We start from the raw sequence: 72,089 nt of genomic DNA, 5'->3' as shown, positions 1-72,089 counted from the left end.
AAGATGAGCCAAATCCAACAAAAGTTGTTCGCGCACGAAGCACTTCCAAGCAAATGGTCGCCTGTTTTTTCGGAAAAACTGGACATGTCGCAACCGTACCACTAGAACAAAGCAGAACAGTAAATTCTGAGTGGTACACAACCATTTGTTTGCCAGTTGTCTTCCAAGAAATTAGGAAAACCAATCGCCAAAGACGGATCACTCTTCACCAGGACAATGCGAGCTCTCACACATCGGCTCAAACAACTGCATTTTTGAGCACCCAAAACATCGAATTAATGGGTCATCCGCCGTATAGTCCTGACTTGGCACCGTATGACTTCTTTTTATTCCCGTACGTAAAAAACAAACTGAGGGGTCAACGTTTTTCGACACCTGAAGAAGCGGTTGCGGCATTCAGAATGCCTGTTTTGGAGGTACCTCAGTGCTTCGACAATTGATTCAAACGCATGCAAAAGCGTATAGATCTTCATGGAGAATATAATTCGAAAAACAATAAAGTGATTTTCGATGATTAAAATTTGTTTTTGTTCTCTAATCCCGATATATAAAAGGCACCCCTAGTATAGGCACCATTTCTCATCTCCTGTGACGATTCGGTACAAAAAGCGCTGCTTATGACTGCGTATTGCTCAATGGTGAGCGAGTTGCTGAGAAGCCATTTGAAGGCGACTTCACTGTTTTTTTTTTTTTTTTTGTTGAGCTAGTGAGATACCCAGCTCCTAATTTCTCGGTAAATCCCATTGAATCAAGTTGATTGAGTATCGTTTCATGATCGCAGTTCATCTTTTCTGCCAATTCCCCACTAGTTTGGCGACCGTTCTCCTGCAAAAGTGATTTGAGAAGTTCTTCATCGAATTCAGAAGACCTTCCGCTGCGGGACATGTCATCGACGTCAAAGTCGCCATTCTTGAACTTTGCAAACCATTTCCGTGCTGTAGACTCGCCTATGACACTTTTTTCATACACGTCGCAAATGTTCCGTACTGCTTCGGCAGTTTTTTGACCTTCATGAAAAGCAAAACATAGCAGGTATCGAAAATGTTGATTTTTGCCTCCTGGGTATTCCATTTCTAAGCCTCAAAACTATAAGAAAATTAAATAACTCAAAAATACAATTAACGTAGATTTGTAAAGCAGAAAGGATTCTACCGAATGAATACTTATCCTTCGATAAACAGCAAACAATTCGTTGTAAAATAAAAGAAAATATAAAAACGCTATGAACTTATTCCCCAACCCAATAGAATCATATTCTGAATGTGCAGCATATGAAAGATTTCGTGTTAAATGATCCAAGTATTTTGGGCCTTGTCTTCGAATATTCTGAAAATTGGTTTATATGTAGGCTTGTATATTCATATAATAAGAAGTAAACTGAAAAAGGCTTTATTATTACTCGTTGTTCTAGGAGCAATGGCTTACTCTCCATTGGGTTGATAGCCTCATTAGGAAGGATGTTTCACCTTGTTTGGTGTTTGCCCGTAAGTCCGCGAGGGGTATTCCATTTCGATCCTCCTACCCATATCTGGAAGCTGTCACCGATCCGCCACCAGGTGAGGGTCAGGCTCTAAATGCATGCTTCCGACCAATTACGACTTACGCTGCCGAGACACGCGCAGACACCACTGTTACATAGCGCGCCCTTGCTACTACCGAAATGCGGACACTCAGATCAATATGTGGACACACAAGACGCGATCACATGAGAAACGAAAAAATAAGAGAAATATGTGAAGTACAAGGCATTTGTAAATGGCACAAAGAATGGCACAACTGGCTAGAGGTGCAGTGGATGGAAGGTTGTAAGCGAACAGATCGCCTGGACGTCCTGCTAAACGAGGGCGCGAATGTTGGATATCGGAAGCGCAGCATGAGTAAAATATATAGTTATCTTTCATTATGATTATTATTAATCGTAGTAAAAAACAAGATGTAATCTGAAATAAAGTGGAAGAAGAAGTTTGGAAAAAATATTAATAATTTTGAAATTTATTCAATGTTGAAAGTAAAATATCTCCGGTTTTTTAACATTTCATTGATTATTTTTAGTTTTTAGAATAAAAAATACTTTTTAAGAAGCTTTTAAAAAAATGAAAAAAACAACTTTTATTGTTTTCTAAGCAAATTTTGGGAAAAATTGGAAAAGAAATCTGAGCTGAGTTGTTATTCAAAAACTACAAAAGCAAATAGCTCACAAACATTTTTGGAAAAAAAATTTTCAGATTTCTATACTTTTGTAAAAAAAAAATTAATTCTTTTTAATTTTTGAATATTAAGCCAAGAAAAGAATCTAAAGTACATTTTTTGTACATAATTTTAATATAAATCTGACATTAAAAAACCAAGAAAAACATCCAAGATTAGAATAGTTCCAAATATGAATAAAAAGTATATAAAAACAATTTAGGAGTTTTTTTAATTTATAAAAAAAAAACTTTTTGTTTTTGTAAATTTTTTTAAAGCAAAATTTTTTCTAAAAAAAAACATGTTTATAAAAATATTAAAAAGAACCGAAGATGTTTCAACATTAAATTAATCTCCCATTCGGAATTCAGAGAGAGAACGTAGGTTCGAATGCCGATGAAACTCCAAAAATTAAGAAAAACATTTTTCCAATAGCCGTCGCCCCTCGGCGGGCAATGGCAAACCTCCTAGGGTATTTCTGCCATTAAAAAGCTCCTCATAAAAATATCTGGCGTTCGGAATCGGCTTGAAGCTGTAGGTCCCTCCATATGTGGAACAGCATCAAGACGCACACCACAAATAGGAGGAGGAGCTCGGCCAAACGCCCAGAAAGGGTGTACGCGCTAATTATATATATATATAATCTGAAATAAATTAGAAGAAGAAACTGAAAAAGTTTTGAAAAAATATTAATAATTTTGAGATTTATTCAATGCTGTTGATTTTTTTTTAGTTTTTAGAATACAAAATACTTTTTAAAAAGATTGGAAAGATGAAAAGAAAAATGGAAACAAAAATTCTATTGTTTTCCAAACAAATTTTGGTAAAAATTAGAAAAGAAATCTGAGCTGACTTGTTTTTCAAAAACTACAAAAACATATTGTTCACAAAAATTTTTGAAAAAAACATTTTCAGATTTCTATAGTTTTGTAAAAAGAAATTTCATTTACAAAATTTTTTAAGATCATTCCAAGAAAAAAACTTGAGTTAAAAAGGTTTTTTTTTTTACATAATTTTTATATAAATCTGAGATTAAATATCAAGAAAAAAAATCTGAGGTTAAATTTTTTATCAATTATGAATAAAAAAATATGAAAAAAATGTGGTAGTTTTTTTTTGAAAATTTTTCCCAAAAAATAAAAGAAAAACATGTTTTTTACAAATGTTAAAAAGAACCGAAGATATTTTAACATAGAATAAATCTGAAAATCGTAGAGAGGAACTTTTGCTTGGTGTATTTTAATCTAAAGTATCGCTATTTTCAACTACAGTAATAATAAAGAAATATAACAATAATAATTTAAAGCTCATAAAAATCATCATAAAAATATTAAAAAAACGAAGATACTTCATTCTGTAGATATTTAGTGCTCTCGTCGGTTTTTGAATACAAGCAATATGACGGAACGATTGGAGCAGAGTTATTGCATCAAATTCCATAACATCCATAAACAGTGATCCTGACTTATGAACACCATTACCACTGGTGAATACCACCAATGAATCCTGGGTGTACGGGTACGACCCGGAAACCAAAATGCGGTCGTCACAGTGGAAGCATTCCACGTCACCAAGACGTATTCAAAAACCGACGAGAGTACTAAATACCATGTTACGTTCACACTGCTTAACAGCAACTGACGCTAGCGACAGGCGGGAAAAAATTCACACATGTGCAGGAAGGTTACAGGTCTGCTTATGCAAGCACGCGTAATTCAAATTTGTTAGGTGTTAGAAATAAAAAACAAAGTCGGATACTTTTCTAACAGACATCGTATGAATGATTTTTTTCAAAGAAGAAGGCTTGGTTTATGGTCCTGGTATCCCAGATTAAGCTTAGGTAACTATAAATTGCTTTTTATATTACTTTATTTTATAAGAACGAAAACTTTAATCGCGTTTTTCTCGAAATGCGTTTTCTTCCGCGCTGTCGAATATAACTCAAAAAGTAATCAAGATATCAACTTAAAATTTTACAGGGATATTCCTTAGCATATTGGCCTTTGCATGTACATACCTCAAATTTTATCAAATTTATGTTAATGTCGCTAAAAATATTGTTTCGATCAATTTTTTTATTAAAAAAAAATGTTTTCCACTTCAAATTTTAATTTTTTTTTCTTAAAATTAGGTATGTAAGTGCAAAACGGAAAAACTTATTTTAATGAAAAATGTTTGTCTGGTTGATTTCAGTTGATTATAGGAGGCTGTACATTCCATGGCGCAAATTAAAGGAGCTACGTTTGAGTAGCGTCGCCATTTTCTATTTTTTATTCTCAAAAAAATTTTCGTAAATTTATTTAAGCAGGAGTATTAATATTTAATTTATTTTAAGATAACAAATACTCTCAGTTTTTCGCAAAAAATGATTGAAAAACTCGTTGTCTAGAGGAGCTGGCCCCCTTAATTAACGATTCGATGCAACTTTGATCTCACCGCACACAATAAAAATGACTTCTTAATTAGTGACTTCAGTATACCGTCGAAAAAAATGTCCAAATTAAAATTGGTAAAAAATGCTGATCTGTATTATAGCATTAAGAAATGCATAGCTGGTTTCAAAATTCTCAAGAATGCGCTTTATGCAATACGCAATATGTAGGCACGCATACACACACACATACATATCGTATGTACATACAGTTGTTTATGATACTTATTGCATTTAATCAGGTGCCACGGTCATGTCTATGATTGTGACTGAATGTGAGCTGGCTGCCGCTAAGCAATTGTTGTTGTGTTTGCTATTATTGCTGCTTGCATTGCTTATTATCACATTGTTGTTTTTTGTTGTTTTCACTACACGAGTATGCAGTGCTTTGGCGTTGTTGTCGGTCAATAGTTGCTGTTATCGCCTCAGGTGTTTGCGCACTACTTATCATTTTTGTTGTGCACGAGTGCGAGTATGTGTGTGTGTGTATGTTCGGAATAAAATCATATAATTTGGATTGCATAAATATTGTGCAAGTGTTGCATAAAATGCTGAACGCAAGGCGTATATACTTACTTGCAAATGCACATACATACATACATACATATGTACACGCGGTAAATTAAGAAACATAAGCTTGTATACCTATGTATATGTGTATGTCTGTAGCTTGACTCTTTTATGATGACGAACATTCGTTCTGCATACAATTTAAAATATGTATGTATGTATATGTATGTAGATATATACCGGAATGCACTAATATAAAATGTACGTATGGATGTATATATGTATGGAGATTAACGCAATACTGCCTGCGTTATGGTTCACCCTCAATTTAAGTCCACGGCGCTCCACTAAACATAAATACATATGTATGTACGTATGTATAGATGTATGTATGTATGTATGCATGCATGTATTTATGTACGTACGTATGTATGTATGTATGTTCGTTTATTCACGCTCAATGATTTGGAAATGTTCTAATAAATATGCATATAAAGGGTTTTTCAATTGGCGCGGGTCGATTTTGGCGCCCTGTGGTAGCCATTTTGTTTTGGTGACATCTGTCAAATCTTTTTTTTATTATTCAGTTGTTTATGCCAAATCATCATGGCAAGTTACATGATTGAACCCTTCGCGATGGCAGACACCTTGCCGTGGTGCGGAGGCTTAGTCGAATCACTAACCAGACCTTACCAATGGATGATAGTGTTGTCACTTGAATACTTTCCAGTATTGAGCGAACGCACTTCATTCCCTTGGTTCGGGCTGCTTTTTGAACGATGACCAAGCTCTGCCCTGGGTCGGAACAAGGTGTTATACGACCCGTGCCGAGGTTCAGCCTGGCTGGGGACCCAGACCAAAAATAGCCCAGTCTTGAACGGAGTGCTCCGGATACCTGGCGACCTCCGGTTCTATCTAGCCTTACCTGTGCACACGGACCTCTGCACAGGCGGACCTCCCTTGTCCGACACTCGTGGGACCAAAATGAATACGTCTAATAAGAAAAACATTTTTCACAAGGAGGTCGGTCCTCCCAAAAAACCAACAAAGGTGGCTTCGACTACTGCTACAGCCGTGAGCAAGGCAGTGGTCAGACCGCCAATACTAGGAGCTAGAGGGGGCCTAAGCGATAGGGCTGGTCCCAGCACGAGTACTGCAGGAGGCAGCGGGGGGCGAGGAGGCTTGGGTAAACCGGCCTCAAATCAGTCAATGGCAGAAGCTGCGAGGGCAACGCTGCGCGGGACAAATAACCCCCATCCCACCTCAACCTCTTATAGAGGACGGGGGTCGGCACCTGCTTCTAGGATCCACCGGCAGGTTGCCATAGAGGGGCCTAGTACCTCTAGGCAGTTCATAAGCGTAGAACGGGGGGGGCCGGCTAAACATGTCCGCCCCTCAAAACAAAATTATTACGAGAAGAAGGCGGCCAGCAGGGTTATATTTAGACTAGGGGAGGTAGCAACAGACCAGCTAACCGAAGACCAGGCTAAATCGCTAGAGTGGGCAAAGGGAGTAATATCCGACTTGGGAAAACCGGCGGATGCTACTCCCAAAAGACAACGGTCTGCAGAGCAGACAATGGAAAGGGCCGCCAAAAGACAGAAGGTAGGTGGCCAAAAACACCAAACTTTTAGTGAGGTGGTAAAAGGCGGCGGTGAGATACTGGCCGTCATCGACAAAGGAGAGGAGGAAGGAGTGATTCCTAAGGAAAAATGGAGGTGGATTGAGGAGGCTATCGCCGAAGTGTACCTCCAAATCCTAGAGGAACACCCCGGACCTCCTCCCCTTTGTCATGACGCAGGCTGGTATCAAGGTAGAGCTAAACTCATCGCCTGCGAAGACACTAGGTCAGCCACGCTCTACAGGTTGGCCGTAAACAAGATAGGAGAGGTTTGGCCGGGTGCCAAACTCGATGCGGTCAGCAAGGACGAAATTCCAAGCAGGCCTCGAGCTCGAGTTTGGATTCCGGCCAAGCCGGCAGAGCCAAGCAAAATAGAGGAAATGTTCAAATCCTGCAACAGAGACCTGCCAACGCATAATTGGAAGGTAGGTAGAATAGAGGAGCCAGTAGAAGGTAGGCGACAGGTGATGCTCATCCTCAATGGAGAATCGCTCGGCCCACTGGCGCAGAAAAATAATGTCGTGAGGTTCGGGTTCGTTGACGCAACCATTCGAATCTATCGCAGCGACGAGCCAGCTTTGAACTCAGATGAGGAGAGTGACAAAGCCAGCTTGCGGAGCGATACTGCTGAAGGGTTGGCCAACAGCCAATGTTCAACCGACTCGGAGAGGCTGACCGGTGTGGGGCCGCTGTTTAACGAAGACGATCTCCTCGCTGACATTGAGGGTGGGGAGACCTCGGAAGAGGACGTCGAGGTCACGATGGTGGAGATGAAACGGACAGATTCTCATGAAGCTGATCCAAATTAATCTCCACCACTCCAAACTCGCGTCCGCGCATCTTTCCGTCCGCTTGGCTGCCGGTGGACTTGACATAGCCCTCATTCAAGAGCCGTGGATATACGGCAATAAAATCTGCGGACTCGGAGTGAAGGGCTTTAAACTGATTGCCGTACAACACAGAGGTAAGATCCGTAGCTGCATCCTCGCTAAAAACAATATAAATATCTTCTTGCTCCCACAGCTTAGTAGCGGCGACATGGTAGCGGCAAGCATCGAGCTCGGGAAAACCGGCTTTTGGCTAGCCTCCGCCTATATGGCCTATGACAGGGATGCTCCGCCGGACGAAGTCCGCACTCTGGTGCAGGAGGCAGCCCGGAAGAACAAACATTTGGTTGTCTCCTGCGACGCAAATGCTCACAACATCCTGTGGGGAAGCAGCGACACTAACGCTAGAGGTGAGTCACTACTAGACTTTATCTTAGAAAATAGAATTAGTGTTTTGAATATAGGCTCAGAGCCGACTTTTGTCACTATGAACAGAGAGGAAGTTTTGGACATCACCCTGGCTTCCGACATGTTCTCTAATCACATTAAAAGATGGCGAGTCTCAAACGAAAATTCGTTCTCAGACCATCGGTATATAGAATTCGAAATCGACACTAAGTCTCCCCAAGTTAGTCAGTTCAGGAATATACGGAAAACTGACTGGGGAGTTTACAATAAAAAATTAAGAGCTCTACTGCCAAAGAAAACCCCCAAAAACCCCACTACTTGTGGGGAGTTGGATAAACTGGTTAATCAGGTAACTAAAGCAATGAATAGCTCGTTAGCAGCCAGCTGTCCGGTTGTCCGACCCAGAGGGAAGTCTAAACCACCTTGGTGGTCCAAGCAGCTAACCTCGCTACGACAATCCCATAGAACACTATTTAATCTGGCCAAGGCCACGAGAAGGTCAGAGGACTGGCAAGCCTATAAGGCTGAACTGAAAAACTACAAAAAAGCAGTTAGAACTGCGCAGCGTGAATCATGGCAAAATTATTGCAAAGAAATTGAAGAGACTTCAGAAGCGGCCAGATTAAGAAAAATTCTCTCAAAGACGCCATGCAACCTAGGCTACCTACAAGGTCAAGGAAATACATGGACTACGTCAAGTGAGGAATCATTAGGTCTTCTCCTAGACACACACTTTCCAGGAAACAAGCCGGTGGAACAAAACGACTCCGCCAATAATGAAAGGCAATCCGACCTAGGAAATCTCTTAGTCACACACTCAAAAATCGAATGGGCTATTAATACTTTTGGTCCTTATAAATCGCCAGGAACGGACGGTATCTACCCCGCTGAACTGCAGCAATCACGGGACATTGTACTGCCGTATATCAAAATTGTCATTAGAAGTTGTCTTAACATGGGCCACATTCCGCTAGGATGGAGGGAGGCAAAAGTCTCCTTCATACCCAAGGCAGGTAGGTCCTCACACACTAACCCTAAAGACTTCAGACCCATTAGTCTAACGTCTTTTCTTCTCAAGATCCTGGAGAGAATAATAGATGAATACATACGGGGAGTCGTGCCTTTAAATAGGCTCTCTTCGGCGCAACATGCCTATACTAAAGGGAAGTCCACAGAAACCGCCTTACACTCACTGGTCGGGTTGGTGGAAAAAAGCTTATTAGACAAAGAGTTTGCATTGGTTGCTTTCGTAGACATAGAAGGCGCCTTCAACAATATAAATGCAAACGCTATAGTAGATTCATTAGAAGATTTTGGAGTTGAACCACATGTCGTAGCCCTGATAGAAGATATACTCATCAAAAGAAAGGTAACGGCTAAATTAGGAAGCACTACTCTAAGCAGGAAGGTCTGCAGGGGCACACCGCAAGGTGGAGTCCTCTCCCCTCTTCTCTGGACTTTGGCAGTAAACTCCCTGTTACTGACCCTGGAAAGAGGGGGTTGCCACGTCACAGCTTACGCAGATGACGTAGCAATCGCCGTTAAGGGCAAATATCCTAACACCCTTATGGATATTATGCGCTCTAACATGGCCACGCTTAGAAGCTGGACTGAGAGCAGGGGACTCGATATAAACCCCTCAAAAACTCAAATAATTCTCTTTACAAAGAAACACAGGCTCCCTATAATCTCCCCGCTAACTTTTAAGGGTGTGGAGATTCCTTTGAAAGAGAACGTCAAGTACCTAGGACTCATATTAGACAGGAAACTCACGTGGAAATCTAATATTGAGGAAAGAGTAAAGAAGGCCAACGTTGCATTATACACTTGCAAAAAAGCGGTCGGTATCAAATGGGGACTTACACCCCGTATTACGCACTGGCTCTATACTTCGGTAGTTAGGCCAATCTTAATGTACGGAATACTTGTATGGTGGCCATCTGCTCAAAAGGCGACTTACGCTAAAACCATGAGTAAGGTCCAAAGAACAGCTTTTTTGTGCATCTCTGGCGCCTTAAGGACTACTCCAAACAAAGCGCTGGAAGTGCTAATCAACTTACCTGCCCTAAATCTGGTAGGAAAACACGTGGCCGCCGCCTCGGCGCTCAGATTAAAAAGTATGGCGCTATGGAAAGACCGGTGCTTTGGCCACGCTTCCATTTTGCACTCTGTGAATAGTCATAAACAAGAAATAGACTACTCTATCCCTAGACTCACCTTTGAAAGACTCTTCAAGACGAGTATACCGTCAAGAAGGGAGTGGCATACAAGAAGGCCATGGAGAAGGGGGGAATTAAACTTTTACACAGACGGCTCCAAGCTAGACGATAAGGTCGGCTACGGAGTCTTCTCGAAGGAATTAGGACTGGAACTATCCGTTCGACTACCAGACTACTGCAGCGTCTATCAGGCAGAGGTATTAGCTATAAAAGAAGTGGCTACATACCTAAACACGCACGCCCTAACAAAAACGATCATAAATATATTCTCGGATAGCCAGGCGGCCATCAAATCAATGAATGCGGCATCACTAAGATCGAAGGTTGCACAGGAATGCCGGGCAGCTCTAAATGATATTAGTGACGTATTCAAGGTCAGCCTTATTTGGGTTCCGGGACATAGAGATATTGAGGGAAACTGCAAAGCAGATGAGCTAGCCAGAAAAGGTACCGCTCTCCAACTGCTGAGTGATAAAAGCACCATTGGAATACCCATGGCCACGAGTAAACTAATAATAAAAAACCACTTTATCCAAGAGGTCAATAGGTCATGGAGAAATGAAGATACGTGTCTAACAGCTAGGCTACTATGGCCGCAAATAAACAAGAAAAGAACAAAGGAATTGCTTTGTCTCTCAAGAGACAATATCACGAAGGTCGTGGCTTGCTTAACCGGTCACTGGCTATTTGGCAGGCATTCCTCGAGGCTAGGAGTCTTCTCCCATGAATATTGCAGAAGTTGCAGAGATGAGGAAGAGGAAGAAACAGTTGAGCACTTCCTCTGCAATTGTCCAGCCCTAGCTAAAATCAGAGCAGGTTGTCTAGGTAATTACTTTTTTAATTCTCTTACAGAACTGTCTGGCGTGGGGTTGACATCAATACTACGCTTCATAAGAGCCACGAAATGGTTCCACGAAGGAAGATAAACGAGGTTCCCGTGTAGCACAGTGGTATCACAACGGACCTGTAAGGTCTAAGTGAGTTGGTCGTGCAGACCGACTACCACCATAACCTAACCTAACCTACATGATTGAACAGCACGTTCAAATGATAAAACTTTATTATCAAAATGAGTGTTCATTAACGCAAACGTTGCGCGCATTGCGCCCATTTTTCGATAGACGTGGTGGCCCTTCAAAGTCGACTCTTCAACGTTTGGTGGCCAAATTTGAGACGACCGGGTCAGTAAACAATCAGCCAACACCCATACGTTCAAGGAACGCAAGATCAGCCGAGAACATTGCCGCGGTCCATGAAAGTGTACAGCAGAACCCGAGACAGTCTATTCCTCGCCGTGCACAAGAACTTGGCCTTTCGCAGACTTCAACTTGGCGAATTTTGCGTCGGAGCTTAGGCCTACACCCGTACAAGATCCAACTGGCCCAGGAGCTCAAAGTTGAAGACCATAGACAATGCCGTTTGTTCGCTGACTGGGCTTCGAATCGTTTGGAAGAGAACCCCAGTTTTGTGCGAAAAATCATCTTTAGTGAGGAGGCGCATTTTTGGATGAATGGCTGTGTTAACAAACAAAATTACCGTATATGGGACGACACCAATCCACACGAGGCTCACCAGGTGATAATGCATCCTCAAAAAGTTACGGTTTGGTGTGGATTTTGGGTCGGTGGCGTCATTGGTCCGTACTTTTTTGAAAACGACTTTGGTGAGGCGGTCACCGTCAACAGTGAGCGCTAAACAACGATGATGACCAATTTCTTATGGCCCATATTGAACCATATGGACCTAGACGACATGTGGTTCCAGCAGGATGGCGCTACGTGTCACACAGCAAACGCCACGATTGACGATTTCAACATCTACCCGCCCTTATTGAAAACCCTTTATGTATGTATGTACAACTAAATAAATATATATGTACATACATATGCATACTAAAAAACATCTCACGTACGTACATACAGGCAAACATACATACGTAGATTTATGCATATATAATACATACATACAAATATGTCCGCTATGCAAATTGACGACTTGCCTTGACTCCATGGCTGGCCGGCTGGCCATCTAATTTCTGGGCCTCGAGTGTCTAACACCAATGTGGACATACAAAATATGATAAAGAAATGTGGGAAATTGCTACGCCTCAAATAAAGAAAAATTTCAGAGAATGTAATGTAGGTTAGGTTAGGTTTTTGTGGCAATTGGCTTAGAGTAGCCAAACTCACTTAGACCAGTACGTCCATTGTAGTATAGACTCTCTTTTGAAGGGTAGGATATATGCTATCCCAACACCGAATAGTTCCGTAAGAGAGTCAATATGGTATTTTCCCAACAACCTTACTCTACTCCTACCTAAGGCTGGACAAATACAAAGGAAGTGTTCTAATGTTTCTTCTCTTTCTTGTCTCTTTAACTTCTGCAGTATTAAGGCGAAAATATTCCTAGCCTAGAAGAACGCCTACCTAACAGTGACGACCTCTCTCTTGAGAGGTTAAGCCAGGTCAGTTTTTTTCAGTCGAATAGCCGAATAGTCTCATCCACGCGGGGCATTGTAGAGCTTCTTTTTGACCGTGGCATTCTTTTCGAGCATTTCCCAGTGCACCATGCCCTCCCAGTCCCACTAAATACATTTAAGGGGTTAGTCTACTTTGTCACTTTAAAATTTTTCAATTTTTTTTTTTTGCATAATTTGAAAGTATATATATCCAGAAATATTGTGTAAAAATTTTAAGACAATCCGAGCACTCTAACTATTTTTTTTTTACCTGAACATCATTTCGTCTACCTGCGCGTATAGCGTGCATTAAAAACTTTAAACGCGTTTTTCTCAAAACAACGTTTTCAAAATCTAGCTCCACTGAATCTCAAAAACTAATCAACCGATTTTCATAAAATTTGGATCACCTATTCTAGACATAATTTGCACCAAATTGACGCTCGGGGGTTTTGAAATTTTAAATTTTTACTATATATTTTTTTTAAATATGCGAAAAAAAAACCGTTCTATCAAAAATTTTCCATTTTTATCAGCCATTTTTTTTGTCTTCATTAAAACCTAATATCCGAGGGTCATTTTGTAGCCAGTATCTTACTGAATCTGAAACATTTTGATTTTTTTGTTTCAGACAAGCCGTTCTTGAGTTCTGATGGAGCTGCCTCACCAACCCATGTTTGAGACGTTACGCTTCACTGCTATTTTTTTACTAAAAATACTATAAAATTGAATAAAAAAAAATTTATTTCTGAATTTTAAGACTTTATTTAATAAATCAAACAAATTTTATATTACTATCATTTATAGTTTTCTCAAAAAAAAAATCACGAATATAGCCTTTTTTTCGAGTCTCCAAAGTAGACTGACCCCTTAATGATCTTCTTTGGATGAAGATCTGGTTAGACTCTTGGCTTTGACGTACTGTATCTCCTAACGCCACCCACTCCTTTCTTTGCTTCATATTGAATCGTCCCGTGAGGATTCGGTGCAAAAGGCACTGTTAATGACTGCATATTGCTCGATGGCGGGCGAGATGCCCAGAAGCCATTTGAAGGCGACTTTCTTTGTTTTTTTCGTTGAGCTCGTGAGGCACTTAGGCTCTCAATTTTTCGGTAAATCCCATTGAATGAAGGTGACTGAGAATTATTTTATGATCAATGTTCATTTCTTCCGTCAATTCGCGACTGGTTTGGCTTCCTCCTGCTATGTATACCGGAGTCACCTTGTGTGGATTCGCCTATGACATTTCTTCAACTGAATAGTCTGTATTCCAGTGCTTCAAGTTGAACAGCCGAAATTTTCGATTTTCAAAAAATGTTCACTTCAAACAGACATACATATATATCCAATAGATATGTATATATGTATGTATGTACATTCAGTTATCGGCAAACTGCTATTACACTCACATTTACATAAATATATTTGTGAACTTGTTTTGGCCTTTCATTTCGCAATGCGAAGGCTTTTTGGCTTGATTTACTTATGTATGTAATTAAACAAGCATATTAATTTGCATTCACACACAGTCGCATGATATGAAATATTCACATTTTTATGCATTTGCATACGTCGCATGGCATATACTCGTATATGCGTATGTACTCGTATGTATGTAAATAATTATACTTCGAAATGCGGCTGGTAGTTGCAAAAAGCGCTAAAGCTTGTAGCAAGCCAAATCAATACATATGGAAATATGTCTATATGTACATACATATGTATGTATATAAGTATAAGTAAATAATAAGTTTCGTATGTGCCGATAAAGTAAACATGCAAGCATCTGTGCCTACATACAAGCCTACATAAGTAAATATGTAAATATTTTTACGAGTATGAGAATTTACTAAAGTACATATTTATGGTATGTATATCATACACGCATACATACATACATACATAAATACATACGTACATACAAACATACATACATACATACTTATGTACTTGGTGAGTTATGTATAGAAAAGTACAAAGTGCATTGAAAATTTACGCAATTCAAATTTCATCAAAACACTTTGCTATGTAACTGTACAACAAAAATAACACAAACGCCAATGTACAAGGTGACGTAAAATTAATCATCCAATTTGGTTTTGAACAATTTTTTGACAAAATTTCCAAATTTTTAATCAAAATTTTTTATCAAATCTAAATTTTCGTACGCAGTTTTAAGGCCCAGTAAATTTTCATTAATTACAAGGTGGCGCAAAATTAATCACCTGTTTTTTTAAGGGCGTTTTTACTAAATTCCAAAATTTTTAATCAATATCTTTGATCAAATCAATATTTTCGTAAGCAGTTTTATAGCCCCTTAAATTTTACTTAATTACAAGGTGGCGCAAAATTAATCATCCGTTTTTTTAAGACCGTTTTTATTAAATTCCAAAGTTTTTAATCAAAATTTTTGATCAAATCCACATTTTCGTACGCAGTTTTAAGGCCCAGTAAATTTTAATTAATTACAAGGTGGCACAAAATTAATCATGCGATTTTGCTTTTGTAGGACTTTGTCCCTAAATTCCAAAATTTTTAATCAAAATCTTTGGTCAAAGCAATATTTTGGTAGGCACTTTTATAGCCCCTTAAATTTTCATTAATTACAAGGTGGCGCAAAATTAATCCCCGATTTTGTTTTTGAAGGGCGTTTTTCCTAAATTCCAAAATTTTTAATCAATATCTTTGATCATATCAATATTTTGGTAGGCAGTTTTATAGCCCCTTAAATTTTAAATAATTACAAGGTGGCGCAAAATTAATCATCCGTTTTTAAAGCCGTTTTTATTAAATTCCAAAATTTTTGATCAAATCCACATTTTCGTACGCAATTTTAAGGCCCATTAAATTTTAATTTATTAGGAGGGGGCGCAAAATTAATCATCCGATTTTGTTTTTGGAGGGCTGTTTTAATATTTCCAAATTTTTAATCAAAACTCCAATTCTAAATTCCAAAATTTGTAATCAATATCTTTGATCAAATCTAAATTTTCGTACGCAGTTTTAAGGCCCCTTAAATTTTAATTAATTCCAAGGTGGCGCAAAATTAATCAACCAATTTGGTTTTTGAATAACTATTTTTGCTAATCTTTATTTTGACCTTCACGCGCTCCATTGCTTCTCTGTGTGTTTACAGCAGTTGTCTAGTTCACAAATTTCAAATATGATTGACGTATGACGCTCTTTTGATAGAGTGATTAATTTTGTGCCACCTAGTATTTTATTGAAATTGGCCAATCAATCAATTGGTCCAATCCAATAAAACATTACAATTTCTATGAAATTTAATATTTCCATAGCGCCTAACTATGCGTTACAATTGTGTTCCTCTGAAAATAGCATTTCCAGTGGCTGTTTTTTGCGATCTTTACTGGTTCAGCCTCCATTTCGTGATTTGTAAGAACGTCGTTAACGATAATCTCTAAACGCACAGGTTAGGCGAAGTTAGATAAAGTGGCTGTCCTTCGACGCTCCTAGGCCAGTTAGAGGCCCCTTGTGATGCCACCGGAACTATCCCATTCTTACTCTGCTTGGTTCTCTCTAAACCATTGTATAGCCTTTAAAATGATGGCTATACTAGCTAGTTTGAGATTCGTAGCATTCGTAATGTTATCCAGCAAAGCGAAACCGAGCAATCTCAACAATCTTCTACACAGAGCCATGCAACCGCACAGAAGGTTTTCAACTGTCTCTTGCTCTTCCATATCCTGACAGCTTCTACAATAGTCATTGGATCGTGCCTCTAAGCTACTGGCATGTCTTTCCAAATAGGGCACCTACTTCGATTCTTAGCTCCTTTCTACTTAATTTAAGTAGACTCTTAGTGCAACCCATGTTCCATTCGGGCTGCGTTTGTCTACTGGAATTAGAATTAGCAACAGTAATGGTGTGTCTGTCTATTAAAAGTTTATATTTATACCCATAGGAATGGGTATGTTGACCTTGCGCTGATTAATATGGAGCGAGAAGCCCAATCTAGCTAACTCAGCTGTCTTACAGTAGCGAAGTAGCGAAAGCATTCATTAATTTCGGTTTTCCCTAGATGACCATGACTTCCATCGAAAAAAGTGCTATTACTCACTCAATTTTGCTCTTTTCATATTACTATGTATGTTCTGACACCCAGAGTAGATTGGTAGAAAAATACTGTGCAAGCATTTTTAATAATTTCTAATACCCTTTTACTGTCTTAGACGAGTGTTTACATGATTGTAGAAGCGATTTCACAGCTGGCTGACTATCGGGGTAAATGAAGATTTCTCCAACTGTGGCTATGCTTTTATTTAGCACTAAAATGTTTTTTGAGATTGCCAATATTTCGGCTTGGAATGCGCATGTCATGATCAAACAAGAGAAAGGATATGTTGGTGCCTATAGTTTTGGAGTATACAGCACCTTCCACTAGGTCATTGAGTTTCAAGCCATCTCTATTTACCCTATGATAAGAAAGCACCGGGAATGTATAAAAAAAAACAAAACAGAGTTAAATTTTAGGCAAATTTATTTCTATCTTCTTCAAAATATGACTCGTCTGAAGCAACGCACATGTGCCAACGTTTACCCAGTCCTCCAGACCGACGAAAGGGATGGCCTTCAGCTCACTCGTCTCATTCTCTTTGATATCCTTCATCGACTGACACGGGGCTATATGAGGTGAACACGGCCAAATAATCCAGCACAATTTGGGGTCGGTGCGATGGCGCGTTATAATCATGCAAAATCCACGAATTTTTTCCCACATTTCTGGCCTTTTGCGACGTGCAGCATTTCTCAAACGCTTCAAAACGGATAGATGTATGTCTTAAAGTGCTAGCAACATAAGAAGAAAATATGGACCCGTTCCCACATGCGCGGTTTTTATTATTTATTACTCCATTTTCCCAGTCCTCTCTGGATGGAAACTGCATCGTATAACGCCTTTCTAGGTAAGCATTCGCCGATTTAGAGGTGTTGGGAATGCCGTCAGAGAATGAGAGCATCAGAGCGTGTAGTCCCAAGAGCGCCGCTGATACATACATATAAGTGTCATGCGTTGAACCCTCTGAAGCCTAATACTAATGGTTGTTTGTCGAGAGCCGTCGACCAGATTGAAATCGCGGAAAGGAGGATGGGTCTGATAACAGTCACATATGCATATATAGTACAGCCAGTGAGTGTTCTTTAGAGAAAGAACCCACCTGCGTCCTATTGCCTTTTTACATGAGAATAGAGCTACAATTGCATTCCTTACTCTGTCCTCTGCATTATTGTGCCAATTTAATTTCTTGTCGAGAATTACATCTAAATATTTAGATATATCTCCTATAAGTAGGCAATAAGGAGAACGAAGTATTATTCCAAGTTGCTTCCGCTTTGAAAATACTCGTATCTGATATTGCCACGTAAGACGTCGATCAGAATGAATGCCTAAGTGTTTAGTGTGGTCCGTTTGGGGTATCTCGCAGTTGTTAAGATACACTGGGGCACAAGTATCCTTGCGGAGCAGTATTGGAATTTGTAGTGACAGTCAAGCTGCACAGAAAACCCTTGCTAACCCACGCTGCTCTTCGAAGTTAGTTGGTGAATATAAGACAAAACTGAACAGTGTTACAAAACACGACAAAGTTTGTCTTTTTTGGGTGCCTGGACCTTGTGGTATTACAGGGAACGAGTTAGCTCATAAATTGATTTAATGAAGGCTCTGTAAGTATGCCACTAGGCCCTCAACCCTTTCTAGGTGTCAATTCTGCATCGATTCAACTATGGATTGTCGACTTCACGACGTCTACCCATAGAGGACGTTAGTCTAGGTTGAACTCGTGCAGAGTAGCCAAGTGCTTTGTGAAAGAACCAAACAGGAAAATAGCGACCTTTTACCTAAAACTCAGCAGAAAGGACCTGAGAGTACTGCTGAGTGTAGTCACAGTGCACAACGCCTGTTATCAGCATATGGGGGTCGTCGACAGCCCGATTTGCCTATCTAGTCTTGAGGATGACAACACTGCAGAGCATTTTCGTTGTACCTGTGCGGCGTTTTACAGAATCAGGCTTTGGATATTGGGTTGAGATATACTGAGTATGGATAAAGTTTATAGTCTTCCTCTTCCGGATTTCTTAAGATTCATCGATGAATCCAAGAGATTTGTGGAGCTGTGATGTCAAACTAATTTTTCCGTCTTACCACCCACATTTTATCTTTCCTATCTTTCTATTCTTGCTACTGAAATCTATTCGGGTCTCCTGATTGAGTGCTTGGACTTCTCAAACCCCCCACAAATCGAATCGAATCGAATCTAATCTAGTCCTTGCGGAGCTTGAAAATTTTTTGCGCTGATTCTACTTCACTGGCTTTTAAACGCCATTTACTCTGCCATGTACTAAGACGGTCAAGGTTTTGCTGAAGTTGATTAGAAGCAGTGGAGGCATGCCTATTTCTAGCCATTACTGCCGCTTCAATAGAAGCCGCCAAATCAGATTTTCCTACAGAGGATGCACAAATATCGCAGCAAATATATATGTACATATGTACGTGAGTATGTGTGTGTGCGTATTTAAATATACTTAGTTGTATACTGTATATTATATGCACATAAGTATGCATGTATGTATGTTTGTATTATTTGTATACGAAGTATTTTAATGGCTTTGTTGTGTCAAATGTAAATATGCAGGTTGGCAAGTTTACATAATGAGGGTATATTAATGGCCACACGCACATGTTTGCAGCGAGTATACATATTTATACGCATGTACGTGCATACGTACATGCATACATACATACATACATACATACATACATACATACATATGTATATACATTGTTCTTAGTGCATTGATAGCTACATGGCACGTTCATGTGAGAGCTTATTTATTGCAAAACATCTAATTACGTGTGTATGTATGTTTGTATGTATGTATGTGTGTACATAATGCAGGCAAATTAACGCATTTTGCATAAAAGTGAGTACAACTATATACTCACCTATGTATGTATGTATATGTGCTTGAACTTTCCACATAAATGATTTATAAGCATTTATTATAAGTAGGTATGCATGTGTGTATGTATGTATGCATGTATGTGTTTTACAAGTACGTGAATATGTACTTGCATTAATCACTTTGTGCATCGACCATTTGTTATGTATATTTATTTTATGTGCATATCTGAATGTGTATGTGTGTTTGGTAAATGTAGCAAAAATATTTGTGTGAACATAGGCATACATATATTATATGTATGCATTCAGGCCTGTATATATGCATTTATAGTCAAATATGCATCTACCTATACAAGCACATGGATTTTCTGCTCATGCATGTCCATATATTTGGGTCGTAGAGTTTAACATATTAACGAAGTTTCAAGCAGGTTTCAGAAATAACTTTTCAATATTTATAGTTTGGCGGCCATTGTACAAGCAAAATTCTACGAAAACCATAAAGTATACGCCTATTTTATGGATTTATAAGCGGCGTTTGACAGAGTCCCCAGAAAACCGTTGCTGTATAAACTACGTCAAATGGGTGTATCCACCAAATCGTAAATTTTATCGAAAATATTTACCTAGTACTAAACTAGGATAACCAGCACTAAAGGAAGACATCCATATGAGGCCATTAAGGCATATTAAGCACAGGAGAGCCGACATATTGGCCAACTGACACTAAAAAACTTCCTCACTTAATCAACTGCTGTATTACGAAACACCTGACTCGTGAAAACATTGCATTAAAAACATGCCTTGACTTATCATCAGACCACTCACCAATGATAATAACGCTCCAGGGTAGACCTGTTCAAATAATCATCACTTCGCTATAAAGCCGAAGTCTAAAATAAACAAGACTGAGTTAAAATATAAACGACAGGAGCTTTGTTCTGATAACTTCGAGTTTATTTATTCAAAATAGTCCTCTCTCGCCTCGATACACTGTTTTGTGCGATCTAAAAGCTCTTCGAAAGAGTGTTTCAGGTCATTGACCAGGTCAACGACAGGATATCAGTACAAGTCTTCTAGATGACCTCTACGGACGCAAAACGTTTTCCTTTCATTACTACATGCAATTTTCCGAATAAGTAGAAGTCCCAGGGAGCCATATCAAGCGAATGCAGTGAGTGATTGATGGTTAAAATGCGATATGAGTTCTGTCCCCGCCAAGGCATAAAAATCGTGCTTAGCGACTTCAACGCCAGGGTGGGCAAGGAGGGAATTTTTGGTCCCACAGTCGGAAAATTCAGCCTGCACAACAGAACATCCGGTAATGGGCAGAGGCTGATCGACTTCGCCGGGACCCGAAACATGGTAGTCTGCAGCACCAGATTCAAGCATAAAAAGATACACCAAGCTACCTGGCTGTCTCCTGATCGAAAAACGCGAAACCAAATCGATCATGTTGTGATGGATGGAAGACACGCTTCTAGTGTATTAGATGTACGTACGATCCGAGGACCCAACATCGACTCGGAACACTACCTAGTTGCAGCCAAACTGCGGCGTGTGCGCAGCAAAAAACGTACATCTACCTACGCTGCAATCACAACAGACAGCCAGAAGATTAGCCACTCGACTCTCACTCCTGCTCTCAGAGAGTACTCCCCAATAAACTGGCATGCACGAGCAATGGAGCAACATTTCTCGTTTCCTACGTACCGCCGCCGAAGAAGAAATCGGATTCCGGCGATCCCGAAAAAACAGTTGGTAAACGAGGAATATCATGCTGCCGCCAAAAGAAAAGATACTGCATATAGAGCCACGCTATGATCGAGAACAACGCAAGCCATGTGGGATCGCTACAAAGAGCATAAAAAGGAAGAGAGACGTATTATCCGATAGAAGAAACGAGAGGCCGAAATACGTGAGTGCGAGGAGCTTGAGATGCTGGCCAACAGGAACAACGCCCGAAAATTCTACCAGAAAGTTCGGCGGCTTAGAGAAGGTGTTAAGACGGGGCGTTTTCTTGTAAGAACAAAGACGGCAATCTGGTGACTGACGTACAGAACAATCTTAAATTGTGGAGGGAACACTTCTCGAACCTATTAAACAGTGACCGTCACCGAGAATGTGAAGATCCCGATACCCTAATCGTTCACGACGGAATTGTCGTTCCGCTACCCGATCAAGACGAGGTGAGAATAGCGATAACGCGGCTAAAGAACAACAAAGCCGCGGGCGCCGAAGGATTGCCGGCCGAGCTATTCAAGCATGACGGTGAGGAACTGGTAAGCTGCATGCATCAGCTCCTATGCAAAATGTGGTCGGATGAAAGCATACCTGCCTATTGGAATTTAAGTGTGCTCTGCCCAATCCATAAGAAGGGCGATCCTGCAATTTGTGCCAATTACCGCGAGATTAGTCTTCTAAATATCGCCTATAAGGTTCTTGGGAGCGTATTGTGTGAAAGGCTGAAGCCCATCATCAATCAACTGATTGGACCTTATCAGTGTGGCTTTAGACCTGGAAAGTCCACCATCGACGATATATTCACAATACCCCAAATCTTGGAAAAGATCTATGAAAAGAGAAGCGACACACACCATCTTTTCGCCGCGATGGCTGAATTTTTTATCCCTGCAAAACTAATACAGCTACGCACAATGACGCTGCTCAATACCAGTAGCGCTGTCGGAATGGGGAAGGACCTCTTCGAGCCGTTTGATACCAAACGAGGTTTCAGACAGGGTGACCCGCTATCGTGTGACTTCTTTAACCTGATGCTGGAAAAGGTCGTGCGAGACGCAGAACTTAACCGCTCAGGCACAATTCTTTATAGGCGCGTACAATTGTTGACGTGTGCCGATGATATTGACATCATCGGGTTTAATAACCGCGCTGCTAGTTTTGCCTTTTTCAAACTGGATAAAGAGGCAAAGCGAATGGGTTTGGTGGTGAACGAGGACAAAAAGAAGTACCTCCTGTCTTCAAACAAACAATCGGCGGACTCGCGTATCGGCACCTACGTCACTGTTGACAGTTATAATTTCGAGGTTGTAAAAGACTTCGTTTATTTAGGAACCAGTATTAACACCGATAACAATGTCAGCTTTGAAATCCAACGTAGAATCTCTCTTGCCAACAAGTGCTGCTTAGGACTAAGTAGGCAACTGAGCAGTAAAGTCCTCTCTCGACGAACAAAACTAACACTCTACAGTTATTATGCCCGTCTAAACGTAGAGCGCAGAAGCTTGGACGATGATAACATCCGATGAAGCGACGCTTGGAGTGCTCGAGAGAAAGATTATGCGGAAGATTTTTGGACGGCGAATATCGCAGGCGATGGAACGATGAGCTGTATGAGCTTTACGACGACATAGACATAGCGCGGGGAATAAAGAACCAGCGGCTACGTTGGCTGAGACTTGTCGTCCAAATGGATACAAGCGCTCCGGATCTAAAAGTATTCGATGCGGTACCAGCTGGTGGTAGCAGAGGAAGAGGAAGGCCTCCTCTGCGTTGGAAAGATCAGGCGGAGTAGGACTTGTCTTCACTTGGTTTTTTCAATTGGCGCCGGTTAGCGCGAGAAAGAACGACTGGCGCTCTTTATTAAACTCGGCCAAAATCGCTTAAGCGGTCATCGCGCCAATCAAGAAGAAGAAGAAGGAATTTTTTTCCTGTATTTAAGCAGGATAGCCGCTTGAAATAATTATATCTTAAAGAATATCGAAAACGTTTGTTGTTATTTGATAATTCGTCGCAACAAGCGGTGTGACGTAATACGAACCCCAATCTACCTGCTGAGGGGGAAGATCGACCGCCACTTCTTAAATGTGAAAATAGCTGTAGCACTTTTAAGCAATTTACCATCTCCAAGGTAGCGCAAAATTAATCATCCACTTTTTTTGTTTGCTTTTTGAATAACTTTTTTAATAAAATAAAATTAATTTGAGTGTTGAAATACGTTATTTTGATCTTTACGCGCTCCATTGCTTCTCTCTTTGCATACTGCAGCTGTCTGGTTCACAAGTGTCAAATTATAAATCCTCCAATAGGGTGATTAATTTTAGCCACCTTGTATCACATATATCTAATGGATACACCACAACCATCGAATTGTAGCGCAAAATTGTGCTTGACTGGCTGAACAAAGTGGCGAAACTTAAACTTTTAGGCCACACGCAAATCGTCGTCGAAAATTGCATAACGCTTGTTTTTGTAGCAGATAAGCCAACGCCACATTTTTGCTAAAGTGCACACATTTTTCTACTCCAACCGATGGGCGAAGCTTTTTATCGCTGGCAGTGGTTGATATCAAACCTGCTACCACTTGGCCATGTACGCCATTTGGCTCAATACGCCGCACTACTTGCCACCGTGTTTGCGTACCGCGTACCGCACCGCACCGTACAGCGCGCCGAACTTTGTGTGTTACGATTCAGCTTGCGGCTGCCGCATAGCACCGAAATTTTTTTTATCCAGTTACCAGTTTCCATTTTGCGCGCAACAGTTTGCCGTATTTTGGTGCCGGTATTGTCGGCACTTTCGTTGTAGATTTCATTGTTGTTGCCGCTGTCATCATTGCTGTCGTCGGTAGCTGTCAGCGCGCGCTTACAAGTGAACGAACAAGCCCACAATCAAACATACACAGCCATAGCTTAATCGCTTGAATTCATCGGCTTATTTCTAGCCAAATCTTGGCGCGCGATTCTCCAACCAGCCATCTGCACTGGTGAATTTTCGATGCGTACGTTCGCGCGATCCTATCGACCTATCAATGACCGACCGACCGCTCGTCCATCCGTCACTTCAACTGTGTTGTGCAATTACAACTTCCATTTTTGTTGCTTTTGTTGGGACTGTGTTGGTTGGCGTCCAGCTGTGCTTTGATGTCCACTTCACGGTTTGTGGGTGATGGCATGGCTGCAGGTGTGCAGGGGAGCAGGTGTACAGAGGTGTGTGGCAGGGGCAGTTATCACCTTTGCTATCACAGTTAACTATTGTTGAGTTTGCTTCGCGTCAATGCTATAAGTGTTCGATTTTCAACAGCAGCAGCAGCAGCAGCAAAGAATGAGGCTTTTCAATGGAACGGCACGCAGCCATGTGCGACAAATGTTTCATTGGCAAAATGAATGCGACAAGGCGTGCAACAGCTGCAAAAATTTTAAAAGCAAATGCCTCAATAACGTTAACTGGCGTTGCAGTGTTGACAATGACGTGCCAGCCAGCCGCCAGCACGAGCGCCATGGGAGCAAAAAAAACATAACAAATAACAAAAACAACAATCGCGTTGCACCTTGCAATGCCATTTTTATGCTTTGTGGCGGCAGGCATGGAACTTGGCGGCATTTGTCTGTAGGTATATTGCTTTTATCACATTTACAGCCGCCCTTCCACTGACATTGAAATTTTTATTTACGGCTCCGTTCTTCCGTTTCAACTTTCAATGCCCGCCACCCGTCAGCGCTCGAAAGGGTTGTTTTCTCATCAGCCGTTTCATTTCATTTTTCTATAAATTTTGCAATGCACTTTGCAGCTGTCAGAGCTGGGTCGCATAATGTGTTTATTCTCATTCCATGAGTTATGCAAGCACACACACATTTACATACATGTGGATACATGCCTTATATGGTACAAGCACTCAGTCCCTCTAATTTCTAGTTTGCCCCCCGTTACGCGCTCGCTCCCTTGCCTTCGCGCGGTTAGCGCTATTTTGCTTTTCTGAGCCACCCTTTCACCTTCTTTCTATATTCATTTATTCCAGTGCCTGCAGACAATGCTTTGGGGGTATTTAAGAGTTGGTAGTGGTAATTTTCGTAGAATACAGTCAAAAAAATTATTGGATTATTTTTCCGAAAAAACAAGAACGAGCGAGTACGAGAAGGTTGACGCCTTTCTTATTTCATTGTTGTTACTTCTTAGATTGGATGATTAATTTGCGCCACCTTGCAAAGGGTTTTAAGATATATGCAGGGTTTGATTGAAAAGTAATGAGCCTTATTTTTTTTAAGCAGTTTTATTAAACCTTTTGGCTTATATAGGGTGGGCCATGTAAAATTTGCTTTTTGAATCGGCTATAAAAAAAAAAACTAATCAATATTTTTTCAAACTTTTTTTTTTATTTTGAAGATTGAACATTGTCATTTATGAATGAAAAATAATATCGTTCAAATGACTGCCACGACTGGCTTTACAGTAGGCCATTCGATCAACCCAATTTTTAAGCACATTTTCGATTGTTTGGGCTCCAATTTCATAAATGGCAACTTCGATTTCGTGTTTTAAAGCAACAATCGTCTCTGGATGGTTCGCGTAGCATTTGTCCTTAACGGCTCCCCACACAAAATAGTCCAACGGCCTTAAATCACAGCTCCAAGGCGGCCAATTGATATCGGAATTTCGGCTGATTATTCGGTTTTCAAAACGGTAGCCAAAAGTTCGAGTGTAATTTTGGCAGTGTGACAAGTTGCACCGTCCTGTTGAAACAAAATGTCGTCCATGTCATCCTCTTCAATTTTTGGAAACAACTCGTTGAGCATGTCACGGTAACGCTCGCCATTTACTGTAACCGCGGCTCCTCGCTCATTTTCGAAAAAAAAATGGCCCGATGATGCCGCCAGACCAAAAACCGCACCAAACAGTGACTCGTTGTGGACGCATTTGCTTCTTTACAGTAACCTGTGGATTTTCTGAGCCCCAAATCCGACAATTTTGCTTATTGACGTAGCCACCGATATGAAAATTAGAAAAGAAGAAGAAGACTCACCACTTTGGAAATAGGTTTTCAATATTTCCCAATTTTGTTCAAGCGTATAGCGTCCCATTTCGTAAATGTCAAACCTTTAAGTAAATTATGAACACATTTGATAAGTCATTTGTGTTACCATTCTCAAAAACATAGGTGGTTTAAAAAGCAAACGCTATATGGCCCACCCTGTACAACTAATATTCTTCAAAATAGAACCCTTGAGCGTCAATACACCGCTGGTAGCGGTCCTTGCACTCCAGGAAACATTTTTTAATCTCATCCCCCGGAATCGCGTTCAATTCGCCTGTCACAGTTTTTTGGATCGCCTCCATGGAGTCGAAACGCCTCCCCTTCAGCTTTCTTTTCAGGCGCGGGAACAAGAAGAAGTCCGGAGGGGACAGGTCTGGGCTGTAGGGAGGGTGAGGAAGCACCGGAACCCCCATCTTGGCAAATGCAGAGGTGCAGAGAAAGGCGGTGTGCGCCGGCGCATTGTCGTGATGAAAGGTCCAATTGTTGACGAGGTCGGGCCGAACTAGGGCGACGCGGTTTTTCAGCCTAAGGAAGCCTACTTCCTTGTAAAATACCGCGTTTACAGTGCTTCCCCGTAAGCCTCCTTGAGTAGCCTAATGGTTTCGGTACTCGTTTTGTTTAGCTTTACGCAAAATTTGATCGAGTAACGTTGCTCCAACGATCGCTGCATTTTCGCCACTGCAAAATCCTAACACATTTTTAAAACAGCTTTCACGCGCGGAGCAATGTTGACTGCACCGCTGTTGTCAGCGAACTGGGACCAGTTTCTAGTGGAAGGGGAAGGTCCAACGATCATTTTCCCCCACCAACCGATTCGGTTGATCGCTTGGCAGACGCTCCGCTTGGGAAGGCTCATTACTTTTCAATCAAACCCTGTATATATAATATGTATATAATTGGCGCGTACACCCTTTTTGGGTGTTTGGCCTCCTCCTATTAGTGGCGTCTTGATGTTGTTCCACAAACGAAAGGACCTGCAGTTTTAAGCCGACTCCGAATGGCAGATATTTTTATGAGGTGCTTTTTCATGGCAGAAATACATTCGGAGGTTTGCCATTGCCTGCCGAGGAAAGGGTTTTCCAATAACAGGTGTTATTTTGAATATCTCGCTATTTCGGTAGATGTCACTTTTGAAGCTGTCATTTTTTGATATTTGACAAGTAGAAACTACGCCATTAATAAAAATGGAACGATACACGCTTAAACAACAACAAACTGCATTGAAATGATTAAAATTCGCTATTGGTTGGTTGGTTGGTTAGAGTGGTGATTCATCCAGAATCCAACTAGCGCTTCCGCACCATTTTGTTGCCACATCCTCGTTACCAAATTGTTTAACAGTTATTTGCAGCAGGACTATATCCAGTCTGTGCGGTTTATGAACCTTATTAGGTTGTTGACGTCTACGCCAGACAGTTGCTCGAGACTCTCGAACAGCGGTTTGCCCAGGGTTAACATTCTGTCCTTCCATAGGGCAGGGCATTCACAGAGGAAATGGAAGATTGTTTCTTTTTCCTCCGGTTGTTTACAACTATGACAGTATGTGTTGTGAGGGATGCCCATTTTGGCGGCTTGTTCTCCGATAGACCAGAAGCCAGTTATGACTGCCGTAAGTCTGCAGGTGTCCCGTCGTTTCATGTTTATTAATGTCAACGATTGCTTGAGGTTGTAGGTGGGCCATAACGTTCTGCTGATTTTGCATTTCGTCTGGTCTCTCCATCTACAATCTGCAATTCGAAGGTATTTTAGGGAAATTGCATTCTTGACCGCACCTAGTGGAGTGAATACTGGTACTGCAAGAGCGCTATTCATGGCAGATCCCCCTCTTGCCAGTTCATCAGCTTTTTCGTTACCTTCTATGTTCCGGTGTCCCGGGACCCAAATCAAGGTTACTCTATGGTTTTCACTCAAGTTGGTGAGGCTATTCCTACTTTGCTCCACCACTTTAGAGGTTGTTATAGTCGCGTCCAGCGCCTGGATTGCGGCTTGGCTATCCGAAAGAATAGCGATATTGCCCTTAAAAGAGAAATCTGCGATTAGTAACCTACAGGCTTCCCCAATTGCAAGTACTTCCGCTTGGAAGACGCTGCTGGTATTAGGGAGACGCACAGATTTCTCAATTCCAAGTCTATGAGAATATATACCAGCTCCAACACCACAGCCCATTTTACTGCCATCTGTATAGACTGTGGTATCGAAGTTGTTTAGAGAGAATCCCTTATTCCATTCTTTTTTAGATGGAAAGAGAGTGGCAAAATTCCTATTGAACGTTACCATCGGGGCGATGTAGTCAGTCCTCACCGAGGTTAACTGAGTTTGTCGCGATAACAGACTAGCGTGACCATAAGTTTTTCCTTTCCAGCGACCCGCTTCATTTAACCTAAATGCACTCATGGTTGCCGTCTTCTTTATATGTAGGTCTATTGGAATAACGTGTGTCAGTGCATTGAGAGCCTCTCTAGGACATGATCTAATTGCACCGACCGTTATTGCACAGGCTGATCTTTGTATTCTGCCGAGTAATTTGGTATTGTACTCTCTCCCTAGAGCTTTCCACCAAACTACCGAACCATACGTTAAAATGGGTCGTATAACCGCCTTATACAGCCATAATGTATGCTTAGGTTGAAGACCCCATCTTCTTCCAAGCATACGTTTGCAGGCATATAAAGCAATTTCTGCTTTCCTTACCCGTTCTTCGATGTTTAACTTCCAGCTAAGTTTGGAGTCCAAAATTACCCCCAAGTACTTTGCACTGGTTGATAAAGACAGAGTTTGTCCGTTGATATTTGGTAGGGTAAAAGTTGGTACCTTGTATCTGGTGGTAAAAAGCATAAGTTCTGTTTTACGCGGGTTTAAACTTAGCCCACATCCTGTGGCCCAAGAGTTAAGCTCGCCTAACGCCCTTTGGATGATCCCACTGATCGTATTTGGACACAGTCCTGACACCATTACCACCACATCATCAGCGTACGCCACCACTTTTACCCCACCTCCATCAAGTTTTATTAAGATTTTGCTAATCACACATAGCCAAAGAAGTGGAGATAATACTCCCCCTTGTGGAGTGCCCCCGTGGACCTTCTTGGTTATGTTGATGTTACCCATGTTAGCTTTGATGATCCTGGTTTCTAGCATGGAGATGACCCAGTTACTGATGCAACTGTCCACCTCCAGGTCTATCAACGCCCGTTGGATGGCATCTGTGCTAACATTGTTAAAGGCGCCTTCGATATCCAAGAACGCCGCCATGGTATAATGTTTGCTCTCTAGAGAGCCCTCTATTGTTCCGATTACCTCGTGAAGCGCTGTCTCCGTAGATTTGCCTTTAAGGTATGCGTGTTGTGCAGTTGATATACCAGAGCTCTCCAAAGAGCTTCTGAGGTGCGTATCCAAAAGTCTTTCAAAAGTTTTTAACAGGAAAGACGAAAGACTGATTGGCCTGAAGTCCTTCGCTGATTCATGTCCTCTTCTACCTACTTTTGGTATGAAGACGACCTTGACTATTTTCCAGCTATCTGGAATATGGCCTAAGTTTAAACACGCTTTAAAAATTTCCTCTAGCCATGGTAGGATACAGTCCAAGGTTTCCTGTAACATCTTTGGAATGATCCCATCTGGCCCCGGAGATTTAAAGGGTGAGAAAGATTTGATTGCCCATGCAACTTTTTCTTTCGTAACAATTTCATTTGCAAGATGCTGTGGATTATATTGGCTCCGCCTAATGTTTCCCCTCTCACTTTCGTAAGCACTGCATCCCGGAAAATGCGTGTTTAGCAGAAGCTCTAGCGATTCTTCTGCTGTAGCAGTCCAAGTTCCATCAGGTTTCTTGACCCAAGAAGCCATTGAGTGGTCTTTGGAAAGAACACGGCTGAGCCTAGCAGAATCCCTGGTGGATTCGATTGACGAACAAAATTCCCTCCAGCTCTCTTTTTTGGCGGCCCTGATTGCCTTCTTGTACTGTCTCCGACTTTCTCTGTACAATTCCCAATTTCCCGTCGAGTAGCTGAGGTTAAACGTTGATCTAGATTTTTCCCTTAGTTTTAAGAGCTCACTGCTCCACCAAGGAGGGTGAGTTTTTTTGCTAAATTTTATGGGGCAGGACGTTTTGTAGGCCCTACTGAATGCCTTTTCCAGTGTTATGACCCTACTCTCAAGGTTTTCCGTGAGAGTGATTTGAGGGATAGGAGTCTGTCCTATCCTCTTGTTTACTACACTTTTGAACCTCTTCCAGTTGGTTCGTAAAGGATTTCGATACGGTAGGGGTGGATCTACCTTAAGATCCAAATCGTACAGGATCCAACTATGATCAGAAAAGGACCTTTTATTGGATACCCTCCAATTATCTACCCTTACTGAGCTATTTTCAGACAGTAGAGTAACATCAATCACTTCCTCCCATCCTCTGAAGTACTCCGTACTAGGAAAGGTGAAAGTGGGAGTGTTACCCCTGTTACATACCGATAAGTTAGTATTAATAATAAAATTATATAAAGACTCACCTCGGTCGTTTGTCTCGGAGCTTCCCCACAACGCATGCCTCGCGTTGGCATCGCATCCGAGCAGTAGGTTCTTGTTTGTGGCTTCACGCACGAGCCGACGAGCCTCCTCGGGTGGTGCTGGCCGATCATGTGCCATGTAGATGGAAGCCAATATGATGCCGACACCGTCAGCGGCTTCTACCTCCACAGCCGTCACATCCTGTGAACAATATGATGGGATTAAAAATATGTTCAAATGTTTCTTAGCTACAATACAAGATCTGGGGTTACCTTCAGTCCGTTTGTAGAAAAGGTTGTGGTTGTTCCCAGTAAACCCCTTCACCTCGGTGCTCCGCACCCAGGGCTCCTGGATTAAAGCGATGTCGACGTCCTCCTCCGCCAGGAGAACGGTTAGGTTGTCCGTTGCAGTCCGCGAGTGCTGCAGGTTTATTTGGACAACCTTGAGACCCATGCTGCTGGTCGCTTTACAATTTGACGGCGTCGCCAAGCTGCACTCCCGGGTGCTGCTCATTAGCGCCATCGTTTTTGGTAGATGCGGCGTCGTCAAGTTGCATGCCTGTGAGCAACTCGTTGGCGCCGTCCACCTCGTCCTGTTCATCCTCCGGATTTGCAGATCGGAATATCTTCAGTTGCGTTTTCCTGACGCCGAACCGAAGTTTATTGTCCACTTTTCCCAGTGGCTCGATGCTCTCCTCCGATATTTGGAGAAGGAAGGACACACTGTTCTTTTGCGGAGCCTCCGCTTTGATAATGCTCCAGTCATCCATCGGAACAGTGCGGTTGTGTGCCTGCAGGTATGGAATAAGTTGCTTAGCTTCGAATTCCATGTTCGGAATCCAGATGCGAGCCCTCGGCCGTCGAGGGATTTCGCTGGCCGGGATTAGTTTGAGCCTCAAACCTTCCCAGTCGCTCTGGATTTTGCCCACAACTGTTTGCAGGAAGTTAAGGGAGAGTTGATCATCGCACTTGATCACCCTGTATCCGCGGACCACCTCCATTGAATCAAATCCTGGCACATGACCCTCCGGGTTTGCCATGACGTGATCGACGACAATGCGGGACAGCCGTGCCTCGATTTCGGACCACTTATCCGATGCAGGTTTACCGCGGTTAGTTATTTCGTCAACCAGCGCTATTTGCAGGTGATCCCGTGCCACCTCATTAAATGAGCGTTTGGTTGGTTTTGGTATTGAAGCTGTGTGAACCGACACTTTGTGCTTCTTCGTTGGTTTGTCGCTTTCGTCCGGCGAACGATTGCGTTTCACGGCTTCTGCCTTCTGGGTGGCCTGGAACGCCAGGTACTCATCGACCACCTTTTGGCACCTTGCCTTATCGGCCGCGTCCTTTGGATGAGTTTTCCCTTCGGCCTCATTTTTTCTTATTCTTCCGAGAATAGTCAGAGACCTCTGGTAAAGCTTATACCTGGACGGGCCTTTTTTAGCGTTTTGGCGCTTTTGCCCCTTGGCATCAGCGGATGTGGATGGTTGATTTAGGGTTGATGGCGTGCTGTGGCCCACAGCTTTACCATCAACCGTCTCTTGGCTGGAGGCCAAGAGTTCGTCCTCTGAGGAAGTTCCCAACTTCCCCAGTTCGTTAGTGTCGGTCCGTGTTGTCCATTTGTCTATCTGTTGTGTCCGTATATCCGTTCGTTTTGGGTTTGTGTCCGTCCGTTTGTCCGTCTTCTTTGTAGCGTTATCCGAAGTTTTTGTTAGTTTTTGTTGTTTGTTCATACTGTTTCGTACGGTCACCTGCCCTTCCAGAAGGCTGCACATGTCGCCATGTGCGGTGACCAATGAGGATTTAGGGGAAATAAAGGGTCCGCCATGGCAGCGCCCCATACCATGGTAAGGCCACCGTTACAACCTGAGGCGGCCTGGTGTCAGGAGGGCTCCGTTAAAAGACAGCCTAGTTTTATCCCCCGGCTGCCAAACCCACCCAATAGGCACGGGTCGCGTCACACCTTGGGTTGAGGGAGTTTTTTAACGAAGTTTACGTCTTCGACCTGTGTGGTTCGCGGGAGACCTACTCTCCTACCTTCCATATCTGGGAGGCGTTCCCCTATCCACCACCTGGGGACGCGCCCTATAGGGATAACAGGTTCCCCCAAGGGTAAAATTCGCTATAAAATGGTGAAAATTTGGCAGAGACGCTTAGTAAAACTCGAACACTTTTGAGTCATCCTGAAGCACCTTGTCGGACCACAATACAGAAATTGGTGAAAAAATTCGAGCTGGGACAAGTTAGTGATGTGAAGAATAAAACCCGTACACGTTGCTTAAGAACAGCCGAAAATATTGCTGTTGTAGCCGAAAATGTTGAAGAAAACCCAGCTTAGTCCATTCCTCGTCGTTCTTTGGAATTAGGCATTCCACAAACGTCATTACACCGTACTTTGCATAAAGATTTGGGTCTTAAGGCTTATAAAGTCCAGTTAACACAAGAACTCAAGCCGGCCGATCATCAGCAACGTCATGTCTATGCTGATGGGGTCGTTGAAATGCATGAAAATGATCCGGAATTCCATCGAAAAATCATCTGGAGTGATAAGGCCCATTTCCACCTCGGTGGCTTCGTCAACAAACAAAATTGTCGGATCTGGGGCTCAGAAAACCCAAGAGTTATTGTTGGAAAGCCTCTCTATGCTCAACGTGTGACTGTTGGTGCGGTTTATGGTCCGGCGGAGTCATTGAATCTTACTTTTTCGAAAATGAAGCTGGAGCAACAGTTACGGTGAATGGATTGCGCTATCGAGAGATGATTTTTATGGCCGTAATTGGATAGTATTGATCTGGACAACGTTTACTTTCAACAAGTCGGCGTTACGTGCCACTTAAGCAACGAAACCATCGATCTTTTACGGGAATAACACCTCTTATTGGAAAACCCTTTATAAAAAAAAAGAAAAATCAACGAGATTATTCAGAAATTTCACATTTGCACTTTATTCGACTAAAATTTAATTAGCTATAAAATTGCATTTCAAAAATAGTCGAGTTAATATAAAAACTGCAGAAATGTGATGAAAAGGTTGTGGAATTATCAAAACTGGGCAATATGTCGTTGCGCTTCATTTTTTCGTTTCGTTTTTTGCGAGCTATATACCCAGATTATGTGCTATGCACAGAACATAAATAAGATTTCAATAAATATCATAAGCCCAACACCACCTAGCGGGTCCAAGCAGACTTGTAAGCCTTCCCAGTGGTACTCTCAACAACTCGAATGAACCTACAAACATACGGTACTTTCTCATATGCTACGGTCATGGGGCTTATTCCTTCAAAAAAGAAAAAGAAGAAATAAGGTCAACAATTTGCAAATATTTTTCAAAACTCATCCCACTGTATGAACTCTAGCAATTTTCTACGAAAACTACCTTTCTGTCATAAGCCTTATCTGGGTTAATAGTCCCAGCGACATTGCGGGAAACTGTGAGGCGGATGAGCTGGCCAGCCAAGAGACATGTGAGGTGATTCGCCCGCGAAGGGAGAAAATTGGGATCCCCCTAGTTACCTGCGGTCTGCTCTTGGAAAGATGGGCTTCACGCCAACTCAGCAAGCGTTGGGCAAGTACACAAACTTGTAAGGCCGTGAAATCTTTCTGGCCACATGTGGGTCGAGGGCGCTCAGGCAAGCTTCTGAGGTTGACAAAATATCAGTTCTCGAATCTCGTGGGTTTTCTCACAGGACACTATGCGCGAGGAATGCATTCTGTTGAGAGTTGGAATTACCTCGATTCTTTTTTGTGTCGAATGTATGGAGGATGAGGTGGACTCATCTCAGCACCTTCTGCTTAGCTGCACTGCTCTGGCGTGGTTTAAGATATAGGCATCTTGGCTCTTACTTCTTTGCTACGCTTGCTGATATAGCTGGCATTGACATTAAAAATCCGATGAATTTCCTCAGCATTACAAAGCGGTTGACGCACACGCAGCACAGTCATCGTTCACAATCCACACAATCCACACACTCTAAACACATCTTCCTAACCATCCCACCACCACCGCCTCTCCCCGCCATCTGCTATCATCCCATCGCTTTCTCTTTCACCTTACCTCCTTCACAGTGATATCACAAAGGACCTATCCGTTTATCTTCGTCCAAGTGTGCTCATACTTTGGGTAACCATTCCAACCCAACCTAGCCTAACCTTTCTGTAGAGAAGTAGAAATATTGACGATGTACAGAAAGCAGAGGAGTGGCCTACATCAGGCCGTTAGCCGGCTCTCAGCGATTTAGAAGAAATCAGCTGATTGGCTGACGTACCCAGTGTCATGACAGTGCTTTGTTATGAGTGGCTGAGATTGTGTTGGTGATGTCAGAAAAAATCAACGCAACCAACGCTTATTTTACTTCACTGCCGTCTGAACAACGAACAACGAGTGAGTCAATACGTGTGAAATGAGCGGGCTGAACATTTTTCGTCGCCAGTCACCACCCGATGCAAAAAACCCTTCCGATTTTGTCGCTCGATCAGCAATTCGCACGTAAAAAATCGCTGTTCGACGTCGTGCAGCTTCAACTCGTACGGGACCCAATGTCCTTGCTTTTGGATCATTCCCATCGCTTTTAGACGCTTGAAAACGGTTGATTTATCAACGCCCAATGATTCAGCAAGCTCTTCTTGGGCTTGGCACGAGTCCTCGTTTACCAATTCCCCCAATTCCGCGTCCTCGAACTTTTTGGGCTGGCCAAGACGCTCCTTGTCTTCGGTGTGAAAATCACCACTTTTGAATCGTCGAAACCAGTACTCACATGTTGAAATCGACGGAGCTTGGGCTGTATTTTTTTTCAAATTGTAGCAGAAAAGCAAAGCTTCCCGCAAATTGCGTTTCGACGGCACGAAAGTTGACATACTCGGAGCACGAAAACACTGCGTTGTTTATACTTCAGCGAAATGACAGATACTGATAAACAAAGCCTAGGGATGAGGCTTTGTCATGAATATATATTCAGTATTGCCAACGCGATAAAGTGATAAATAGCGCCATCTGTGTGTCACCTTTAAAACTAATTCAACCTCCCAATACAAAAAACAGCAAACGAATTTTTTAGTGTGAAATGTCACCCTGACAACGCGCATAAACTTTAAATTGTTTGATCGATACCTTACGAGATATCCATTCCTACACTTATCTACCGAGAAAATAATGGATTTCTTTTTCCTCAAACTGGAATTTCCTTAAAAGAAGATTCTGTGCTGAAAAGAAATAAAACTAGCTGTCAATATATGAATTTTCCTGAAGACAGTTGGGAAATCTCCAGGATAAATTTTCAAATTTGACGTTTGAATTCCTTAAGGTAAGAATTTCACCCATTTTCAAAAACGTTTCTCTTTTTGTTTGATACTCCTGAAGTTCAACTAGTAAGTGAAGCTTAAACATTTCAATTATATTTTAACTTCTTTAAACCTCGGGAAGCTTGAAGGCACCAACAGTAAAATTCCTGGGATGCTAAAAGAAGTGAAAAATGAGGCTTACAAGTACTTCCTTTATATGTAAAAGATATTTTGAAAAAAAAAAAAAAATTAGTTGGTGTACCCGAAATGAAACCTGTCGTTCCGCCTTATACTTATAATTGTTATTTATCTTATTTAATATGGAATTTCTTAAATGAAACTCGATTTTTTTATTCTCGTCCTACGTGAACGCCTACTCAGCCGCCAGACAAAAAATTAAACTTAACCGAGAAGATGGCGGACTTGACAGAGTACTTCATATACCGAAAAATTTATTATATCTACTTATGAAAACAATCGGTGGGTCAGATCATTGTACAGAAATACAAGTAAAAATACTCTTCTTCTTCCTATTTTTTTGACAGATACCCTAGGTGTGAGTTTGACAGGCACCTGGGTGTGTAGTAGTGTGAGTGATTGGTCTTTTTGCTTTTGCGTATTGGCGGGCTTGCTATGCCAAATTAAAATTTGTATTGTAACATTAAAAACAGTGGAATATCGACAAAAGAAATATTTAAAATAATATCTTTGACTTATTTGTGTTGGCGCCATCTTTTTAATGAATTAGTGAGTTGGAAGTTACATCCCTAGCTGACTCCCAGTGAAAGCTTGGTGACATTCGGTTCGAGGAAGCGAAGTTATTGCATCTAAAGTGTCAGTATGATTGTGTAATCGGTACAGAAATGAGTTTCGAACAAAGAGCTAATATCAAATTTTGTTGGAATTGATCAAAAAAGTTGATGGCGATGATTGTCTGTCTCTTGCCAGAATTCATGAGTGGCTTACATGTTTCAGAGATGGTTATGAGAGCATACAGGTAAATGACACATACGGGCCGTCCAAAATAAGTAATCACCGAAAACTCCATCGAAATTGTTCATAAATTTATTAAAAATGAACCAAAATCATCGTTGAAATTCATGGAATAGGAATTGAATATCTCCAAAACATCGATTTATCGCATTTTAACTGATCAATTGGGCTTAATTTCGTACGTTTCATTCCGCACAAGTCAAATGAGAACCAAAAATTGCTCAGAAATCAACATTCGAAAGACCGAGGCGAAAAAAGACGAGATCTTCTTTTGCAATATTGTAACTGGTGATGAAATGGTAGATGGTGGGGTTTCCAACATGAATCTGAAACTAAGCCAAAAATTTCAAAGTGCAAAATGGAAGGCCCCAGATGGGTCACCACCAAAAAACTCGCGTTTGGAGAAGTCAGAAATCAAGTCGATGCTCATTTGTTTTTACGATTCCAGGGCAGTTGTCCACAAGGAGTTCGTGCCAACGGGTCAAACCGTCAAAGTAATTTCTTATCTTGGCGTTTTTTGTATCGCATTCGTCGAATTCGCCCTGAATACCGCGAAGGAGGAAGCAGGCGCTTATTGCATGATAATCCACCATCTGATCGATCCACTCTTATGACTGATTTTTTGACTCGAAATCGCATTTTAACCATCAATCACTCCCAGTATTCGCCTGATATGGCTCCCTGTGACTTGTATCCAATCGGAAAATTGCATTTGGCTATGAAAGAAAAGCGTTTTACGTCCGTAGAGGCCATCCAAAGGCTTATGCTGACATCCTGAAACACTCTTTCGAAGAGCTTTTAGATAGCGCAAAACAGTGTATCGAGGACAGAGGGGACTATTTTGAATGAATGAAATCGAAGTTTTCAGAGCAAAGTTCCTGTCGTTTCTATTTTAGCTCAGTGTTGTTTATTTTGAACTTCACCTTGTACATATATATATGCAACCATGTTACAGAAAAGAGCATTTTGGAATCAGTTGATCTCAGCTGTGACAAAAGTGCTTTTATGTATGGATCTGTACAGATTCAGATAGCTTAGAGGTAAATTTGTTGTTCAATGTTGAAGGGCCCCATCAGTTTTATGCCACATCCAAACGATTTTCTGAGAATTCTTTCATAGCAAAAATACAATCGAAGACTTCCAAACGACTGAAGATGGATGACTGGCCACTGTTAGATATGCATTTTTTATATTTTTTATAACCACGGCACCTAATTCTAGAACTACTACCGGCAGTAACAAACAAACACAGACGTTAAAGCGCTTTACAATCATTCGATCTCTATCTACCTATGATGCAACCGGCCAATCCCAAATGTTTTCAGTGGGTTATGGAGAAAATCAAACTGTTTCAAATTCACAAAGCACAATCATTCACTGCACCGAACGAGAACCGACAAAAGCGCACAAACACATGCCTCTTTATATACACATACATATTCATACTTACCCTGTGGAGAAATCATTAGCTAGTGAAGTAAATTTTTGGTATAGAACTAGTGCGATTTCACCAATTTCGAACCAGTTCAAAAATCGGACATAAGTCAATAAAACACAAAATATTTATTCTAATTAATCAATTCAATCATTAAAAAAATTTCTAACGCATTTTCCGTAAACCACTTCAGATCTCGCGTCGACTTCTCTCGTATATCTTCTGTCACCTAAAAACGTATGCCTCGAAGTGGTAAATAAAGAGAGAAAAAAGTTAACCAGAGACTTTTCAGCAAACCTTTCCATTTTTGTTTATAGTCAAGCAGCGATCAATGCACGGACTTCAATGCGAGTCAATTCAATATCTATTAAAAATGGAGGAGGTCGCTCTCACTTATCCAACAACACAACACCACACTATGTTGGGTTCCCGGTCACTCTGGAGTGGAGCGAATGAAAGGCCGTGAGATTGTCCTTCGGCAAGTAGTAGAGGACATAAGCATCACTCTAAATGAACTGTACACTGCCACTGACTTGAGCGTAATCGCGGAAACCAAAAGACGGTAGTCTCTGACCTCTATCTGCAGGGTCGCCAAAGCGCTCTGACCAAAAATGAATCTTAAAAGGAAAAAATATGTCTTGGCGTCCTCACAGCTGTTATAACGAGTCTCTGCACTTTTGGCACCTGAGCCAGTCGAATGAAGCTGTGGGATGAAGAAGAAATTGAGTCCGTACACCACCTGCTCTATGAATGTCCCACCCTTCAAAAAAGCCATGCCAAATAGCTTGGCGATAATTTCCTTGAAGATCTGAAAAATTTACAAAATGTCTCACTGGAGGGACTAGTTACCTTCTTAAAAAGATGTAATCAACTTAATTGGGGGATGGAAATCAGATGCAGGTATCACAGGTATGGGCCTTAGGACCACCGAGTGTCTTGTCTTAGATAAGCAACCTGGCGAATCTAAGAATTGGTTAGTATCGTACGCATACTGGTTATAGGTATGTTGGCTATGTGGACGTCAAGTCGAGCTAATTCCTAAGTTAGGAATATAACCTGTTACAATAACCAGATCATAATTATGACAATCTAACGCAGATCTCATGCGGCAACTTGATCACTTCATCAGCGATAGGCGGAGATTGGTGTAACGAGAGTATTTATAGTATATGGTGTATGGTATATATAGGTGTTACTCTGGTCTCATGAATCATTTTGACCTCTGCTTCTGTAAATGTATTGATTGACTATCGATGAATGTTGTTTATATATAGCCTGTCGTGAGTTCGTCAGATTCAGCTGTTAGTGGAGGCATTGTTGGACATCGTCTTTGTGTCTAGGAGACGATTACTGCTGCAGTAGTTCGAGTCGGGTTGGGAGATATTGTGGTTTTCTCGATATCAATTAAATTTCTTATATCACATTGGAATTTTCACAAAATGCCAATTATTAAATTTATAAAGTGATATGACCGTAATCGTCTAGCTGCCACAGCCGGACATTTACAGAGAAAAGGCTCAACAGTCCCCTCCTCTGAAAGGTTCCCACAGCTTTTGTAATGTGAGTTATATGGTAAACCTATCTTTCTGGAGTGTTGCCAATCGTCCAATTATCAATAAAGTTTAGAAATTGAAATTGAATTGGAAATTGAATGAGTTGGAGTTTCCAGAACTTTCTGAGTCCTCCGTCTATTGTACTCGGGCCAAAAGATTTTTTAAATAGCACACGAGGAAATGGACCTCCATCCTTTCTGCGCTTCTCTGAGAAATAAGTTGCGCAATTCCCCTTTAACAACAGTCACGGGGATGCCGATGAGCGTGTAGAAGACCTCTGAGATCAATGCAGTCGCCCTCTTCCTGGCAAGTTCATCAGCAATTTCATGTCTCTCTATGTTCCTCTGCCCTGGAACTCAGATAAGAGAAATGTTACCTGGACACCCAAGAAATTTTGAACTCCTCCTTACAGGAATTTCGAGTCTAGATCTACACCATAGCGTCGGCAGAACGATCAAAGTGGTTTGGCTATCCGAAAAATGTTAATATCTCTCTGGCTCCCACGTTCCCTAAGCATTTTGCATCTCTGCAGGATCGCAAAGACTTCTGCCTGAAAAACACTACCTGTATTTGGCAGTGTAAAGAAGATAGATAAATAGGCTGATTTAGAGAAAACCCCTGCTCCAACTCCTGGTTGCATGTTGGAGGGCATCCCGCTTCCATCTCCGTCAGTGAGGACAGAGATACCAGCTTCGATGCAAAATTTTCCCTCATTCCAATCCTGCCTACTTGGAAAGATTGCTCTAGCACGACCCTTAAACTCCCATTTAACTGCCTAAAAATGCTGCAATATCCCTTGAAAGACTACTTCCAGAGACCAATCTTCTTTAACCTGACTGCAATTTGGAGATAACGATGGAAATATCGAAAAAGTCGACGGGAAGTAAGTGCTAAACAATACTGGCCCTCTCTTCCGATTTTCAATCTGTAGTTTCCAATGGCGTTTGGACTCAAGTATCACTCCAAGATTCTAGATGGTTCTAATTTCACTAGTTACATACCAGTTTGACGCTGACTGGATTTCCCTACAGGGTTTTTTTCTGGGATGACGCCCGTGAAGAGGAAATATGAGTACTGCTATACCGGCATAGCAGTATGCACGGCTTGTAGCCTCACAGCTACACCTACGTAGTAAACACCTCTCCAATATCTACCACTCTCCCCCCGGAACTGTCCAAAAAGGAATTACCGCACGGGGCTGGTTAGCTCATAGGCTGCTAGTTATTTCGTCTACGAACCTCCGCGCGTCTTAGATCAATGTGGATATATTTTGCATGCGCGCAGATTTTAGCATAAAATCTATAATATTTTCGCCGTTTAATATACCACAGGTGTCGGGAGCATAGCGTGGGCACTGGAACAAGACGTGTTTAGCGTCTTCTTTCCTCTCCGTGCAGATTTGGCAGTTTGGGGCACCTCGAATTCGGGCCGAATCTATGGAGGTATTTTCGAAGTACTCCGTGCCCTGAAAGAAATCGGGATAGGTGGAAGTTTGTTTCTCCATGGTGCCTTTCTAACTACGTCTTAACAATGGGTATTATATATTCACTTTAGCTCGATATGACCACCTTTAGCCTTGACTATAGCCTTCAAACGGTCAAAAAATGAGTTGCATGCTGCACGAATGCGATCTTGAGGCATTTTGGCCCATTTTCGTATAATCACTTTTTTCAGCGCATCCATACTGGCATATTTTGTAGTCCTCACCTTGCTGTCCAAAATGGACCAGATGGAATAGTCCATCGGATTTGCGTCTGGCGAATTCGAGAGCCATTGTGTGGACAAAATGAAGTGTGAAACATGATTTTTTAACCCTTCTTGGTTCACACGAGCTTTATGGGACGGTGCCGAGTCCTGTTGGAACGTCCATGGTCTACGACCGAAATGTTTTCGTGTTCACGGCTCTAAAGCAGCTTCTAAAACATTTTCCCTATAATAAGTCGCATTCACTTTGACACCAGGCTCGATAAAAATGATTGGAGAGTATCCATCAGCGGTCACTGCGGCCCAAACCATTACCTCCGATGGGAAATTGCTTCGAGTGGCCATACGTAGACGCAAATTCTCGTATGAGCGTTCGGTCAAGTAAACTCGATCGGTTTGAGTGTTTATGAACTGCTCAATTGGGAAATTTTTTTCATCAGAAAACACAATGTTAGGAAGTTCGCCACGTTCGTTCAAGCGCAACAACTCCTTTGCTCTTTCGCACCGAACTTTTTTTGCTGGGGTGAAAGGTCGTGTGCTTTTTGGAACTTGTAAGCCTTGACCTTGAGCTCATTTTTCAATAAGCGTCGAATGCCGTCGTGCGATATTTTCAGTTCTTTGGCCATTTTTCTTCCACTTCGACGTGGATTTTGTTCAAGTCGAGCCTTCACTTTCCGAACCATTTCTGGCGTTATTGCGGTTTTTTTTGGTCCACCTCCATAGCGTTTTGCAATGCTACCAGTATCATTGTAACGTTTTATAGTACGATAGACAAATATTTTATTCACTTTGAGGTGACTGAGCTCACGAACAATGGCTGGTTGTGATTTTCCAGCCAAATATAAAGTTTGAATTCCATCACAGAAAAAAAAATTCAACAAAACTGAGACGCAAATGCTTTTGATGGCTTATAAACAATATATTGAACTGTCATTAGAACAATTTTGACGTTGATGTCATGAGCTGTTGTAGAGATACAAGCAGTGTGAAGTTGGTAACACTTCATATCGTTCACCCTGTACGCTCTTTGCATTTCTTTCGCCAAAATGTCAACGAGGACTAGTCCTGCTATAACGAAGGAAGCACCGTCCGCTTAGCCGATAGACGGCTGTCAGTTATTTGTGAAGCTGTTTAAGTTCAGTGCATCACCCCAGATCGGTGCGGCATACAAAAGAACCGAGCTGACTACCCAGCTATCTATATTAGTATTCTTTTGCTGTGACTAGGTCCGCCATTGTTTGGCATTATTCGCGACAGACAGGACTGCACACTCGACGCCTTCTTCACAGCGTATTCCAGGTGCATATTGAAGTTTAAACGGCTGTCAACCATCACTCCTAGGGCTGTTAACCATCCCTACAGGGTATTTTTACCTGCATATGTTTAAGTATGAAAAGTGCGTCTGTGTGCATGCTTTGTATGTGTCTGTGCACATTAGCATAGAATAATATACAAAGTCCCCGTGCGCTACGGCTTAGCTAAATTCGCTTTAGCGTCGGGCAAATCTACCCGGCGGCACTTAGCATACCGCTCAACGCGTCGATGCGACATCGGCTGCATTCTAACAACTACCACCACCCAAGTTAATATCATGCATACATACACACACAGACACACATATATATATGATTATGGCACAAAGCAGTGCATGGCAAGCGACGATATCTTTGTGCCCGAGTAACTCCTCAATCCACTGTAACATTATTTTGCCTATATTTTCTTACTTTTCAATGCGACATCGTTCTCCGTTTATACTTGTATGTATGTATACATATGCGCGCATATGTATGTGTGTGTATACCTATTAACTTTCTCACTCACTTACTTCGCATGTTAAAATCGTATTCCCGCTAGAGCAATTTTTCATTCGGGCGAAATGGAAAAGAATTCTGATGTTGGGGTAAAGTGCGATTCGGCCGTGTGTTCGATGTATGTGTGTGTGTGAGTGCGCGTGCAAATGGTCTGAGTAGTTTGTTATGAGGTGATGCCAACAGTGAACAGGGTGTAGGGAGCAAAGGACAAAATGCATTCCCTTCATCCAGTTATTCATTTATTCATTCATTCATTCATTCATTTATTTCAGCTAAACTTCTCGTTAAGACGAACAAAAATCAAACGAACTAAGATGGCATATAGTAGAGGTTTGATGTCCTTTGTGTCACTTTGCTTTGTTGCTGCTCTGCTTGGTGTTGTTGCGTCACGTTGTGTGGCATATTCGTAAGGATATTTGTTTTCCAAGTTCAAAACGTAGCAAATTAAACAAAGCGAAATTACATTGTGAATGTTGGCATAACTTGCAACCTTTGACAGAAGTGAGTCCAACATAAAGGACATACAGGATGCAGGCTGAAATTTTCGTTTTCTTACGTTTTCGAGATATGCCAAGCTGAGAAATTTGTTTAGTTTTATATAAATTTTCGATACATAAGTATGTAAGTACATACATATTATACATATACGTAAATGCTTAAGAAGCAGTTGTGCGTCTGAAAAGCCCCGAATGATGTATATAATATTTTATGCAAATTTTGAAATTATGGCGTCATACTTACATGCATAGGTAGACTATTTTTGTTGTTGTTTCTGTTGTCGTTGTTTTTAGATGGGAGAGGTAGGCTTCAAAATGCCTTCGCACTTACAGCGGCCGTCGTCTACTGCGTCGAGCTGTGCGGCCACTAAAACAATTCCTTCTTCTCTTCTGGGGAGGCTCCCTTTCCGGAGCACTAAAGCAATTCCTCCTTCTCTTCTGGGGAGGCTTTCTTTCTGGAACTATTTATTTTATGCATTACTTCGGAGAACCCCGAACGACGTCCATAAACGAGCTGTTCTACTGCTTCATAAGAGCCACATAGTTGGCGTTGATTGCACTGATTGCAGCCCTCTGATACTGGAGGCATCTTTCTTCTGAGAGCTGATGTTTGTATGCGTGATGCCATTTGCGGGACCATCAGCTATGACACTTTTGAGCGCAGTGCGAGCTGATCCGCTTCCAGATGCCCTTAGACTCGGCGGAAATCTTAGCCATAGACTACTTCTTCTAAAGGTCATTCTTGGGTCCACACTGTCCTCATTTCGACTATCTTTGCTTCCTGTTCTTCTGTTATTTTCTCTCTCCTTTTTATTGTTGTGTTTGTTTGATTATCTATGCGGGCAGGGAGGCCCTGTAAGAGGTGACTCTGCGCTTCGTGGGCAATAGAGTTCAGAGCCAGAACGAGAGCTAGTCAGAATTTTTCAATTGAGCCCGAAGGCTTGTTAACGCACCCGAAGGCTGTGTTAACAGGACGGAGGCGTTGCAGCATTCGCCTAGGAGCCGTTTCAGAAAGATGTCACTTATGTTTACTAGGGTACCAGAATACTACAGTAACCAGCTAAGGGCTTATTTAAATGCTCTTTAGCAAATTCTAGCCTCTTTTTCTTATTTACCTTCAAAATGAAGGGTTTGCGTCGACGAAACCGGCCATGATACCTCACCCTTATGTAGGGTATTCCGAACAGTTTGAGGGTTGAAATTGATTTCAAATGAATTTTGCTCGGTCTCGCACAATTTGACAGCCGAAGTTTTTGAATATTGTGCTACCGTGGATACCACAATTCGCTCCTGCCGTTCGGTTAATTTTTTTTGGGCGTCCAAATCTGCTCTCGGGAGCTATTTTGCCACTTTCGCGATAGGATTTTTTTTTTATTCTAAATACAGTTTTATCATTAATTGACGTAGTTCTAGGGAAATTTCAGCACTACGGCCCATTTTGGTCTAAGTCCGTTTTGTTCAGAAACATAATAAAAAAATATATTTAGAAAATACATTTTCTATTTTTTTATACTTTCATTAGAAGAAAAGTTATAGCACTGAGAACTTTGATTTTTCGAGTGTGCCAATACTTTTTTGACTCACTGTATGTATGTATGTACCTACGTTTGTATGAATATCCCATTACTGATCTTCCCCACTAAGTGGCCTGAACTGTAGGCATGCAGCCTTAGGAGTAGGCATGCGCTAAAATCTGATTGTTTGCGCACAAATGATCCTTTTCTCACTGCACAGCCCAGCCTTACGCCGCTTTCAACACATGGCAGTGGTGTCCCTTGCTAAGGAAATCGCATTTTTTCTTCAATTTCTATTTGTGACACTTTTTCCAGTTCAAAATACACCGGAAATGCTTAGGATTTTTGCGCATTCTTACCAAGAAAAAAATCAACAAAATATGCGTACACTCATCCACAAACAAAAAACCAATGCATATATATTTGTATGTATGTGTGTGTGCGTGTGCTACTAACGGTATGCATACTCCATACCTCGCATTACAAACACTTTGCTGATGTCTACAAATTTCTCGAAGTCCTTCATTTTGCATGCATGCCACTTCAACACGCACACGCATGCGCACTTCAATATTTATTCTCTCTGCCTTGGGCTGGCACCGTTGCTGGTTGTTGGTGATTGCTTTTGTCGTTGGTTGCTCTTTCGGAATTTTGTTGAAATGACTTGTGATTTTTTTTTTTTGTTTTTTTGCTATGCAACAACTTTTTGCTGACAGCGTGTGGTGCCAACTAGGCCTACATACATGCATATAGGGTGTTTTTTTAGGAGTTAGAGAACTTAAAATGATAATGCAAAATAGAAATATTGCTGTAATGATTTGTTTTTTATTATAATCTAGTAGATAATTTCATGGCATTCATTTTTTGAAATATATTGAAATATTCCGGCAAATCTTGGGCTACTTTTTTCCAATAAATCTGAGTAATAAATCTAAATGAGCCCAAGCAGCAAAAATGCGACGTAAACGATGGCTTGAATTCTTGCACGAACTGTTTTTTATAGGCAGGTAAGCCAAGATAAAACCAAGATAAGCGGCCGCCGTAGCCGAATGCGCTGGTGCGTGATTACCATTCGGAATTCGGTGAACGTAGGTTCAAATCTCCGCGAAGTACCAAAGTTAAAAAAGAGTTTTTTCTAATAGCGATCGCCCCACGTCAGGTAATGGCAAACCTCCGAGTGTATTTCGGAGTCGGCTTAAAACTGTAGATCCCTCCCTTTGTCGAACATCGTCAAGACGCATGCCACAAATATGAGGATGAGCTCGGCCAAACGGCGTTTTTCAGCCGTTAAACACTTCACGATGTATATATTTGTAGATGTATATTATGATATATATATTATATATATTTTGATGGTATTTTATATATTTTTGTTTGTTTTGGTAAGGAGGTTAAAATCAAATTGTCAGAAACGTTATCAAAGGTGCCATCACACCAGTGGCATGTGGGGCATGCTCCCATTAACGCTATAACATTCCTCCTCCGCAGCTGATTCCCATCCTGGAACCGCCTTAGCATTTCTTCAAGGGGGAGCCGCGTTGACGCAACTGGTTCTTGGCCCAAATCTTACTGCACAGAAATGTCAACGCAGTTTGTCATTCTCTTTTTCAAACTACCACAATCACAATTAAAACAAAAAACCAGCCTCTCTCAATCACGGCTATATACTGCCCACCGAGATACTCTATCTCCTCAGACAAATTTAAAGAACTTATAAATATGCATAAATTTAAGTTTATAACTTTAACGCGAAAAATACCATCTGGGGGTCGCGCTTAACTACGACAAAAGGACGGGAACTATATAAAGCAGCACAAGAAACGGGCTGTGAGTTTCTATCAACAGCTAAACCAACCTACTGGCCAACAGATGTCAACAAAACCCCAGACTTGATCGACTTTTTCATAGTAAAAAAAAATATCACACAACTATGTTCAAATCAGTGAGGGAACTGATCTTCACTCAGATCATTCCCCAATATATCTAACAATCAGCGAAACAATTGTCGAAAAAGACCAACCACCAACTCTATACAATAAACACACAATTTGGAAATTCTTTAAAAAAGTCAGGCAATGCATGCAATAATTCCACGATCACAACAGAGGAACAACTAGAAGTAGAAGTTTTCAAGTTTACACAAGATATCCAACAAGCAGCGTGGGGTAGCACACCTTTTTTTAAAAAAGAAAGTAATCGGATCCAACTATCCCAAAGAAATAAAGCAACTCATAGCAAGGAAAAGACAACTCCGGCAAAAATGGCAACACACACGATTCCCTGGAGATAAGGCCGCTCTTAACAAAGCTTCTCAGGAACTAAGACGAGAAATAAATAATTTAAAAGATGAGTCAATGAGTCGATATTTATCTGAGTTGACAGCAAAATGCAAATGACACCTGGACGAGAAGTGATAAAGATAAAGCTATAACATCTGCAAATCATCTATTCAACACCTTTCAACCAAACGACAGCCAATCCGATGACTTATATCCCTCCTTAGATCAAGAAACAACTTTAATCCCACATATAACTGTGAGCGAACTGAAAAGAGAAATCAAGCAACTAAAAGACTAAAAGGCACCTGGATTTGATTTAATCACAGCGGAAGTATTAAAGCAACTACCCAACAAAAGTCTAGTAAAATTAGCCAATCTATTCAATTCGTCGATCCGACTCCAGTATGTTCCAAGCCTGTGGAAAGTTGCAGAGATGATTATGATTGCCAAACCAGGAAAGGATCCACATATTGTTTCTTCATACCGCCCAATCTCCTTGTTGCCACAAATTTCCAAACTACTAGAAAAGCTCATTCTAAATCGCTTAAAACCAATAATTGAATTTCGCAACCTGATACCTTCACACCTGTTTGGATTCCGCTGTAAACACTCCACCATAGATCAGGTGCACAGAATTACAGCTGAAATAGAAAAATCGCTCGAAGAGAAAAACATATGCTCAGCAGTCTTCCTGAACGTCGCGCAAGCATTTGACAAGGTTTGGCATGAAGGCCTTATCAACAAATTGAACTCATGCCTGCCACTTCAATATAGTGCATTTATGAAATCGTATATAACTGAACGGTATTTTCGCGTAAAACAAGGGAATGAGTATTCCAAATTGCAGAAAATAAACGCTGGCGTACCGCAAGGAAGTATACTTCAAACCGCTATAGACGCAGTAGAAAAATGGACGAAAATTTGGCGAATAAAATTAAATAGTAACAAATCAATTCATGTGACCTTTACCAATAAAAAAGTAAACCATCACCCAATAATGCTACTAGGCGCTCCAATTCCATACACAAATACTGCCACATATCTTGGTATAACCCTCGATGCTAAGCTACGTTGGAAGGAGCATATAAAAAGAAAACGAAGCGAACTTAATTTGAAAATATTATATTAAAACTGAACGGGCTCATTGGACGGAATTCAAAACTCTCCATATATAACAAAATAATGATATACAATCAAATTATCAAACCCCTGTGGTCTTATGGCGCTCAAATTTGGGGCTGTGCTAGTCAAAGTAATATTAACATAATTCAACGATTTCAAAATAAAATTATCAAAAATATTGTCAACGCACCTTGGTACGTTCGCACTGCAGATATTCATCGTGACCTCTGCATTCCTACGGTCGCTGAAGTTATTAAAATACAAGCAGAAGCCCACTCAATGAGGCTCCAGAGGCACATTAACGAGGAAGCCAGCAAACTTCTCAACACCGCAGGCCTAACCTGACGACTCCAGCGAAAAAAACCATATGATCTTATCGGTAGTTAATGTAAAGAAGAGATTTTAAAATTCTCTTCATAAAAACCCCACATAATTGTTAAAATCATACTGCTTGTTAGTTTCCCTTAAACTAGTTGTAGTGTCAACAAACATTGTATACCTATATATACATAGTTAAATGTTTGTAATAAAAAAAAAAAACAAAAAAAAAAAAAAGTTTGTCATTCTCAGCAGTCGAGCCATAGTTATCGATATCAACAGTTCCCATGCAGCTAAAAAAAACACCCTATACATACATTTGATAGTTACATTACTAGTGGCAATGGTGACGGCAGCCAAGCCCATCGTCAATGCTTTCACCAGCACCAACACCATCGATAGGAATGTGACAATTTTGGAAATGTTTTTAGGGCCGTTCAAGTGTGTCTCTATCGCATTTTTCGCTTAATTGCTGCCGCTCTTTGCACTTGTTGTTGTTGCAGCTATTTGCTGCCTCCCTTTAAAATTTCCATGGAAGCAATTAGAAAACAATTGACATTTTTCTAAATAAGCGAAATAGTTTAAATCTCACCCACTTCAGTGTGCGTATGTGTGTGTGTGTGTACTTGTTTGGCAAAAGGGTGATGGCGCGGGAGCGACCAGCACAAAGTAGTCCAATGAAATACCGATTAAATTTCAAACGCAATTCTGGTGAATAGCGCACAAACATAGGTATGTATATGTATATGTGCGTATCTACATATTTACACCTTAGTGTAAAATTATAACCTCACTGAAACTTTAGAAGAGAAAATAGTTGCTGTTGATTTTAGTTGAGAAACATAAAGGATTTCACAGCTTATTGCATTCAAATACCGTCTAACAAACAAAGTTGGAAATTGTCAATCAGCTGTTAGAGCTTATGAATGAAATGTTATACCATTTCTTTTATGGTTCAACAGAACTCCAAGAGAGCTATGAGCACTTATCAGCACCAGAACAAGGCACCGGTGTACCGGCGCAAAAGTCCGCAAAAGCAATGATAAAACCACATATTTCCCATATTAAGATTGGGTTAGGTTATGGTGGTAGTCGGTCTGCACGACAAACTCACTTAGATTTACAGGTCCGTTGTGATACTACTTTCCGACATGGGAATCTCATTTATTTTTCTTCGTGGAACCATTTTGTGGCTCTTATGAATCGTAGAATTGATCCCAACCCCACGCCAGACAGCTCTGTAAGAGAATTGAAAAAGTATTTACCCAGAAAACCTGCTCTGATTTTAGCTAGGGCTGGACAATTGCAAAGGAAGAGCTCGACTGTTTCTTCCTCTTTCTCATCTATGTAACTTCTATAATATTCATTGGAGAAAACTTCTAGTCTCAAGGAATGCCTGCCAAATAGCCAATGACCGGTTATACAAGCCATGACCTTCGAGATATCATCTCTTGAGAGACTAAGCATATCCTTTGTCCTGTTCTTGTTTATTTGCGGCCACAGAAGCCTAGCCGTAACGCATGTATCTTCATCTCTCCGTACCCTATTGGATAATTTTATTCTTAATTATTACTTTACTCGTGGCCATAGGTATCCCAATGATACTTTTATCACTGAGCAGTTGAAGAGTAGTACCTTTTTTGGCTAGCTCATCAGCTTTACAGTTTCCCTCAATATCGCTGTGTCCCGGAACCCAAATAAGGCTGACCTTGTATACAACACTAATCTGATTTAAGGCTGCCCGGCATTCCTGTGCTACCTTCGATCTTAGTATTGCCGCTTTCATTGATTTAATGGCTGCCTGGCTATCCGAGAATATATTTATAGTCGTTTTTATTACGGCATGCGTATTTAGATACAGAGCCACTTCTTTTTGAGCTAGAACCTATGTCTAATAGACGTTGCACTAGACTGCTAGTCGAACGGATAGTTCCAGTCCTAATTCCTTCAAGAAAACTCCCTAGCCAACCTTATCGTCTAGCTTGGTAGGTAGGTAGGTAGATGGGGTGGTTGTCATAGAGACACACTTAGACCTTTCGCAGGTCCATTGTGATACCACTGGAGCTTATCCTTACTCTACGTGTTCCTTTTCAAACCATACTCGTCTTGAAGAGCCCTTCGAAGGTGAGTCTAAGAATAGAGTAGTCCATTTCTTATTTGTGACTATTTAGAGAGTGCAAAATAGAAGCGTGGCCAAACCACCGGTCTTTCCATAGCGCCATACTTTTGAGTCTGAGCGCCGAGACGGTGGCCACGTGTTTCCCTACAAAATTCAGTGCAGGTAAATTGAAGGTAAAGTACTTCTAGCGCTTTGTTTGGGACAGTCCTTAAAGCGCCAGAGATGCATGAAAAAGCTGTTCTTTGGACCTTACTCATGATTTTAGCGTAACTCGCCTTTTGAGCAGATGGGCACCATACAAGTATTCCATATATTAAGATTGGCCTAACTATAGAAGTATAGAGCCAATGTGTAACGCGAGGTGTTAGTCCCTATTTAATACCGACCGCTTTTTTGCAAGTATATAATGCAACGTTGGCCTTCTTTACTCTTTCCTCAATATTAGGTTTCCACGTGAGTTTCCTCTATGAGTCCTAGGTACTTGACATTCTCTTTCAAAGGGGAGAGATTTTGGTAAAATGAACTGCTTAAAGCCCATCTTTTGGGCATAGAGCACTAAATAATGAATACAATAAGCGGACAGTTAAAACACCTAGATGTCAAGGGCCTAATGAGGTTCTTAAACTGCACTGACTGGATATGCATTCTGCCAAAAAAGTACCGGGAATTGTTCAATAAAACGCAAAATAATTGTTTATTCATAAAAATTTGCTTTGTCGCCCTCAAAATAGGCTCCATTCGAAGCAACACACAAATACCAACGATTAGTCCAGTCATCAAAGCATCTTTTTAACGCGTTTGATGACTGGAGATTTTCTTCAGCTCCTTCAGTGAATTCTCTTTAAAGGCCTCTACCGACTCAAAGCGGCGTGCGTGGAGTGTCAATTTCAGTTTCGGGAAAAGCAAAAAGTCACCGGGGGTTAAATCCGGTGAATACGGTGGTTGTTCGATGACAATTGTCGAGTTTTTGGCCAAAAAAGTGTTCACAATATGAGCCTTGTGAGACGGTGCGTTCTCATGACAAGTGAAAGGTGCAAGATCCATGAGTTTGGAAATTGGACCGTTTCCTACGCACATTCTCTCTCTCAAACGTCGCATAACTTCCAAATACTATTATTTATTTACTGTAGACTTTCACTTTCACTTTTGACCGACTTTGACGTAGGTTTTTTTGGTTTCGGCTCATGTGGATAGCGCCATTCAGCCGCCTGTTGACTAATTCGCATATCAAGCCCATTTACCCACGTCTCATCGCATGTTATGACTATAATGATGCGCTGGATAAACGTTGGGTCCCAATTCACTTGTCACTTGCTCAAGCATGTCTTCAGCCACCTTCTTCCGATGAACTTCTTGACAGAAATTCATGCCACGCGTCTCATGCCCATTTGATGACGAATCGATTCGTGAGACACGCTAAGGTCACTCAAACTTAAATGATGATTTTCCAGCGCCATTTCCTTGACTTTGTCGACGTTTCCATCCGCTAGTTAGATTCTGAATGAATCACCACTTTAACCAACTAACCAGCCAACCCGATCTTGCTAAATATCCTCTGCGCTTCTGCTCATTACGGAGCCTTCCAACATATTAAAGAATCGAAATTATAAGTGCAGTTCAACTGTTCCAAATATTATTTTTTGTGACAATTTCGGCCACCGTTGGTTACTCGTTGCCGTAAAAAGTTAAATGAAGGACTGGATTCAGTACTGGTTGATTGTATTTCTGTATTTCTGTGTGTTCAACATTTTCGTTATTTGCTAGCTTCAAAAACATATTAATATAATATTTCGGATTCCAACGCCTCCAATCCCTGTTTAGCATTTGTTTCATTTCTAAAGCCTTCTCTTTTTATGTGTAATCCCCTATTACACATATACGGGTGAGGGTTCATTCTTCATATGGAAATAGCCGCATTTTACCACTGCTTTTAAAATTCCTGCATAAAATATGTTTGCTTATTGATATTCATTTCCTTAGAAAGCGGTTGAATGTAGTCCACAGATGAGCGGGATTATAAGAGATGAAGAAACTTTCTTTGAACTGGATAATGGTTGAGTTATATCATCAAAAAGCTACAAAATAATTTTGAGTTCTTTCATAACTTTCATTTCGGCACTTCTACGCGGCTTCGGTGCTTGATTGATTGACCTTGCATTTCAAATTAAATCGATGAAAGTCGATAAAACGGCAAGCAGTCAAATAGGGCTCCATAGCCTGCGAGCTTCGTAAGTCGCAATTAACTGCAATATATTCCATTTTTTAATTCGAATTTAGCTTTTTCATCTCGATTTAAAATTAAAATGTTTTTAAGGGTTGTTTTAAGGGACAGTAAAGCTTAGACAGCCATCCAACCACTTCAAGGGTAGTTGAGTCGTGTAAATCCAGGCTGAACTATGTCGGTAGACCCCTAACATGGGTCCCGGGACACGTGGATATCGCGGGTAACGAGAACTCTGACTCTTTAGCTAGGATGGGCTCTGAAGCCAACTTCTTTGGCCCGGAGCCCGTTCTGCCATTCCCTTCTGCAGCCATCAAAGCCACTATTAGCAAACAGGTTACTTCAACCCACAAGCGAGCATAGCACACAACCAGCTATCCTGCGATGCTTCGCCTTCTCAACAGGTATTCGGAAGCTACGCAGGGGAGTCCCGGAAGTTGTGAGCTGCTTGAACCATATGTAGAAGAATCGTCCTGCCCTCTCCCAACTGAATGGCGATCAGTAACTTTCCCCACTTGCGTGGGCTTCATCATATGGAGCCATCGTCATGCCATCCGAATGGATACAAACGCTCCGGCTCTGAAAGTATTTGATCCGGTACCAGCTAATGGCATGTAAAGGAAGAGGAAGGCCTCCGCTGCGTTCGAAGGATCAGATGGAGAAGGACCAAATAAGAGTGGCATGCTCAAGATGAAAACGTATAAAAGAGGTGTAAAGCAATTTTAATGTGCAAAAGCCCAGAACTCCGACCAAATGAATGAAACCAAGTAACGCATAACATTTTTAAATGATAATGAATGTAACTTTCGTATCAAAAATAACACCGAAGCCTTTTATTTGGCCACCAGTCTGCAGGACATGGCTAGCAATACTATGGGGGCTTTCATAAGTAAAACGCAATTTTGAGTAAGCGGCGTGAAAGCATTTTTTAATACTCGTATTTAAGCAAAGATGATATCTAGCGCACCACGAATAAAGAGTGTCAATCTCAGATGGATGTGCAAAATTTATTAACGAGTAAATTTTCAAGTCATCAGTGTACAACAGAAATTGAGCATATGAAAACCAAGAGCTAAAGCCATTAACGCACAATACGAAAAGGAATGGACCGAGAATACTGCCCTGTGGAACGCCGGACATAGCACGGAAGGGTTCAGATGGCACGTCGTCAATAGAGACAACGCACCACCTCTTGTTTAAATACGACTTAAGCCATTGCAAAAACAAATATAGAGTGAAAGCCTAGGCAGAAAGAGACTTTATCGCATGCTTTGGAGAAATGCACGACTCGTGTGGTATGGATGACGTCACCTTTGAAGTACTTCTTACTTCGCATATATACGTATGTTTGCCACCAATTTGAGTGCAGCATTGAAATATGATAGATAGATAGATTAGAATTAGCCCATCTAAGAGACCTTCACATCCATACGGCAGGAACTTTACTGCACAGTTATGTATGTATGTAACACATGGGCTGAAAAGTCACGGGCCTAACAAAGAAAACACGTTTTTTTTTTGTGTTCAAAAATAGCTTATTCATCAACGTAATTTCTGAGAAGAACAACGCAATCATTCTAGCGCCGCTCTAACATTTCAATACTACTTTTGTGGAATGATTTATCTTTTGACTCAAAACAGGCCTCAGTTTCAGCGACAAACTCTGCATTCGAGCGGAATTTCTTACCGGCGAGAATTTTTTTAAAGGACTGCGAACAGTCTGTAGTCGCTGGGAACCAAATCTACTGAATGCGGAGGATATGGGAGCAATTTGAATTTTAATTTATGTAGTTTTGCCACTGCTTTGATGGGCTTGTGTCACGGTGCGTTGTCTCGATGAAACAAAACAGTGAGCAAACGCGGCACCGACTTGGAACAGAGTTTTCTCATAGTCAAATGCTCATGCAATATAAAGCCGCTTAGGACTTCTGCGTTCTTTTGATATATTTACGATGTCAACTAACTCACGCAACTTCACTTTTCGATCATTCAAAATGATTTTGGGAATAGTGAATTTTTTTAATGTTTTCTGGTGTTACCGCCTCATTTGGACGTCCAGATGTCCATTGCATTGTGCATCATCATCGGTGTCTCTACAACCACCTCAGTCAGTTTGAAGTCAGCACACCATCGTTGTATTGTATTTAGTTTCTGATGATAGCACTTTTCAAGTCATTGTTTCGCTTGCACGATATTTTTCGCCTTCAAGAAGCAGTGGAAAATTTATTTTATTTATTTATATGTACGTAAGAGCAATAGTTACAAATAACCAATACACTAAAATTTAACAATTTATATACTTATAAGACTATTTTTGGTAAGTTAGAGATAATTTACATTAAGTATTAAAAACAAAAACTTGATGTTAGGTCGGATGAAAGTAACAATAATTTTATATATTTAATTTAGCTAAGATTAGAAATTTAAGGAAAGCGTTAATACAGGGTGGGTCATATAGCGTTTGCTTTTTGAACCACCTATTTTTTTGAGAATGGTAACACAAATGACTTGTCAAATGTGTTCATAATTTGCTTAAAGGTTTGAAATTTACGAAATGGGACGCTATACGCCTGAACAAATTTGGGAAATATTGAAAACCTATTTCCAAAGTGGTGAGTCTTCTTCCTCTTTTCTGATTTTCACATCGGTGGCTACGTCAATAAGCAAACTTGTCGGATTTGGGGCTCAGAAACCCCACACGTTACTGTAGCGAAGCAAACCGGCTACCGTTTTTGAAAGCCGAATAATCAGCCGAAATTTCGATATCAATTGGCCGCCTCGGAGCTGTGATTTAAGCCCGTTGGACTATTTTTTGTGGGGAGCCGTTAAGGACAAATGCTATGCGAACCATCCAGTGACGATTGATGCTTTAAAATACGAAATCGAAGTTGCCATTCATGAAATTGGAGCCCAAACAATCGAAAATGTGCTTAAAAATTGGGTTGATCGACTGACCTAAAGATATTATTTTTTATTCATAAATGAGAATGTTCAATCTTCAAAACAAAAAAATAGTTAGAAAAAATATTGATTAGTTTTTTTTTATAGCCGATTCAAAAAGCAAATTTTACATAGCCCATTTGCTAATTTCAGATGGTCAGAGGGTTTGCTGCTGCCAAACACTGTTGTTCGGATCTGACTTAGGCCAGGGCATTTATCCAGGAGATGTTATACTGATAAATCTGGTATATTGCAATATGAGCATGGCGGCTTCAAGGCTGCATTTAGCAAATGACTATGAGTGGAAATTGAATGTCCAACTCCTAGACACACAAAAGTTGACCAGCAACCCACATAATTTTTATTGCGCCTTTTTTCGTACATAGTATATAATATTGTATTTCTTACCATATTGATGAGTAACAGATCGTTTTTTGGGTTCTGTAGGGCTTCAATGACGGATTTGCTGTCGCTATGACATGTTTTTTGCTGGTTTGGGAGGCAAACATTACTGCTTCAGGCAGTGCAGCTGCTTCTGCTGTGAAATCTGAGCAGTATGTAGACAGCGCACCGACAGAAATTGTGGCACCGTCGCTATTTGTTACAGCAAATGTTGTGTTGGTGTCCGATTTGGATCCGTCAGTGAATATAAAATCCCATTCTGCTCGAAAAGGCTTAGTAGCTTTCACTACCGGTGCTGTATGTATTCGACCGATGCTGTTTCAATTTTTTAAGACAAAATAATTTATTATATGTAGAAACCGGATTTAAGGGAAACCCACTGAGGGTGTGTTGGTGTTCCCATAAGGATCGGAATCGATATGATGTTCAATTCTTTGGCGAGTGTGATGCATCGCGACAGGACCGAACAGTGTAAAATAAAAACACGAAATTCTTTTTGATTCATTATTTTGAAAATAACAAAAGTAGCGTCACTCTTAGCACAATAACTCACGAACTTCTCTTCTTCTTAATTGGCGCGATAACCGCTTACGCGATTTTGGCCGAGTTTAACAAATCGCGTCATTTCTTTCTCGTGTTAACCGACGTCAGTTGGACACACCAAGTGAAACCAAGTCCTTCTCCTCCTTATCTTTCCAACGCAGGGGAGGCCTTCCTCTTCCTCTACTACCACCAGCTGGTACTGCATCGAATACTTTCAGAGCCGAAGCGAACTAATGAATAGAATATCATGAATTTTTTAACAGCTCTCTTTTTAAGGTTAGTACTAACTGGAAAAGAGGTGAATGCAATAAAACTAGTGCCATCTATGTGTTAGGCCCGGGACTTTTCAGCCCATGAGTATACAAAAGTGTAAGACATTTCTTCTGCGTGTTGTTGGCAGAACCTCGCTACGGTGGGGCATCTTTTGACATATGAGTACGTATCGTAATACAAACATATATGAAGATATGTATGTGTGTATGTATGTATGTATGAAGATATGTATGTAACGAAAAGGTGCCACACCGTCGTCCTAAAGCCATTGAAATCAGTAAATTCCAGCTAGCGTTTCTCGAGCCCGTTTGAAAGCAACTTTGGTGTTGTTAAAATCTTCGATGCAGTAAAGTATTTATACATATTTATCTATGTACATATGTCTGCATGTATGTATGTATGTATGTATGTATGTATGTAGGTATGCATGTACATACATATGTATATATGCATCTGCATGCTTGGTCTGCTTGTCGGTAACTTTGTGCTCAATGCCGGGCGCAATGTCCAAGTTTAGAGGAAGCTCTCGATTCCTTAAATTTACATGCATACATACATACGCATACTTACATATGCGAGAATGTGCAAATTTATATGCTAGTACATATGTATATATTTATGTGAAATGAATGTGTCTTGCAGCCATACATACATACATACATACAAACTTCTATCTTAAAGTTTGCTAGCACGCGGTTCTGCTGCAGATCACACACATGTACATACATACATACATACATATTATACACAACAAAGCTCAACCTTACATACAAACAGACTATCTAAGTACAAAAGTACATACATGCATAAATACTCATGACAAGCATTCCATGGCTTACCAACTCGCTCGCTAGGCCCAGGCCGAGGCCAAGCGTGCTAAACAAAACTAAAGCATTGCAGCTGGACAGTGCGCTAACAAAACGCAACGACTCCAAATTAAAGCTGAAACTAAAGTTGAAACACTGGCGTCATCGCACATACATACATACACACACACATACGCATTCACAGCGCGACAGCTAGCCAAGCCAAGCCAAGCAGTGCGCATTGTGGAAGGACGGTTGCACAAGCGATAGGAGAGAATATACATATGTACATATGTATGTATGTATGTATGTATGTATGTATGTGTGTGTTGTGTGGATGGAAATGCCGCAAGCGAGGGTGGGGGCTGATAGCAAAGAATGCTTGATTGCGCGGGTGTGCACGCGGAAGAAGGCGCGCACAGGCACACAATCGCACTGCTGTGTACAATAGCTGCAAGCTTAAATTCTCGCACACGCAGGCACACACCAACATGCAAACTGCTACAGACGCGCACAAATTCTAATATAAAGCAAGGCAAACACACTGTAACAAAAGTACGGCACGAGAGCGACACACACACACGCGCATGCATGCACGAACAAACTCAGCTCCAAGAAAGTGCTTTGGTGCTACAGAAAGTACGGAGATAACCTCGCTAGCGCATGTGTGTGTGTGTGTGCGTATATACACATCCATGCATACATGTAAAACGCTGCGTTCAAAAAGACTTGCCAGTAGATTTTTGTATGTACTTATCCATACATCCATACATACATATGTGAGTGTGTGTATGCTGATGTGTTTGCTTGCATGTATATGTGTGTGTAGTGCGCTCGTACATGGAGCAAGTTAAAGTCAGTCAGCAAGCAAGCTCGCAAGCGCTCGCAAGTAGTCGACAGCCAACAGCCAACAAATGATGATGATGGCAGGCAGACAGCCCGGCAGTCGCGGCAAAACACGAGTATGGCAAGAGCAAAAAGTACGAGAAGACGTAAACTAAACTGAAGGCAAGTAAAGGCGATGGCGATGGTTACGGCGAAGGCAACATTTCTCGAATGGCTCGCAAACGTACTTTCCGTACTTGCTATGCGCGCACTGCCATACAAACTCGCACACACGCACATACACACATACGTATTGCGACTCTGAACGTACGTACAGAATGTTACTTGATATACAGGGTTAGACAGCAAGTTTGAATGCAACAAGATTTTTTGAGTTTTAATAAAAAATAGAAGAAAAAAAATATTATAATAAAATAAAACAAATTATTAGAATAAAATAAAAAATTATGACGCACACGTTGACCTCGTCGCAATAAATCGCACATAATTTTGCATGTAAATAAAGTATCACTATGAAGGGAAATCCCAGCCATAGACGAACGAGTGTACGTGAAATTGTTATGACTGCTATTTGATGAAGCTATGGTCCACCACAGACTGTGAAACTAAGAGAGAGAGAGAGAGAGGTATTGGGCATATTCTAGGTTAGGTTAGGTTAGGTTGCGGTGGTAGTCAGTCTGTACGGCAACCTCACTTGGACCTGACAGGTCCGTTGTGATGCCACTGTATGACATGGGAATCTCATATATTTTTCTCGTGGAACCATTTTGTGGCTCTTATGAAGCGCATGATTGGTGCCATCTCCACATCAGATAATTCCGTAAGAGAATTGGAAAAATATTTACCCAGAAAACCTGCTCTGATTTTAGCTAAGGCTGAACAATTGCTAAGGTAGTACTCAACTATTTCTTCCTCATCCTGATCTATGCAACTTCTATAATATTCATTGGAGAAAACTCCTAGTCTCAAGGAATGCCTGCCAAGTAGCCTATGACCGGTTATACAACACAAGACCTTCGAGATATCCTCTGTTAAAAGCTTATATTTTTCTTATTTATTTGCGACCACAGTAGCCTAGCTGTTACGCATTTGTCTTCAACTCTCCGTGCCCTATTCGCCTATTGGATAATTTTATTCTTAATTATTAAATTGCTCGTGACCCAAGTGACCTAAGTAACCCAATGGTAGTTCTATCACTGAGCAGTCGAAGTGAGTGCCTTTTCTGGCTAGCTCATCGTCTTTACAATTTCCATCAATGTCTCTGTGCCCCGGATCCCCAATAAGGCTGACCTTGAATACCACACTAATCTGATTTAAGGCTACCCGGCATTCCTGTGCAATCTTTGATCTTACTATCGCCGCATTCATTGATTTAATGGCCGGCTGGTTATCTGAGAATATATTTCTAGTGGTTTCTGCTACGGCATGCACATTTAGATACGTAGTCACTACTTTTATAGCTCGAGCTTCTATGTCTAGCGTAATGTTGATGTAAGTATGATCGACAAACAACTTTTTCTCTCTATTCTTTTTTCAATTGTTATTTTATGTTTATATTTTATATTAACTAAACCTTAATTATCTCGCATAGCTCATCTACAATTACGTAACGGAAAAATAACACTCACTTTTCCACTTTATTCTGCAAAATTTGGTATTTTATCATTCTTGGTTCTATTTGGCCGCTCTTAAGTTGTCTTTCCAATAACTGTAAAATCGATACAGCGATAAGTTTAACTAAATTTTTTCTGCAGTACTTCAGCTTAACATCCCCATCTCGTATGGCTTAAAGAACATCTGTTTCCCGTATTAATAGGCAAACATCCACCACATTTTTTTTATTTATTATATTTTATGTAACCGATAAGATAGTACAATAACAAAATATTTAGATAATACAACTAAGATATAAATGCCATATTATGCAATGATGGCGCAAGATTTTAACGAACTTTTAATCTAATGAATATAAGTGTGATGGATTGCGGTGCATAAAATCCCTAGCGTTTGGGAGTTTGGTTTCAATTAAAACTCCTCAGTTGTTGTTTGTAAAATCTTTTTAGAAACCTGATTTACAGTAATTGCTTACGATATTTACTGGAGTCCGATATCAGCTCGTCATTCGATTAATCCAGAAAGATTTCCATTTACCTCATCACAAATGTAACTCATTTCTAGAGCACACTGCGATAAATCCAGAACAACGGGCAAGCATCAGAATAAAGAGTTGAAGTAGAGAGCTTCTTCAAGATTTCAAGCGCATTTGGAGCAACGGATATGCATGTATTAATATCTCTCTCCGTTTTGTAGTTAATTGGTTGGTTTTTGTCAATGTAGTTTCAAGCCTTGAGAATTCCAGCGTATATCAGTTCAAATTAAATCCTTAAAAGGCCTGTGATGAGCAAAGGTTTATCTGTCTGACATACATAGAGGTGGTTTTTTTTGGTGTTTCAAAGCTTCTAAGTCAGACTTCATAAGCTACTCGAATATCGTCTTCTTTATCCTGCAATCATTATGATCTTTCTTTTGAATGTTGTTCAAATTAATTGAGAAAATTATTCGCCACGGATATATGGGTTTTTATTTATACAAATATGTAGGTCTTGGGTCTTTTTTTTATTGTTAAAGACAAAATCTTTCGATTTGATGCAAATAATATTTAATTGGTTATACCTTACTCAGAAGAAGCTGAAGAAGATTATACGCAGATTGAAGATTGGAAATGGCATTACATAAGTATTAGTACGGAGCAGAAAAAATTCACTTTGCCATATGTAGTGAAATATGTACATTGAGCTAATTAGGATCAGTTTCAATTACAATTAGATTTGGGGTGGTGAATTTGCTGGGCAAGTTTGGTTATCTAAACGGTTTAGGATTGCGCATTTTTGCCTTTGTATATCAATCGTAAACGACGCTATGGCGAGCAGGCGTGAAGAAAAGAATCTGCTATTCCAATCCATCCTCTATCAAAACTCTCTTCGAAGCTTTCTCGACTTGAAGAATGAATTGGATCCATATTCTTTATAATTCCTTTCAATTAGATATTTGGGTGTTAAAATCTTTTTGAGATAAGAGACTGAGACTGCAGTCCCTTGACTTTATATGCTCTTTGCTTTGTGTAACTTAATTATATTGAATAATAATTGTTAATAGCAATCATTCTGTTCTATTTAATTTCAATTAATTTTATTTTACATTTAATTTCTTTATTTCATTTCGTTACTTTTTATTTTAATTATCTTCAATTACTTTGGAATGAAAATCCATTGTGAAGGGGCGAAGATTTTTCAAGCATCAGGGAATTTTGATCATTGCACTTAAGGTACTACTTTCGTTTCTTTTCAGCCCTAAAACAAAAATACGAAAAACATATCTTGCGCCGACAAGACTTTTACTATTTGCTTCAAAGTAGAGGAGTGTTACAGGATTACCAAAATTATTTATTTTCTTCAAATAAAAAAATTACTTATTCCGGATTATTCCATTCTTGGTGATAAGGAAGAGTTTTTGTTCGCGCCGACTATTCTGCTCTTGGCGTTGAAAGAGTTTTTATCCGCGGATTATTCCGTCCAATGCTGCAAAAGGGTTAATTAACTTAACTTTATTTTATATAAATTTATTTTTTCTTTCTTTTAATCCTATTCCATGCCATTTCATTTCAACTCATTCCATTTCATTTACCACAATTTCATTGGATTTCATTTCATTCCATTTTATTTAATTTCGTTTCATTGCATTTCATTTCATTCCATTTTATTTAATTTCGTTTCATTACATTCCATTTCATTCCATTTTTTAATTTCACTACCTTTCATTTTATTTATCTATATATGTATATTTAACATATTTCCTTGCGTCTATGTATCTGTTTTATTTCGTTTCTGCGCTTTCATTTTATTTAAAAATATTTATTATTTTTACTTTTATTTACGATTTTTCCTCCATTTTTTTTTAATACATATTTCTTCTTTCATATATTTCTCGAAATATCCATTGATTTTCCCATCCGAAAAATCATTCTCGATCGCCCTGTACCCATTCATGGACAAACGTGCAGCCATACTTGCTATACCAGTGTGACATATACGAGCGCTCAGCTGTACGGCAGTGCCAGCGATTTCCGACTCCGAACCGACCCGCCAGCACAGTAAACACATCCACCAAATACTGGCACGACCGTACACCCGCCGCGCTATCAAGTAGCACATTCATCGCATACGACTCCACCATGCTCAATAAATGTGGCACTTTATGTGGCGATCTCTATCCCCGTTCAGACGCACCAATAAGTAGCACATTCGCCAGCGCAAAGCCATGAATTTGACATATCTGTGCACTTGATGGAGCGTCGCGCCAGCAAGTAGCGCGTATTTTAAGCCAGACGTTCGCCAACACAACGAATGTGGCACTTTTTGGTGCGATTGCCACCAAAAAGTATCGGGTATATGAGGCTGGTGTAGTTTGTGTTGAGAGAATTGGGACGCTGATGGTGCGACACGAACCAGTAAGTATCGCTTACAAACATACACAGGAAGGCATTGCTGGCGAATGTGATACTTTATGGTGGCAAAGGATGTTGTTGTTGTTGGAGAGTGGTATAAATGTAGTTTTTTCTTGGGCATTTTCCTCTTTCTTATGAAATGTACGACTGCCGAAAGGATCGTTGAGGGGGTTGAAGAAGAGTAAAGAGGGTGCAACAATGCATGGGACGAGTATTCACCGGTTGGAGAGTACATGTGTACGGTATTTGTGTGTGCGTGTGTGTGTGTGTTGCTGGGCCTCTGCGAGAGGAATAGTGTAATGTGAGTGAGCGAGCGCATATACACATATGTATGTGTGGGTGCTACTCTCGCTTGTTGTATTGGCTATTGGTTATGCTGAAAACGAGTACTGAGCACTACATTCTCTCCTACCGTTGCATTGGTGTAAACTGCTGCACATGTATGAATAGTTGCGTGCGTGTTTGTGTGTACGTTAATGCGTGAGAGCTGGTCGACATGGTGTGTTGGTGAATCTTGTATCTGTGTGAGAAATGTGCGTGTGGCTAGTGAGCGCGCTTCGAATGCCAACGCAGGAATTTGAAAATTTTTCACAATGACAATTTCTGTGTTATGGAAATGCAGGAAACTCAAAGACAAAAGGAACGGGAAACTAGAAATTTTTAAAGCAAGTTTCTGCTATGGATTGTTGAATGAGAGTGGATTTGAAATTTAAGTAAAAAAGTCATGAACTTCAATAAGCTTTTCGCGGATATATTTGCTTAAATTTTATTATGTTAGGTAATTAAATAAGTGACATAAAATATTTGCATGTAGGAAATGAAAAATATCGAAACTTGATAGTTGTAAGCAATTTTTAATGTAAAAGGTTCTTCAATCCTTTCTAGAAGAGTGTAAGGTCCTATACAGCTATCGTTAGCACGCCGATATGTGCTCGAAATATCGAGATATGTTCACAAATCGGCGCCGGTATAATAGACAAAGGACTCAGAAAGTCTCGAGCACTCCCCACCATTCAATTTTCCAACTCGTAGTTGTGTTTACCGGTCATTGGACGATCGGCACCCACGCGGTTTATCATTTAAGCCCCATTGCAGAAGCTGTGGGGACCTTCCAGAGAAGGAGACTGGTGAGCACTTTCCCTGTAAATTTAAAAGCAATATTCTGGTCATATCCGACAATCAAGATTAATCAAATACCTCTCCTAATGGGTACCTCTTTCAGACGGACACTTCCCACAAGTTCGCCAGGCAGATAAAAATTGATTGACGGCGAGTGTTCGGCCAAGCACTGTACTTCAGAATACCGATTAAGAACTTTTGATATGAATATAGAATTATATTTATCTGGCAGTTGAAAAGGGTCTGCCCGTCCTGTCTGCAAAACAGCACCAAAGAATCCATATATGGCGGATATGAGAATGCTGCAATGGGCATCGGGCGTAACAAAACTCGTTAAGATAAGCAATAAACACATCAGAGGTGGCGGTCATGTGGCTCCAATATTTGAGAAATTGAGAGTAAACCGCTTGCGCTGGTAATGGGCACATTATGCGAAGATCGGAGCAGCATACAACAAAGAAATTGGTAACGCAGCCGCTACCATCAATGGGGCGTGGCCTTCCCTTTCGATCCTGGCTAAACAATATTAAAAACCATATGTAGCGAAGCGAAGTCAACGAGGGGACAACCCAGGACCGAGTAACCTGGAGATTGCATACGAGGAGGGCCGACCCCAACTAAGGGGCCATGGCGAGTACGAAGAAGAAGACAAAGAAGAATGGTTTAAATAGGCATTCGTCACCTCAAGAACTCTATCATAAGATAAAAATCATCACCAAAAAGGTTTCGGTAGAAAGATTGCCAAGTTTAACACATTTTTTGTAAGCACTTTTTTCGACACGCATTTTAGTACCGGTAACTCGAACTTAAGCGAACGAAACACTTGAAAAGCAATGGCTTCACTAACTTTCAGCCTAAAAACAATTCTTTCTAGAAATACTTATTGAAAACCGCGGTATTGCGATGAAAACCATGAAATTAAGTTGGAAAGGTTTGCGGAGTGAAAGCTATTTTTCGCACTGTCTTTGGCTGCAATCCTTGTGATCAGCGGCGATATACCCGTCGATCTCATGGCACGGGAACGAATGGATGCGAGGAACTCCAAGAAGAAACACGCCACCACTAGCGTCGCGGAACGGAGACGCCAAACCATGCTGCGGTGGTAAAGCCGATGAGACACTGAACCGAGTGGCAGATGAACGGCGAAACTCATTCCCGTAATAGGCAAATGGGCTCAAAGGAAGTTCAGGCAAGTAAACTCTTTCATGACACAGCTCCTCTCGGACCACGGATACTTCCGGAGATACCTAAGCAATTCCAATGCGTATACCGCAAAGCTCCGAGTGTTGATGCTGAACACACGTTGTTTAGTTGTAACAAGTGGCTCGCAGAAAGAGATGCTCTGAGGAAGCAGATTGGCGACAACGCGCCGCGCAACATAATCAGCAAAATGCTCGAACGCGAGGACAGCTAAGAGATACATCGAAGACGTACTACGGAAAAAACATATAGACCTTGACACAGCGCAACAAAGCGAAGTCTCACACACAGAAACAGAAGAAGACGAACCTATAGCATGAAAGCTGACCGCAAATACAGTCGACCCAGACGTGGGTGAATAGAATTGGTCCTTTATGGATGCCATTCTGGGCCTTTCCGAAGTAATGCAGAAAGTAGTTCCGGGTAGTGGGAACGCAGTAGACGACGGACGCTGTGAGTACGACGGCATTTTGAACCCTACTTTTCCCACCTAGAAATCAAATAAAGAAATAAATCCACCGTGAAGATATTAGTTTTCAACGCTTTATTAATTCATGCAGTAAAGAGTTAACTGGAATATGTTTCAGAAGGATTTCCTGCACAAATTTTGGTCATACTGTAACAGCAACAAAATATTGGGTAGTCGAAAAAGTCTTTTCGTATTTCTAATCAAACTTCAACACATTTTTTTTTTTTTATAATGAACTTTATTAAACCAAATATTATATGTACCATTTTGGTCGACCACCTTTTGCCATTTTTCTTCTAGAGACATTATTCCATCAGGGTAAAACTTTTGTGGTTGTTTTTTTCGATTGCTTGCTTCAATCTCATCAGTTGTTGACAGTAAAGTGTAGAATCAATCGTTCGAGCAGGTTGGAGCAGTTCACAGTGGATGATTCGTTTTCAATCCCACCAAACACACAGCATAACCTTTCGAGGCGTCAATTCTGACTTTGCGACGATTTGTTGAGCTTCACCACCCTTGCACCATGATCTTTTTCGCACATTATTGTCGTATTTGATCCACTTTTCGTCTCCTGTTACCATTCGCTTCAGAAATGGTTCGATTTCATTTCGTTTCAGTAAAGAATCGCAGATGTTAATTCGGTCCATTAAATTATTCACAGACAATTCATGTGGTATCCAAACATCGAGCTTCTTTTTGTAACCAGCGTTTTTTAAATGGTTCAAAACCGTTTGATGATGAACGTTTAGTGCCTTGGCGATGTCATGGCAGCTTATGTGACGGTCCTGGTCAATCTTTTCCATAATTTCATCGACTTTTTCAACGATAGGTCGACCGGAGCGAGGTGCATCTTTTACATAGAAATTTCCAGAACGGAAGCGAGCGCGCCATTGTTGTGCTACACGAACTGATACAGCATCGTCGCCGTAAACTTCACAAATTTCATTGGTGGCTTGTGTGGCATTCTTCCCTTTTTTATACAAAAATTTCAAAATATAGCGAATTTCTTCATTATTTTCACTCATTTTTGAACAGCTGTAACTTTTTTTCAACTTCTCCGAATTTAATTTTTTTTTTTTTGGTTAAATGAAGCTTAAAATGTCACCTTTCTAACACCATATGATATGACACAATGTGATTGGTAGCACTGGAGATAGATGACTTCAAAGAAATCTATTGACAAAATACGAAAAGACTTTTTCGACTACCAATATTTTCAAAGTTTCGAAAGGGTGAGCTCTTTGAGGAGCATTTTTTGACGAGCTTTTTTCATGGTAGAAATACACTCGGAGATTTGCCACTGTCTGCTGAGGGCGACTACTATTAGAAGCAACATTTTCCATCATTCAGGGTTTCGTGCCCGCGTTTTAGAGCCTGTGCACTTCCGAATGGTAGTCACACACCAATCCGTGCGGCTACGGCCCCCCGAAATATTTTCAAAATATTTCCCCACGCCTCCATTGTCTAGATTGGGACACAAAGTTCTTCAAGTATTTAAAAACATTTTCTTCAAAAACAAACAAAAATTCCTATAGACAAACGTTTAAAAGTGAATCAGAATACAAATTCAAAATACCAACCGCGAAGGAATTTAAAAATTCTTACAATTCAGCAATGCAAGTGAGAGCGCAACAATAAACAGCTCACGGGCCATATCCGTGTGCACGCAACTTTGATTGTGTTTGTGCACATCTATGTGAGGAGCGGCGGCGGAAAGCAAGCAAATGAGAGCTGGCGACAAAGAGAGAGAGAGAGAGCGAGCGTGAGAGAGCGCTTGAGAAAGTGCATTGTAGAGCGCGCGGAATAGCGGAATCTCGTTGGCCTGCCGGAGACTCACAACGGAGGGTTGCCAGGCTTACGTTAAGCGAAATCTAACGCACAAAGTAATGATATGATAATTTTCAATCAATACAGCCAGCAAAAACTGGTTGCAAGATTATGCAAATATTGCTGTTCAATATTCAATATTATCGGTAGCCGTTATGTTATATAAAACTGTGTTAACCCCTTCGATTATTTTTTATTTATTTATTTTTTTTTTTTTTTTGTTTGCGTTTGCTTTGCTATCTTTGCTCAATTCATACCTCCACCAATGGGTTGTTTACCTTAGTTTTTGTTGTGTTGTTTTTACGCTTCAGCTTTCGGCTGTAGCTGCTGCAACACTTCGGCCGCCACTCTTCCAGATCCGTTACATTGTAGGTTGCGGCGAGTGGTGCGCGCGCTGATATCGTCTCGTAGAACTTACGTCTTATCTTATCAGTCACCGTATATGGGCGCACAATCGTGCACATGTTTCCATTTACACACACCCCTGCATCGCTGAAATGTAAACCGAAAATATTTATATATACTTACATGTGTAGGTATGTACCTATGTGCGTGTGTGTGTGTGTGTATGTATGTAAGCAGATATTTTTAGTTATAAGCATGCACGCCGGTAAACGAGCCGAGTTAAATGCTTTAAGTGTGCCACAGAAATAAATATATGGGCCACTCTGCCGCCACGCACAATCCCCCACTCCCCACTCCCCACTTCCGACTCGCCGGCCTTGTGTTCGCAGCGGCTCTCACTTGACGTCCTTCCCTTGCTTATTATTTGTTTGCCGGAGTCTTTGAATGCAGCGGCTTTTAATGTGTCGTAACCGTCTAACTTCCCCCACTTGGCTTACGCTGCTGTTATACCTAAGAAGGTACACTCAGTTGCATAGCCGACGCTGCTGTGAAGGTAGTAAATTTTACCTTGGCATAAAAAAGTCGTCTTCAACGTCTATTAAAGTATTTTACTTGCTCTTAGATATTCGCGTACTATGTGCACTTATACTTATGCACACCTCTCTCCCTAATACGATTATGTCGGTGTGGGGGCACCTTCGCCAGCCTTGACAGTCTGAATTAAATTTATGGCAGACGTAAGGTTTTTCCGCTTTTGTTACACTCTCCCTCCATTTATACGCAATAGTACACATTAGGAATTCACACACACACACAGCATACACATACATACATATACTCTTCTCTACAAATACATACATACACACACATACAAATATTAAATAGCTTTTAGCACACTTTAGGGCAGCAAATGAGTGACAGCTGAGAAGAGCAGCGCCTTCCATTTAAATTATTTTGAATGTTTAAAGCGCGAAGTTGCACAAAGTAGCTGCGCGACAGTCGAACAAACCATTAAGACTTGCCGCTAAGAGGTGCCGCTTGCATGCAATATTGATAGCCTCGTGCCCAAGCAAAAGGGAAATTTCGTCAACAGGTGCCATTTTGGTATTGGCTCTGATCAGCATCGAATTCAAGTGCTGATTTACCTTTTTCTTTCTATGGTAAATGCGTGTAAGCCATTTTTTACTTTTATTGTACAAACTGGGCTAGTCTTTCTCCAACGGGCATTTCCAAAGTAGGGAAGTGCCTCCATTTGCCCTGCTGCCACACGGAGTACCTTCAAAGCAAAACTGGTTAGGTTAGGTTAAATGGCTGCCCTAGTTTGGGACCCATTTGGACAAATATTCAAAATTCGTCCATTGTGAGGCCATACAGGGGAAAGGAGAAGGGAAGGAAGAAGGAGCCTTGGGATAAGAGGATGATGGCCATGCACTAACGACGACGCCGACGGTGGCTGATTTACGTTCGTAACTAGCTGCGATTAGCTACTGATGAACTTCACCAGATGTATGATATTTAAACCTGCTATATCCGCAGCCGCAGCGAAAAAATGAGAGCCCAGATTTCTAAATCTCTGCCAGACGAGAGCAAGGCAGCTGAGAAGGAAGTGTTGAGTTGATTCCACCTCGTCCTCAAGATAGCTTCTGCAGAAAGGACTAGAAGCACGCCCAAGCCCTACTGCATGGACACCAAACGGGCAATGTCCGGTAAGGATACCCAACAAATTCGAGAGCTGCGACTTTGTTAGCTTTAGTAGTTCCCACGAGCGCCCGCGATCTACCCGTGGCCAGAAGGATCTCGTGACTTTACACGTTTGCGCGCTAGCCCAGCGCTCGCAGAGTTGACTCGAGGCCCATCTTTCCAGAAGCTGACCACAGGTTCTTAAGGGAACGGAAGCGTCTCATTTCGCGACGTTCCAAAACAACTTCTTACGACCTGTTCTAGTCAGCGCACTCAGTGGATCTTAGTACGCTGCTCTCCGTTTATGTTGCTGTTACGCTGCTAAGGCTCATCGTTCAAATATCTGCAACGTTGGTTCATAAGTTGTTTGCGGAATGTCTCTCCCGAGCACTGCAAAGCGTGTCTCATCCGATGTTGTCTATTGCATAGATGGGCACACTGCATTATACGAGTATAAGTATTGGCTTGGGGGATAAGTTCATAGCGTCCTTATATTATCTTTTGCTGTTTGACAAAGGGTAAGTATTCATTCGATAGAGCTCTTTCTATCATACAAAACTATGTTAATTGTAGTTTTTAGTTATATAATTTTTTATTACTTTCGAGGCTTAGAAATGGAATACCCAGCAGGCGAAAATCAACATTTCCGACCCCTACTCTTCTTTGCTTTTCATCGAGGTTAAAAGCTGTAGAAGCAGGCAGGAACATTTGCGACGTGTATGAAGAATGTGTCATAGGCGAGTCTACAGCACGGAAATGGTTTGAAAGTTCACAAATGGCGACTTTGACGTCGATGACGCGTCCCGCAGCGGAAAGTCTTCTGAATTCAATGAAGAACAACTCAAATCACTTTTGCAGGAGAACGGTCGCCAAACTAGTCGTGAATTGACGGAAGAAATGAACTGCAATCATGAAACGATTATCAATCACTTTCATTCAATGGGACTTACCGAAAAATTGGGAGCTAGGTGCCTCACGAGCTCAACAACAAAAAAACAATGACAGTTGCCTTCCAATTGCTTCTCAGCATCTCGCTCGCCATCGAGCAACACGCGGTCATAAAGAGCGCTTTTTGTTCCGAATCGTCACGGGAGATGAGAAATGGTGCCTAGACATCAATATGAAGCAAAGAAAGATGTGGGCGGCTCAGGGAGATACACCAAAGCAGAGCGTCAAGCCGCATCTTCCACCAAAGAAGATCATGATGTGTGTTTCGTGGGACTAGGAAGGGCATGGCGCACTGGAAAATGCTCGAAAAGAATGACACAGTCAACAAGGAGCTCTACATTGCCCAGCTACACTGCGTGAATGAGGCTATTCGATTGAAAAGACCTGATCGACATGGTCAAACCATACTCCTTCACGACAACGCGAGGCCCCATGTTGCACAAGTCGTTAAAGCCGCAGTCCAAGAGCTCGAATAGGAGATCCTTCAAC

At 41.1% G+C, this 72,089-nt stretch overlaps 1 protein-coding gene across 1 annotated transcript; it reads right to left on the bottom strand.

The window, feature by feature from the left end:
- Positions 1–30,969: 30,969 nt before the first annotated feature.
- LOC129244065 (uncharacterized) lies at positions 30,970–69,091 on the bottom strand. The gene is made up of 3 exons (XM_054881679.1): positions 68,906–69,091; positions 31,126–32,537; positions 30,970–31,054 (listed from the first exon to the last, which is right to left on the bottom strand). The coding sequence occupies exons 1-2, from the start codon at positions 69,089–69,091 to the stop codon at positions 31,320–31,322; spliced, it is 1,404 nt and encodes a 467-aa protein (XP_054737654.1). The 3' UTR covers positions 30,970–31,054; positions 31,126–31,319.
- Positions 69,092–72,089: the final 2,998 nt, after the last annotated feature.

The sequence above is a fragment of the Anastrepha obliqua genome, chromosome 4 (genome assembly GCF_027943255.1).
Source record: "Anastrepha obliqua isolate idAnaObli1 chromosome 4, idAnaObli1_1.0, whole genome shotgun sequence".
NCBI lineage: Eukaryota > Metazoa > Arthropoda > Insecta > Diptera > Tephritidae > Anastrepha > Anastrepha obliqua.
The sequence above is the reverse complement of the archived record's forward strand: the minus strand, read 5'-3'. Positions and strand labels throughout refer to the sequence as shown.

Coding starts and splice junctions, on each gene's coding strand:
- LOC129244065 (XM_054881679.1), bottom strand. CDS start 69,091: ATGTGCACGATTGTGCGCCCATATACGGTGACTGATAAGATAAGACGT. Junction 32,538..68,905: donor ACAACACAACAAAAACTAAG/GTAAACAACCCA, acceptor AACGCTACAAAG/AAGACGGACAAACGGACGGA.